Here is a 72,089-nt window from a genome sequence, read left to right as displayed (position 1 = left end):
CATTTAAAGTTCAGCATGTCTGAGCGGACCCAAATACTGACTTGTTTGTTTTGTTTTGTTTTTAATCTTGGTTTAAAGAAGGAGGGCATTCAACACAATGTGTGATGAATGTGTTATTTGGATACCGGTATCAATTCGACATAATATAATGTAATATTTATCTATTTGTATATTCATATCATAATGATTATTACATTCAATAAGAGGTAGAATTCCTCGAATGTTATGTACTTGTATCTTTCGACATTGATATTGATGTTGTATTGTTCTATAATGTCTACCATATCCATGTAGGCCTATATGTATCTATGTTTATTGCTATATTATCTCTTTTAAATGTTTTTACCAAATTAATGTGTATGCATGCAAACGAAACAAATTTCCTACGTGGAAAATAAAATAGAATAAAATTGAAATGAACTGAATAACATAACAATTTATATAGTAGGACCTCATAAAGTCTTTAAAAAAAATCCTTACAACATGATGATAAGTCTCCAATTCTTTCTTTTACATACAGAAAATATCACACAGTCATAGTATTGGTGTCAGTGTCAGGAATCCTTTTCCTGTTACTTCCTCCTCGGGTTACAACGCCATATTGCCGAATCATTACCACTCCATGCAGAACACACTGATAATAGATTTTCGTCGTGAATTCGAGTTTAACAGCACGCATTATTACAGGGAATATAATGTGTGCAAGCGAATGAGAGACTTAAGTGGGCAATGGCATCATCACTTCATGTAATTTGCAAATTTTAATGAATATAGACAGTCATCACCTTCTTGGAAAGCACATACGAACGATGAACATGGCAACTTTTGTCCAATTTCAAAGGACCTTGATTGTTTGTTTAATTTTACTTTTTTTTTTGAGGGGGAGGGGGTTAAAGTCAACATGAACGCAAAGTGAATTTTTATTTTGAGGCACATTCTTAAAAGATTCTGTTAAAGTAGTATTTATTTATTCACAACATGTTTTAACAGGGACATTCCGTTCAGTTCTGCTGACAGCTTTTCAAGGAAGCTCTGTATACAATAATACAATGCATACATAAACTTTCAGGTAAAAACAAACAATAGGTGACCTACACAAAAACAAACAAACAAACAAACGAATTATATACTGTATTTACAAGTACATTCACAAAGGGTACTAGAGGGGTACCAGTGTATTACAATAACATGTGGTACATATATCAACTCAACTCAATGTATAATCAAATGAGCAAAAAACAAACAAACATTATTTTCTACCATGCTTCACAACCTAAGATCATATAGTATGTAGCAATGGTCGGCGGTGTTTCTTGAAAAGAGGCAATGAACTCAGCGTCTGGACGGGAAGGGGTAACTTATTAAAGAGCATTGGACCACAATAAGAAAAGCTACGTTTTTTGTACTCAGTGTTAACCTGAGGAACAAACAGTGGACTGTTGGTAGCATACCGTGTTACATAATAAACGGGTCGCTGTGTGATCAGGCGATTCAAGTAAGGCGGTGCAAACCTGTTCAAAATTTTAAAGACCATGAGACAATGCTGGTATTTTATCCTGTCTGCAATATTTTGCAGACAGGTATTTTGTAGTGTGTATATGACTGAAATATGACCTTATTAATAACTCTTTATTAAACATTTGAAATAACCTGCTGACCTGTGAACCTATTGTAGGATCAAAATGTCACTAAAATGCACACATCCCCATTGGCATTGTATACATGCAGACACGAGCAAACAGACATGCACGCATTCATCTCCACACAGTTACCGTGCATTTCCCTATATAGCCAATTAGTATATCATGCTCATATCGACACATCTTCAATTGAACTTTTTTCTTTTTCCTCGTTCCATCTATTTCATTCTTAACCGCGTTCTCCTGTGTTTTCATCCGTCATCTACAATGCACTGATGTCTTCATCATCATCAATCAGCCTTATGATGACATGATGTGTTGCATCCAAGCTGTAAATTGGTGTTTATTGCAATTACTTGACAAATTTATATAAGAAGAAGAGCACATACATACAACATTTGATGCTATGACGTATTTTCAAAGCTTTAAACATCACTATGTGTGGCAGATATGTTACACGTAATCTTTGCTGAATATTTTGTTTTCCAAAATAATGCTTTACATTTTTAATGTTCCGGAAAGGTTTGCTATTACCCTTTGGCAGATGCAAAAGATGTCTAAGACAGCCTGTTGGTTATATACAACTCAGCCATTCAATCATGTTGAATGATTACAGTGAATTATATAGAAAATGTGTGGCTATTCATTCATGAAATCGTCCTGTCTCTCATGACTTAAATATAGCATTATCTCTTGTGTTCTTCCTCTTCGGATTACACGATTACTAAATACTTTGGGCGTCTTCATGCTGCAACATTCTGAATACAGGAGCACAGTGGCCCAGAGACATGGACAGTTAACAAAGCGAAGAGACACAGAATAGAAAGTTTTGAGATGTGGTGCTATACAGGAGAATGTTGAGAATATCATGGACAATGATAAAATCAAACACATAAGTGTTAGAAATGGTGTCGGCTGAACGTGAGCTGCTCTCGACCATCAGGAAACGCCAGATGCAGTTTTTTGGGGTCACGTCGCGCGGAAAAGGCAAACGGAACATCATAGTCCTGACTGGATTTGTAAATGGAAAGAGATCACGTGGACGACAACGACTCGCGATCCTTTCCACAATGGCTGGGATAGCTGGCGAGAGAGCATCGTCATTACATACATCACTCGCACGACAGGGAAGCTGGAGGAGGCTTACTGCATCAGTGATCGCCAACGGGCAGTGACGTCCATGGCAGAACAGAGACAGTAGGAAAATTTGAGCCAGCATGTTCTTCTGTTACTCTTCTGTTACTGGCATACAGCAACGGTTATTTTAAGACATAAAAGACCAAACTTGTTATTTGATCTCTGCTACTATACTACGACTACAACTACTACTACCGCTACTACTACCACTACTACTACGACTGAGACTACACTACAACATACAAATTGTAACTAAAGCGTCTACAACTACTTCTGCTGTCGATAGCAACATTACATGGTGCACTTTATAGAATGCTTTTAATCAATCTTAAATTGCAGTGCGCATTTTAGGTTCTATATCTTCGTGCTCTACGAGATGTGCAAATGAAACAAAATCATATGTGTTTGAACAACGAACTTATACAGGGAGATTCCCCCTCCCCCCCCCCCCCCCCCCACGAACAAGGTTGATGAAATGAATGCTACAAAATATCAGAACATATTGGTGAAGCAAGCACAAAGATATTTCTATAATACAATACATTCAAATTGTGTAATTCTTTAAAGCCCGATTAGATAAACCCTTGTGACGTCATAGCCGGATGACAAGACTATACAACGCCCGTCTTTTTAAAAATGATATGAAGGGTGCACATTTCGTCAACCTGTTTCTTACATACATGTGTGTCAATGGGGATATTCTACAGCTACACCACCATAAGGATGGAGGCAATGAACATGCTCTTTTATTGCGCCTGTAAATGAAAATGTGGTATTCTGTTTAATTCCTTGCTTTTTATTGTAATAATAACAATAATAAATGCAATTTAAGGTGCCAAATCACTCTAATGAATAAATGCTCTCGGCGTAATCATGTGCAAAATATACGAACTACATACGAGTACATCAGAGATAGAAAACGAGAGATAATAGCAGTACAGGACATAATGAAAATGATAATAATCAATTATTGTAAGCCATATCAAACAAATACTTCTTGAGATTATTTTAAACATTTCAACAGAATAAAAAAAAAAAATAGGGACGGAGATCCATGAAGGAGAGCCGGCGGCGTGGGCGAAAGTTTGTTCCCACCGCTTCGCGTAAAATATTTAGATTTTATGATGACAAGGGGTCAGAATTCTGGGAACGTAAATGTCTAGAGTTAATGTATTGGCTGATCAAGTCAATGCTATACTGTGGAACCGAGCCATTAAAACAGTGAAATAAAAGCAAAATAATTTAAAAACAATGTATTTTTCGACAGGCAATCAAAGGAGCCATTGTACTCTTATCACCGTGACATACCAGTGGGCGTAGCCTTCTCTTCCGGTGTTGACGGCATATAGCATTATGGATTTAGAATTTCAAAGTCAGAACTTCTAAATGGATTGTACGACTTTCCTTAAATTTCACTGTTTGGTAAATTCCCATTTGACTTCATTTCTACTCATAATGACGTATAAAGCTCAACCTGGGTTCCGTTTCACAAAACCTGTTATCAGTGACAACTGCCACATTTCTATGGCAAATTAATGCTCTCAGCCAATCAGATTCAAAGATTTCAGTAGCTTATAAAAAGCTATCGTAACTTTTCACTGAAAACAAATTTTATAAAACTGGGCCCAAATTTGAATAGATAAATGTCCACCACTTAACAAGAAAAATCCAAATAAATGTCTTGTTCCATAGTACAGTCTCTGCAAGTCAAATATCATATTGAACTCCAAAACACACTATAACTACATGCAGCATGAGGCACTGACAGTGGGACTATAGTAAATTTTAATGGTTGATAGCTGCGGCAGGAATTTGTCAGCTGTGCCAAACTTACTTCAAAAAGTTGTTGGCTTTTATTTTGTTGGAAGGTTTGCATTTTATCTATTTATCTATTTGCCTTATCTAAACAGGGTAACCCGGCCGGTCATTGATTGTATACTGATATTCTTGGGATTCCTGTATCTAAATATGACATAACAATAACATGAATATGAAGTATTGATATATATCACATGGCTGACATTGGAAATACACAATAAAAATGCAATGAAGTATAGATGCGCATCAATTCAACAATATACATTGTACGTATAATACCTACACTAAACACAAATTTTGGTTAGTTAGCTTTCATGGATTTCTAATCACACCAATGTTGGCTGCCCAAATTTTTGATGTTCAAATTGTATAATCGTGTCTTCTGTTGGGGCCTGATTTACATGATAACAATTATGGCAATCTGTTCCATTCTGCTGCGCCTATGTATGAAAAGGATATACTGCCATGGTGGTGTAAACGAGGGAGACGGGTTCGCAGGGGAGAATTATAATGAAGGCAAACTGGAGAGCGGTGAGCTGGAAGTTTAAAGGGACATTCCAGACGATTTTCATAATTTCACATCGTCTAATACATAAATCGACAGCTCTATGTATAGATTCGTGGAATCCATTGTCGTCCTAATTGAGCAGAGAAACCAATTAACTGAAAATCTTTTAAAAATTACACTGAACAGCGTTGATGACATCAGAGCCTCACATATTTTCGGAATGCAGTGTACTTCCATTGCAAAATATCGCCTGCTTAACAAGTTCACCTGTGAAGAATTTTGTATGCCTTTTTCTTTTTGTTCTGCTTCCTTGAGAGCCAACTCATGCATTCTTAAGGCGAGGATGCCATGTTATTATCCTTGTTCATTGCAATTTGTTATAAATTTTGAAAACATTCTCATAGACTCATCCTAATCACTATATATAAATTCTGAAACTCCGTACTCAGTTTTACTAATTTACAGTTGTTCAAATGTAAAAGTCTGAAAATCATCCAGAGGTTTCCTTTAACCCTTTGTGTGCTTCGAATGCTGATTGGCACAGCAAAGACCATATAGCATTGTACACACTGTCAAATGTGCCTGGCACAGAAAGGGTTAAGTCGCACTAGTGGAGACGGGTGAATATAGGAGACAGGGACAAATGTAAGGAAGAATAGGGTGAGGATCAGGTATCAAGCCTTCGGAGGTCGTTGGGAGGCGATGGATGAACAAGAAAGGAGGAAGGAGAAGGTAGAGAAGGTTACAAAATCACGTAGATAACAAAGAGAAGAGAAGAAAATTTGAATTCAGACGGATGTATTGTTGACATTTTTATTGAAAAGTGTACGGCTCAAGAGATGTCTCTTTTTTTTTGCAATTTGATTTTTTTTTATAAGGGGCCTGCATACTACAAGCTCTGCTGTTTAGCAGTCCCCTTCATTTCCAGCAATTTTGTTTCTGACTTTACCATAATGATATAATATTTATTTCTATAGCTATGTCATTATTACATATTACTATGTGCATCATATTGTTGTACCGATTTTGTGACATTATCTGTATATGCGAACATTTCATTGTATTCCTAATTATTTTGTTGGAAATGAAATAAATTAACTTGAACTTGAACTTGAGTACATCATCCTCTATACGGTGCTCCAGTTAAAATTACCCTCTTTTATGTATAGGTTTGTGTGTAAATGTGTGTGCGCATAGTACTGAGGGTATTGCATGTTTTCACCACTATGAAGAATAGAATGTACGTTTCAAGGTTACATAATCAAGCATGGGTGTATTATTGTTTAACATTTATTCAATTGGACACCTAATGAGTCCTCAGTCCATCAATCACGGAATTATCTCATTCAACAATGAGAAACGCGTCCTTAACACATGGCAAATGTTAACTGTATAACAGTTTGAATGGAGAAATAAGATTATTAATCAATAAAACTCGATTCATTGTTCCTTTATCGTGGAGTCATTCTATCATTGTTAATTGAAGATGATAGGCCCTAACCAAGAGTAACATAATCATATAAGACTTTATGTATGATCTCGTATTCGTAATCAAGAAAGTATTGAAACTGAGATGAGAGATGCAACGTCCTGAGGGAGCTTTAGATTTTCGCGACGCGGACGTTCGGAGGAAGAAACACTGTTCAGAGCATGCGCACATTTGCGTATGAAAATCGACCTCGAGTCGTCCGAGTTTGCACGGTCGGTTCTGGGTCATTAACGATTGCATCCACTCGAATCATGACGCAGAGAGCTATACTTGATGAAATGATCCTCTGGGGCGCCATTTTACTTTGTGTAGGTTGCGTCCTTGCGTAATATAAAGCTACTTTGCAACACGACGCATGTATGGGGAGAGGAGAACTGCCAGCGGCGGTTCTGCCATTTTACAGATGGCAAAAAAACATTGAAACTATTGTGCGGGGGAAAATCTACGCCAATGAAACAATCAGCTGAGAAGGAAAGTTAAAAAGTTCATGAGAAAGTAACTGGACCAATAAAAAAAAGCTCAGATAAATTTGAACGTTGAACTTTGAACCTTACTTACATTAATGAAATGGCTTTCAAATTTAAAAAAAGAAATAAACATATTCATAATCATACAGCTCAAAGAAAATGGGACCATAAGATAAACGCTGCCAATCAATGGTGCGAAGTGTGCACTTTTTCAACTACAACAACATGAAAAGAAGAAAAAAGTTGGGTCATCTCTTTATTACCATGGTGGCCTAAAGATGGACATGTCTGGGAATGGATAGGAAAATGAAATCCAATTGTTATCTAACCTGGGAGGTGCTCCTCCCTGATCTAACAGACTACTTGTATTATAAAGTAAGCCCGCTGTGTTGATGAGCCTGCTCAAAGCAGGAACAATTTTTTCAACAAAGGTCTTCAACTTCAGAGCTGCATGAATGAGCGCTCCAGCTCCACCAAGAATTAACAAGACTTTAAGTAAAGACAGGCGTCTGCGGGGCTGGACATTCTGCACAAACACGGCCAAGTTCTCTCTGTCCTCGATGTCAATCTCCAGCGTGGTATCCAGCCTGCCACAGGTGATCGCCAGCTTGCTACACTCGAAGGTGGTGGGCTGTTTGATACGGAAGGTGGCCATGCGAACATGATGGATGGAGCTCCTCTCTTCACTTCCTCTGTGTGTGTGCCATGGGAAATCATACACGATCACAGCCACGTTGTTCTTCCCTACAGTTCAAAGTAACGTAAATTGATTATACTTCACTGAACTTTGCGTGAAATACGGTGTACTAAGTTAACGTGTTGATTACGTACACATCTCATATGAACCATTAATTTTATAATATTTTACATTTTTCAAACTCTCACGCACACACACACACAAATACACACACACACACACACACACAAAACAACAACAACAACCACCCAGCTGTGTTTAAGCGTAATGAATTGTGTTGTGAATGAAATTGATTACATTAGTTGAATATCCTGTATCTCTAGTTTTAGCTATTGTACGTCCTTCATAATTTTCATAACTGGTATAGCTTGACTGTTTGGTGAGAAATTCAAGAACATTGTCGGTAACAGATCTGTTATGATCAAGACAATCATGCACTTATGATCCCAGTTTGTGTTTTCATTTTCCACAGTTCTTATACTGACTGAATCATCAAAACACAAACTAATTCGACTCACCATAAGTCTCTGCCATGCAAGGCAGAAACTTATCGTACAGGGCATCATCGACATCGGTGATGGAGAAACGGCGATTGTGGATGGAGTGACAGAGAATAATTCCATCCACTGTGCCACGTGCCAGCTCAAAGCTGTCCAGGTCGCTGTATGGTAGCTGGATGAATCTCACTTCGCCACCACTCCTAGACGAAAGATCTCGGAGTTCATGGAGCAAACTTTTGATGCTGGATTCCTGTCCTGAATCGCACACGCCTATCACGGCCTTCGTATCGAAGAGTATTGCCAGGGCCATATCTTGTATGGTGAAAACTGTAAGAAAAGAATAATTGGTTGGCCGAAGATATAATTATTGTCATGAGATAAAGAACTTGTGGCCTTATAGACAGCACACACACACACACACACACACACACACACACACACACACACAAATACATTTTCTTTTTAGTCCTTTGCTGGGATTGAAACATGCGCATTCTTCCGGTACGGTACCCGTATCCATGTGCAGGCCTACAGGTATATTGTTGTTTTGATTGGATGCATGCTTGCCCGAGATAAAGTAATTGTCTAACCATAAAAATTATATGCAACGAAAGAGTGTAAGCCTAGCTTTCAATGAATTAATTATTATTATCATTAAGTTATTTCTAAACGGTTGTATCACTCACGCTGGTATCATTGAGATGCACCCTATATTGGTGAGCGCTGAAAATGCTCTGGCATATTGAAAGAAACTTATTCTAGCTTACGACAAGATAAAATGTAGCGCGGGAGTTTATTGCGTATAACACTTGACAGGCCCATGATCCTCTCCATATGTCGCCGTGAAAAAAATAAGACAAGCTTACCAAACAAAATAAAAAAGTTTATGAGAAAGTAACTGGACCAATAAAATAGTTCAAATAAACTTGAACTTTGAACTTTGAACATTACTTACATCAATGAACTGGCTTTCAAATAAAGGAAAGAAATAAACATATTAATAATCATAGAGCTCAAAGATAATGGGGCAGTAAAATAAACGCTGCCAATCAAAGGTGCGAAGTTTGCACTTTTTCAACTACAACAACCTGAAATCTTAACTGCAATCTAACAGACTACTTATATTACAAATTAAGACCGGTGTGTTGATGAGCCTGCTCCAACGAGGAACAATTTCTTCAAAAAAGAAGGTCTTAAGCTTGTACAGGATGCGTGTGCACAGGATATAAGAAGCTGCAAGAAAGAGTGCTCCCACTCCACCAAGAAACAAGACTTCAAGTAAAGACTTGCGTTTGCGGGGCTCGCGGGTGCGGAGCTGGACATTCTGTAGAAACACCGCCAAGTTCTCTCTGTCCTCGATGTCAATCTCCAGCGTGGTATCCAGCCTGCCACAGGTGATCGCCAACTCGCTACACTCGAAGGTGGTGGGCTGTTTGATACGGAAGCTGTCCATGCGAACATGATGGATGGAGCTTCTCTCTTCACTCCCTTTGTGTGTGTGCCATGGGAAATCATACACGATCACAGCCACGTTGTTCTTTCCTACAATTCAAAGTAACGTAAATTGATTATACTTCACTGAACTTTGCGTGAAATACGGTGTACTAAGTTAACGTGTTGATTACGTACACATCTCAAATGAACCATTCATTTTATAATACATGTATTTAACATTTTTCAAACTCTCACGCAGTGATGCCAAGTTCAAAAAAAAATTGTATGAGTGAGATTTTCATGACTCGGCATCTCGGCATGCGAATGTGTGCGCGAGCGAGGGTGTGGGAGGGGTTTCTTTCCCCCCCCCCCCCCCCGTGGCCTCCCACGGTCGAGATTTTTCAATTTTGAGCTCTTAATGGTGCAATCAGGTGCATACTTAAAGAGGATGGCTAGTAACTGATCAGTAGGAATCCGTGGGAATGCTGGAGGATGATTGTTCCAATCCTTGTGGGATTCATTTAAGAGTACATTATATATCTATTGTTGTGTGAAAATTATTTGCTTCAGAATGGTCTCATAATCAAGTAAAGTGCAGTTTAATGTTTCCAGGTTAGTGTGCCTGGTCAGTGATGGGGTATTAATCTGCACATTACTTGAATATGAGACCGTTCTGAAGCAAATAATTTTCACACAACAGTAGATATATAATGTACTCTTAAATGAATCCCACAAGGATTGGAACAATCATCCCTCAGCATTCCCACTGATTCCCACTGATCGGTTAGGACCCCTCCTAGCCATCCCCTTTAAGTGACCATTTTTTACTTATTTTGCGAAAGACAAAAGGGAAATATGCCTTCATTTGCAACTATCACTATAATCTTTTGAGCTATGCTCATTATTACAGGCCCAAGTTGCGGACTTCGCCCGATGCGTGAGAAAAATGGGTGCCATGCGTGAGATCGTGAGACGGCCCCTAAATGCTTTAGTCTCACGCAGAATGCGTGAGACTTGGTAGCTCTGCTCACGCACACACACACACACACACACACACAAAAGCAAACATCCAGACGTGTTTAAGCGTAATGAATTGTGTTGTGAATGAAATTGATTACATTAGTTGAATATCCTGTATCTCTAGTTTTAGCTATTGTACTCCCTTCATAATTTTTATAAACATGTACCTGTACTGGTATAGCTCGACTGTTTTGGTGAGAAATTTAAGAACATTGTCGGTAATAGATCTGTAATGATCAAGACAATCATGCACTTATGATCCCAGTTTGTGTTTTCATTTCTCAACAGTTCTTATATTGACTGAATTATCAAACACAAACTGATTCGACTCACCAAACGTCTCTGCCATGCGAGGCAGAAACTTATCGTACAGGGCATCATCGACATCGGTGATGGAAAAACGGCGATTGTGGATGGAGTGGCAGAGAATGATTCCATCCACTGTGCCACGTGCCAGCTCAAAGCTGTCCAGGTCGCTGTATGGTAGCTGGATGAATCTCACTTCGCCACCACTCCTAGACGAAAGATCTCGGAGTTCATGGAGCAAACTTTTGATGCTGGATTCCTGTCCTGAATCGCACACGCCTATCACGGCCATCGCGTCGAAGAATATTGCCAGGGACGTATTTTGTATGGTGAACTGTAAGAGAAAAATGATCGGTTGGCCGAAGATGTATTGCCATGACATAGGGAGCTTGTGGCCTGGATAGCAGCAGAAGAAATACATTTACTTTGTTTTATGATAATTATTCCTTTGCTGGGAGTGAAATGCATGCGCATTCTTACGGTACCCGTAGGCCTCAATGCTTACGCAGGCCTAAACTAGGTATATTGACGTTTTGATTGGATGCATGCTTGCCCAAGATAAAGTAATTGTCAAACCATAAAAATTATGCAATGAAAGAGTGTAAGCCTAGCTTTTAATGAATTAATTATTATTATCATTAAGTTATTTCTAAACGGTTGTATCACTCATGCTGGTATCATTGAGATGCACCCTATATTGGTGAGCGCTGAAAATGCTCTGGCATATTGAAAGAAACTTATTCTAGCTTACGACAAGATAAAATGTAACGCGGGAGTTGATTGCGTATAACACTTGACAGGCCCATGATCCTCTCCATATGTCGCCGTGAAAAAAATAAGACAAGCTTACCAAACAAAATAAAAAACAAAATCATAAAGCGAAGGAACACACAATGTATAGGCATATAGTAGATGTATGTATGTAAATGATATACATCACGTGCAGCGTCGTAGAGAGGTTCTTCAAATACAGCGTGTTACACAGGTCTTGGCCATGTTTGTAGTGAGCGATAGTCCGTAAGTCACAGCGTTTACAGCGTTTACTTATCCCCGTGTGATGCGAAGTCTCAACCACGCGGCGGGCCTGCAGCGTTTTTCCGCCCGACAGTGGCGGCACGGCATCTTGTCGAGTGTGTCTCGTCGATACTGCGGTGAGCATGGGGAATTCCCCCACAGGACGTAGCCTTCTGTCAAGGCCCTCTCGCTGTAAGATGGCTACTAGTATAACAGGCGAGTGAAGCGAACCTCGCGCACCGCCACTCGCGGCTGGGCTCTCTTCACCGTCACCGTCACAGCGAGAGGGCCTTGACAAAAAGGCTACACATGACATGGTTTCTGTTGTAGCTCCATGGTACGAACGTTCAGTACGTGCCATCATTGACCCTTGAACCTGGTAAAACACAGACAGACAGTCAAGGCAGACAGTGCTCAGTGCACAAGTGATATACGCTGAAATACTCGCAGTGACTCTCCATATCATATCTCAACAGTGACGCGGAGTTATAATCCATTCTGTTCATAAATACATGTAATAAAAATTAACGATAACTGCAGGGATTGCAGAACGTTTTTCAGGGAGGAGCCTGCAGGGCGGGGTGAGTGGGGGGGGGGGGGGTGGTGAGGGTCAATAGTAACTCCCCACGGGAAGACTGTAACGACGGGACCTCTGAAAATTCATGGGTGTTTTGATATTTTCCCCAATTTTTGTTAGTTTTTTGTTAGGTTTTTTTTTTGTGTGTGTGACGAGACAGAACATGAGGCGGCCGGGGCAGCCACCCTCCTTCTGACCAGGGACACCTCCCTGTTCTGACCTACGCGGCCCCTGTTCCGCGGCCCCGAAAACAAACTGAAAAGTGAAGTCAGTTGAACCAAAATGCTGAAATCTAAAAGAAATATCAAAAATTCGATTCGAATGTACAATAGGCGTAAGGGTAGCTTGATAAAGAGCGTCATTATGATCTATTTACTTGTAAGTTGTAGCAGAGCCACTGTCTGTAGTGAATAGGGATTTTTAAGGGGTTTTCACCTGAATCTGAATCCAATTTGATATCACAATCATCATATGGGAAATTGTGTCAAAGTGATAGGGGAATCGTCACATGCATACGTGCAGTGCAATTTCTGGTGTTGAAAATGATTGCTACAAATTCAAGTGAATGTTCGTCCACAAACGCACACACAGTTCAAATGGCATTCAATTACTCACCAAATTTGCTGAGTGGATTGGATACACTGATGAATGAAATTTGACATCTTCAATCAGTAAGTATATGAAATAATACTGCTCATAATAGTATACAATGCAGAAGGAAAGAGAGCTTAATAATTACAATGACTTTGTTAGCGTCATGTGATTTTTTGCGTATTGCGACAAAGAAATGGAAGGGGAAAAGGGGAGAGCAAAAAAAAAAAATACTGCATCCTTATATCGGGGGTGATTTACAGACAACGCAGGAGCATATCATTAAAGGCGTGAATAAGGCGTGAATTATTATTGATGATTAGTAGAGGAATATAATGCCGCGCCATCAATGCCACGAACAGTGCAGTGGGGATTCCCCAAGATCCTTAGATGCCATTTCTTGTCTTGTAGCCAATACTCAGTCACTATCGCTCAATCTATTTGAGAAAAAGGAGTGGCAGACAACGTTTTACGACGGTTAAGGCTTAAAATTTTGGTGGGCCGTAGTGACAAAACACACAGGTCTTAACAACTAGACAGAGATTTTGTTGCAATAAGACGACGGTAAGTTGTAGGCGTATATTATAGAGAGAATTGTGTAAAATCGTATACTAATTTGGCATGTAGTCCATACCACAGTTTTCGCTCACATTAAGCATATTGTACACACGTTTTTGAGGACATGTGTACATGTGTCATGGTGTGTGTGTGTGTGCGTGCGTGTGTGTGTGTGTGTGTGTGTGTGTGTGTGTGTGTGTGTGTGTGTGTGTGTGTGTCGCAGCGTACTTTGGGCCTATCTAGGTCCAAACTGTAGAGATAGACCACTTTATATTTCCATCACTGTCTGGCGTAAACATCTTCATACACTCGCCCATTCAATAACTGATGTCTCCTTTATTATTATTTATTATTATCATACATAATTTCTATATTGAGTAGTAGCAATTAAAGACGTAAGACGGTATGACCTAAAGTAATTGCCCAGCAAATAGTGTCTGGTTGTCGGTACGTATTCCTCAAAGCAGTTGATGTTAATTTATCCCCTTTAAATAATACAGTGGGCCCGGCAGTGTCGATATGTTTCATTTTTCTACTGTTTCATTTTTCTACGTCTCCTCCTATCTGGACTACTGCAACTCCCTCCCTTCCGGCCTCCCTCTTTCTCACATATCCCCTCTCCAACGTATCCAAAATTCAGCCGCTATAGATTAGTCTCCCTTATAGGAGACATGACCATATATCTCCTGTTCTCCGCTCACTCCATTGGCTTCCAGTACATTCCCGTATTACTTTCAAGATCCTATATACTTCTGACGTACAAAATCACACGTAATCTTGCACCCATATATCTTCAAAACCTAGTCTCTCTCCGCTCCTCCTCTTCTGCCAGACCCCTCCGTTCATCTTCCTCTCTCCAATTACTTCATGGCCCACGTACAAAAACGCGTTATGGTGACCGCGCCTTCTCTTCCATTGCTCCCACTCTTTGGAATAAACTCCCTCTTTATATTCAGAATGTCTCATCTGTCGAATCATTTAAAAATTTTCTCGAAACTCACCTGTTTAATCAGTTGTAATTTTTTTTTTTCTGGAGGCGCACACAGTTATCAATTATTGTACACATGTATTTTTCTTTTCTTTCTTTTTCTCTTGTTACTGTTAACGCTGATTTTAATGTTATTGTGTTTTCTGGTCTATTTGTATGAGTAGCAAAAGTGCGCTTAGAAACGTCAGTATGAAGCGCCATATAAATGCAATTATTATTATTATTATTATTATTATTATTTTTGTTTTGACTAGGAAACCTAGACACTGGACAATGCCAATCAAGTTAGGAATTTGTACGCCAATGGAATCTAACATCCGGGCTCTTCTAACAGAGCTCGACAGCATTGCGGACCTGCAGATCAAATGCATTAGGCTTCCGTATAACGATCTCGACCGATTTCGGATGACGCCAGGTGATGTTGACGGCATCATTCTGTGTCACTCCATCTTCGACCGTCGATTTGCGATTACCGATGTGACAGACGCCCTCTATAACGAATTTCTCCGACACGCGGAAGACGTCGTGGGTAAAGAGAATTCGGAAAATTCTCGTTAAAGGCATTGTTTACTAATTTTATTTTACGTGATTATTAGTGAACAGAGTGTACATTTGTTCAATGTTGAGCGGTACATTGCCATGGTAGTTTTTTTTTTTCCCCAATAAAAAGCATGCAGATGATTATTACTGGTTGAGCTGGCTCTATGGGTGTTGGGTAGGGGTGGTACATTGAGTGATAATTTGTAGTTATTTATGAATTTATTTTTCTCTCTCTATCTTTCTCTCTTTCTCTTTCTCTCTCTCTCTCTCTCTCGCAGTTCTGTTTTGTTAATTGTTCAAATATAATGAGGTTAAAATGAAATGTTGTAAGGGAATATGGTTAACATGGAAATTTAAAATTTATACATTGTTTATTAACTGTATGCATTTTTACATACTATAGTTAGGTTTTGATGTCGGTAGCCATTTAAGAGCTGACATACATAATATATGCAATGTATTATATTTTTCCCTATTTTCTTTTATGTAGAAAATGACCTGATATCATTCTGTGAACAATAAAGATTGTTAGTTACACATATCTTAAATCGACACTTATTAGTACAAAGAAACAGTTGGGTTTTTTGTTTTTGTTGTTTATGTTTTTTATGTATGCCTCTAAATGAAATCTGTAATTTTTTTTAATATTGTAAACTGACTGTTTTGGGTGCACCAGGTGGGTTGGGGAGGATGGCCTGTGAGGGCCCAAGTCATTTTGTTGGCTCATTCCAGACCCGGGCTGCCCAACCTGGTGCACCCTTACCACTCCATTGTATGTTCTGATTTCGAAAAATGTAATATGATACTTGAGATTGAAAGCCGAATAAATAATATCAATATTAATAATAATAATAATGATAATAATAATAATAATAATTATTATTATTATTATAATAATTTTGCAGATGAAACAAAAACCCAGCTTTAGTGCTTCAAAATAGTCTTAGAATGTGAGTCAGGGATAGAAAGAAAAACAATGTCAAAATGTTAATCAGTATGATCTGCTGATAATCAATGTTAAGTAGGGTTATTATTAAATTTACAAAATGTGATCAACAATATAGTAAAATTGTTTCTAGAATAGATTTAGGCTTTATTGCAAATTTTATGGTATAGCTCGAGGATGTTTTGTGATGCAACTAATTACACATATTATGCATCAAATGTGACGGTTCGAATATTTTTTAAATCAGTGCTCCCATGGTAAACAATGCCTTTAGATTAATATTATGCCCTGTAACTCTTTAAAAAGCAGACTGCTTGCGTATTATAGCAAGGTACACCCTACCTGTACACAGGAAAATACAAATAGCATGATAGACTGTAAAATGTGGTACGTAGACAAAACTCTGACAAAAGCTAAAAATAAAAAGTTCCCTCTGCGATCTCATATCTTCGATTTCAATCAAGACACATTAACAGAAATCAAAATACAATTCCTCACAAACTCAATAAGATACACTGTACGAAAGTAAAGAAGAATGGTAAAGAAATCTTAGAACTGCGTGGTGAGTATTTCTGACCCTTATATAACGCAATAATAGTCGCAACAGCAATTCCTTAACTCTTTCTTCTTAAATCAATAAAATTTACATTACTTTAAAAGACTTTGTGAATAATTCCAAAAATATTCCACTTATGGTCATTTAAGTGAATGGTTTTTAGGCAAGAGTTGTGCTGAAGAGGTGTAGTTGACTCTTCGCCTGTATATGCTTTGTCGCATCAGTCAGTCATTGTCACTGAATATTTAACATTTTAACCATAATGCTTCTTTTGTTAATTCTTTTTTTCATTGTACCTACGTTTTGAAAATAATCTTATGATACTTTGGGACCAAGCATTATCATGAACACGCAGAGAATCATTGTGGGGGGGGGGGGGGGGGGGAATCACTGGCTCCCTCTTCTCAAAAAATTTCGCAAACTTACTTGTCTGTTTGAAGTGTAATATTTCCGATGTAAACAACATTTCGACATTGTAGACCCTACTTGATGTTAATATTACAAAATGCCATTCTTTTTTGTTGGGGGATGGGGTGGGGTGGGGGAGGGGGCAATTAAGTGCCTCTGCTGCATGCTGCGTATGGCCTTCCTTGAAGATTCTATAGTAAAGTACGAGATCTTTTTATTTTCTTTTTCTTTTCTTTTTCTGATAATCATGTTGCTGGTCCAGTATTGCTCCAAAACCAGTGCATAATTTACCATTTGCAGATGAAACAAAGCATTAGTGTGTTAGTGCTTTAAAATAGTTCAAAAGTGTGAGTTAGGGATAGAAACAACCACTGTAAAAGTTTGAATTGATAAAATTGATGTTACAAGCATGTAAGTATTGTTAAATATACAAAATGTGAACAATAGTTACAATAAAAATATTTCTAGACTTAACCGTCTAGACAGTTACTGTTTATTAAGCAAAATACAGATATCTCCTTGTATTTTAGGCTTTATCGTGAAAATTTTATATGATAGGATGTGTTGTAGTACAACAGAAAGGTCATATCTTGAAAATTTTTAAATTAATGTTCCCAAAGTTAGACAGGACCTTTAACAATGTGGTGATAATACAATATATACTTTTTCTACATTATGGTATCACAAATCTAATTGCATGCCATTGTTTCGCTTTTAAAATGCCATGACACATAGGAAAGGAGAGCATATCTGTCATTGCACACGACTTCAAGTGGCCGATGGGTGAGGAAATGGAGGACCACGGTGAAACAAAGAAGGGAATGATGGAGGGATTTATGAACCAGCAGCCGACAACGTTCCAACGTTCCGCTCTCGCCTTGGTGTGTGGTAGGTTGGATACCTCACTTCAGATGGACCCGGAGGACGTGGAAAAGTTACGCCAATTTGTGTCTCAAGTCCGTCCCAACGTTTCAAAGATCTCGACCGCCCGATCGTCTCGTTTAGATCACTCTGGTAACATGGCGGATCATGATGGTAATAGGGCCATCATCCCCAGTTTCTTGCAATTGGCCATTATTCCTTTGGTGTTCGTATTGATGTTCATGCAATGGATCATAGAGGTGATTCGTGGTAAACAATAAAGGAAAACGTCAACTCACAATCACTGTTGACTTCATTGACTGTTGCAAGTCATATAGATTTAAGTGTAAAAAATACTGCATCAGAAACAAAGAATTATGATGAAAAGCAAAGTTCAAATTGAAGAGCTTTATTTGCACTATAGTGTAAAAAAAAAAAACCCAACCCAACAATGAGTATAGAGTAACAATATAGGATGAGATATACAGCAGTACAGTAACAGCATTCAACTACAGGAATATGGCATTCATTGAAACGTAATTGGTTCAGATAGTGATAGAGAGCATGTACAATAGTCTATAGTGGGCTTTGGGGAAAATATGAATGTTAGAGGTATTTTTTAGTAAAAGTTGGGAACCGGTCTATTTTTGTATAATTCAAGTACGCTGAATCTAAAATTCCGGTTCCCAAGCGGAATTTTGAGTAAAAGACCATCTAATTTGCATAAACAAAATTTGCATAAACAATATACACCTTAATAATCTAATTTGCCTAATGAGTTATGCAAATAATTGGCCATTTCTATGCATATTATTTTCCCTAAAACAAAATCTTGCCATCAAAATGTATACTCTGGCGTATTGAAAAAAAAAAGCTAAGTTAACTGAGCAAACAAGGTGCACATTATTGTGACGCTTATGGAAATATGTTTTCAGATTGGTATTCAAGAGAATGTAGAGCAGGCAGGTTTCGAGATTGTATACAACACACTGCCGCGATATATAAATATGTTTCATAAGAGTTATTACATCTACACCTGTTCATGATTTGTGATAGAGATATACAGAAATTAACTGCAACTATCAAACAAAACGCCTCTTTAATCTACGCCTGTATTTGCATAATAAATTATGCCAATATTTGCCCATTTTCTATGCATATTTTCCACAAAAACAAGGCCTTGCTATCAGAGTGTATCATGGCGTCGTGAAAAAAGGAAAAGTTAGGCAATCAGATCACTATACATTGCTCTATATATTACTGGAAGGTCACTGTTCTTTCCCTGTACTTTGTCGTTTACATTGGATAAGTTGGTATATAATTATATATTTTCGTTCTGCAGGTAAATGTAAAATCCAGTGGCAACTTTCATAAATCTCGTCTGCGAACATAAAATGTCTTTTTTATCTCTTCTCCCCCTCTGTAGGCTCAAGCGAAAAAAGAAAGAAAAAAAAACATTGTAAGAAAAATCCTGGAATCTAGGAAACAGAAAAGAAGGATGACTTTGTAATACATACTTCACCCCCTTTATATTTTGGCTGTCGAAGAAACATGATCTGAGTTGAAAAGTCTATTTCTCAGTGGAGTTGAATCAATCTACATTCATGCAAGGTTTGCATCATCAGATTGTTGTTGACGTGCACACATTGCCAAATGATTGCTGCACATCGTAGGCCTGATTTGTGACATTTGCATCGAATGTTCTGCATTGCTTTCACATGCACATAAAACCATCTCAAGGCAACTTTGCAGGATTGGAGCTTGAGATATAAGTACAGGCTGTAGGCCAGATCAAAACGTTCCCACCCATTGTCTACTGGTGAAGAAAGATCAGGTCTGACAGAGTGAGCAGGTTTTTCTCTTCTTTTGTTTTTTTATACAGGAGTAGATATTGTCGTTACTGCTTTCGCAAGCGTTTAGTTTACTTTTGTCGGTAAAATGGACGGAACATACTTTGGGCCAAACGAGTTTATGTGATGCATCTTTTGAATCGAATATAAGTTTATTTTGAAGACGACTGATAACAGCCATGTTCTTGAAATCATTGAGTTTTCTCCTCGTACAAGCAGGATCCTTGATGATTGTTAGTCATTGATCACTTGCTTTACTAAGAATGCTCAGTCAGTATCAGTCTGGCAGAAAATGCACAACTCAGTATCTAAAGAAGAAGGCCTCTTTAAGGTTCGGATCGATGTTGTCTCTCAAGGGAACAGAAGTAACTTCATGTTTGCATCGACTAAAATGTCTACAGCTTTCATGATTTAGAGAGAAAATAGTGATATCTCGTTATATTTTAGGCTTTAATGCAATTTTTAGATTATAGGAGGTTTCGTGATACACCTGACCTACACCTATGAATGAAAATGCAACTCGAACATTATTGAAATCACGGTTCCTAATGGTAAACAGTATTTTAACGCCGGTGAGTTCAATTGTTTTCTACGTGATAATCAAATATTTAGATATTGACAACATGACGGAATGAATCAGATGGTGTATGATCGACAATTTAATTCAATTTCATTTTATTTCCACTACTGATAAGACTATCTTTTCCTTCACGTCCCGTCCTTCCTTTCATAGTTTACTAGGTTGTTTAATTAACAAGGCGAATATTTTCATCAAGGGACCTATACATCTTGCATCTACAAGCTCTGCTTTTTAGTAGGTCCCCCACATTTCATGTTTGTAGAAATTGTCTTCTCTTGTCTTCTATTTGCAGGGGCGGATCCAGGAATTCTGTAAAGGGGGGGGGGGCGTAGCTAATATTTTTGGTGCCACTTCCGGGTTTCATCTTTTTTGTGTCTTTTTTTTCTCTTGTTTTTAACGAAAAATAAAGGGGGGGGGGGCGTGCGTCGGTAAGGCCCCCCCCCCCCCTCTGGTGGCCGCCACTGTATAGTATAATATTCAAGTGATTGTATGATGTTATTGTGGATTGAGATGTGGAGCAATAAAATAAAATCAAATATAAGAACTATAAAACAATGGAACAATGCAGGAAAAATATTCCATTTTGATAAGAGACAAGACACAACATTAAGTATGTTAAGGTCATTTGATCCCATCAAAAGAGCTTGATTAGCAATAATGATATGATATAGCATCAATATAACTACTAAAGCAGTGGGAAAAATTAACCTGTGTAAAATAAAAAAAATGTTCACTGCATTTATGGAAGGAAAGAGGATGTGGGAGAAAGGGGAAGCGATGAGGGCAAGACTCGGAGTCTCATCTTTGAGTATAAGAGATAATCTACTAGCTTTCAATTTCACGAATTGTATTCATTGCGTTTGTATAAATCTACATGGTAAATACATTGTTTTACATGCATTGCACTCCGATATGGCCGTCCGTATAACAAGAAATGTATAAAAAGGCTGGCACCTAATTAATTTTTATGAGAATGTCACAGCATTGCAATATCGGCATTAAATCATTAAAATTTAGACTTGCAGACCTATGCAAGATGACTGTAAAAGCAAAATATAAATCAAATTGATTCTCACATTGCAAGAATTACTGACACCGCTTACAAGTTACAATTAACTTGCTCTATACTCTTGTTTTCATATCTTAAGAAAATGTACATTGTACTACAGTGTATTACTATTTGCCATAAGTATAGATTGTTTCGGTAAACCTCAGTGTTCTTTCTTTGATCTGTTAGAAGAAAGCCTTGATCGTGTGTATTCAATCTCGGATAGAATCATCCTATTGGGAGACTTTAATTGTAACATGTTTACGGTAACTCCACTCTCCAAAAGGCTGGCAGAGCTGAGTGGGCTGGTGGGATTATCTCAGTGTATTCAACAACCCACCAGGGTTACTCCCAACAGCAGTACACTTATAGACTTGATTTTTGTGTCGCAGTCATTAGGGGAACTTCATTGCGGTGTACAATCACTCGGATTAAGTGACCACTCCCTAGTGTATGTAGTAACAAAGTCAAAGACACAACAGTCGAAACCTAAGACCTCGTCTTTTCGTTCTTTTCGATCCTTTAATCAAGATGCCTTTCTGAGTGATTTGGCTGCTGTAAATTGGAATAGATTGTTGTCACAAAATGCAGATGTTGATCTGAAATGGTGTAAATTCCATGAAGTGTTTTCAGACATGTGCAATAAACATGCACCCTATGTTACAGTTCGTAAAAAGCAAAAGGGATCGCCATGGATAAATGAGCAATATATCAACATAGCAAGGGAACGTGATTTTAATAAGAGAAAACACAGTGAAACTAAGGAAATGGCATTTTGGGAAAAATATAAATATTACAGAAATAAAGCAAACAATACGAATAAAAAGTTAAAAAGGGTGTATTATCGCGATGCATTATCAGACAGTGGTAATGATATGAGGAAAAGATGGAAAGTGCTTAAAGATCTATTGCCAAGCCCTAAGAAAGTATGTGATGAGTCAAATGTATGTATTGACGGTGAACCAACTGATGATTTTCATAGGATTGCAACCAGTGGCGTATCTAGGGGGGGGGGCAAGGGGGGCACGTGCCCCGGGCGCCACTCCTTGGGGGCGCCAAAAACGAAAAAAAAAAGAAGAAAAAGAAAAGGAAGAAGAAGAAGAAAAAAAAGAAAAAAAGAAAGAAAAGGAAAAAAGAAAAAAAAAAAAACCTCGCCCGGACGGGGGGGGGGGGGGGGGGGGGGGGGGGGGAGGGGCACAAAAGCAAATCGAACAAGATAAAAAAAACAAAACATGATGATGACGTGGACAAAATGACAATGTTTATTGTGTTCACACAAGAATTCCATGTTTTGTAAGCTGAAATACAACATTTATCGGCTCGCTCGCTGCGCTCGCTCGCCAAAATTCATATAAAAAAAAGAAAATAAGAACAAAACGTGATGATGAAGCGGACAAAATGACAATATATCGTGTTCACACATGCCGTCGTTAGAAGGCAAATGTTACACGGAGCAGCGGCTGCAATTTTTTTCGTTCTGAAGCGACCGCCGATTGGATCAAAACAGTTCGCCAACGGTTTCGAACATACGGGGGGGGGGGGGGGGCGAAAAAAGAAAGAAAACAAATCAAAAAAGATAAGAACAGAACGTAATGATGACGCGGAAATGACTCGCGCGCACAAATTTAGAGCATTTTTTCAAATCCTCAGTTTGTTGGTATAAATCGTTATTTATAAGGCCGTCACTATTATATCTTGATTAGAATTTTAAGATTAAGTAGCAAAAAATGACAAAAATTCCATGTTTTGGAAGCTGAAATACAAAAATTTTCTGCTCGCTCCCTGCGCTCGCTCGCCAAAACTTAAAAAAGGATAAGAACAAAACGTGATAATGACGCGGAAATATACAAATTTCGGCTCACTCGCGCGTACTAATTTAGAGTATTTTTTCAAGTCATCAGTTTGTTGGTATAAATCGTTATCTATAAGGCCGTCACTATATCTTGATTAGAATTGTAAGATTTAATAAGCAAAAAATGACAGGAATTCCATGTTTTGTAAGCTGAAATACAAAAATTTTCAGCTCGTTCGCTGCGCTCGCTCGCCAAAATTTATAAAAAAAAAAGAAGAAGAAAAGAGATAAGAACAACCCATGATGATGACGCGGATATATACAAATTTCGGCTCACTCTCTCGTACTAATTTAGAATATTTTTTCAAGTTCTCAGTTTGCTGGTATAAATCGTTATTTATAAGGCCGTTACTATATCTTGATTAGAATTGTAAGATTTAATAAGCAAAAAGTGACAAGAATTCCATATTTTGTAAGCTGAAATACAAAAATTTTCGGCTCGCTCGCTGCGCTCGCTCGCCAAAATTTATAAAAAAAAAGAGATAAGAACAAAACGTGATGATGACTCGGAAATATACAAATTTCGGCTCACTCGCGCGTACTAATTTAGAGGTTTTTTTTTTTTCAAGTCCTCAGCTTGTTGGTATAAATCGTTATCCATAAGGCCGTCACTATATCTTGATTAGAATTGTAAGATTGTTTTAATAAGCAAAAAATGACAAGAATTCCACGTTTTGTAAGCTGAAATACAACAATTTTCGGCTCGCTCGCTGCGCTCGCTCGCCAAAATTTATCAAAATTTATTACATTTAAATCACCCTCAAAAGACTCCTTTTAAGTGCTTGAAAAAGCATATCATGTGGACTTTTTAAAAGTCCCTACCGGGACGGGGTTGTTGTTTAATACTTTTTCAGAAATTAGGGGCGCAATTTTCGCGCTTGCCCCGGGCGCCGTTTTCCCTACATACGCCACTGATTGCAACAGAGTTCAATGTCATGTTCAGTAATGTTAGCAAATTGTGTTGTAGTAATAATGACAAGAATGATGAAAATCAGCAACGGCAAAAGTGTTTGAATTATGTAAACCGTGCACGATCTTCTTTTTCTTTTGATGAAATAAGTACAGATTTTGTTCAAAGAGAATTACAGAAGCTAGACTGTACAAAATCTGTTGGGTTGGATGAAGATCATCCTAAACTTTTGAAAATAAGCGCTCATCTGATAGCCTCACCTTTAGCGCATATTTTTAATCAATCGTTAGAAACGGGAGTGTTTCCCCGCTCATTTAAGCTTGCTAAAGTTATACCTGTACCAAAGAATAAGTTTGTGAGTGACATACGCAATTATCGTCCTATCTCACTCTTATCCACTGTAGCAAAAATCTTCGAAAAAGCAGTCCACTCGCAACTCCTTAGTTACTTGGATGAAGGCGAGCTGTTGACGGAGCGCCAATCGGGTTTTAGACCCAGTCACTCAACCACAACATGTTTAACAGAGATTAGTGATTTTTTGTCTGATAACCTTGACAAAGGCAATGTGGTTGGGGCAGTCTTTTTAGACTTAAAAAAGGCCTTCGATGTCATACCCCATGACCTGCTTTTACTGAAATTGTCCTACTTCGGCATAGACAAAACTGAACTAAAGTGGTTTGAATCTTACGTAATAGGGAGAGAGCAATGCGTTTCTTTTAAAGGCAAGAGATCCGAATTTCTCCCCGTTCAAACAGGAGTCCCACAGGGTTCAATACTAGGGCCATTGCTCTTTTGTATGTTCATCAATGATGTTCCTAACTTAAACTTTAGTACTTCGACTAAAGTATCTCTCTATACAGACGACACGGCAATATTTCACCCAGGACGTGATGCTTATAAAGTACAGGAACAACTCCAAGCAGACACTCTACTGCTCAGTAATTGATTTTTAGACAATGGTATGATTGTTAATTTAGACAAAACGAAAGTTATGTTATTCAGACCTCGCCGAGGAAAACAGAGACATTCTCTTCAAATTTGTATGAATGACAGGCCTTTGGAAACTGTCACGAGAATCAAACACCTTGGGGTAATCTTTGAACAAACTCTTGACTGGTCTCCCCACATCGATGAAGTAGTCACGAAAATGTCTCGTTCTATTGTATGTATACGAAGAATCAAATCGTGTTTGACACGTAAAATCATGAATCAGTTGTATTTTTCTTTCATACTTCCACATATTGATTACTGTTGTGCTGTATGGGGGTCATTAACAAAGACAAATTTAAATAGATTGCAACGCTGTCAAAACAAGTATGCTCGTGTAGTATTGAATGGAGGTTATTACATGTCAGCGCAAGCTCTTACTCATATTCTCAAATGGCAGTCAGTTGAACAAAGAATTCAATATCATTACTGTGTCCTGGTGTACAAATTATTACACAATTTTAGCCCCAACGTACGTAGCCAAACTTGTGACCAAACGCCCTACTACTTATACCACTCGTTATGCCCTTTCTTGCCAATTACATATACCCAAACCTAGAACTGAATATAAGAAATGCTCCTTCACATATGCTGCAAGCAAATCGTTTAATGAGTTACCCATTTTTATTCAAACAGCCTCCTCATTGCAAACATTTAAGAATCGTGTACGCCAACATCAGTCTCTCATTTGATATAAACCCTTTACACTAGCTACGAATTATTCAGATATCTATTTTCTCTGCTCGTTTTATGCTCTTTCTTATGTGTTTTATGTTCTTTCGAACCGATTGTTCTTTAGCTGTATCATATCTATGTTTGTTTTGTTCTTGTTTTTTTTTTTATTGTGTGCACATGCAATGTAATGTATATCAACGCAGGGCTCCCTTGTAAAGCAGGCCTTTGTGGCACTGAATGGGACTACCCTGCTTTTAAAGAAGACTTAATAAATAAATAAATAAATAAATAAATGTTGACATAGATGCTTACACGTCAACAGTGTGAATTTAAGAGATGTTATTGATAATCTATTATTTGCATTCACATTGAGTTCGTCAGATACGATATGAATTAGACTGTAACAAACACTGTGATTTGTGGATTTATAAATAAAGTTTTTGACAAATCAAGTATAAAGTTAAGAAGCACAATATCATGCTATTAATGCGTATTCAAAATAATGTAACAAGTTTTAGTTTTAGTTCTCATAATCTATGACTTGCACTTCTTCAGACTGTTAAACAACGTATAGTTTGCTAAGTGTATACTTAGTATTATGTATAGTACCCGGTACCTAATGTTGGATGTAAATAAAGTTTAATTGGATTGAATTAAAGGCTCACAGTGTGTCATGTGCACAAGTGTAATTGTGTTAAAATGGTTCATTGGTTAAGCATGACGTGTATCTTCATTTTTTATGAGTCTCTTATCTCAAGATTTAGTATTAACGCTATTCACTGAGTGAGGCAGCCACAGTTTAAAAAAAAAATCTAGAACGTCTCTGCCATTAGCAATTACCTATAGCTACACTTTTGATAAGAAATACGGGGTGTTTTTTTATAGTTTTGTTTATTTGTTTTTTTTTCTTTAAATGTGCGACGTATAATGCTAAGAGTATGAAAACTGGAAAGAAGCTATAATCACCAGAGCATGCACGCCAGGCAGCGTAAATATCCACACTGAATGACACAATTTTTATAAGAGGTCGCGTACGTCCAACGGAATATGCAAACGGAACCTGACTAGATTTGTAAACGGTAAAAGTTCACGGGGCAAACAACTTTCATCTGCATCATTTCATAATGAATGACTTGGATAGGCCCTGTAAACAAAGATCCTACGTAGGATCTTTGATAAATCGCATCCACATGCACGCTGCACTCGTGCGACGGGATGCCCCCGAGGGAGATCTGCTGTAAGAGGCTCACTCATGCATGCACTGACCTCTATCGCTTATAGATACACGTTATTTCCATCGAGATCAGTGGGCTTACTGCATCAGCGATCGCCAACGGGCATTGACGTTCATGGCCGAGCAGAGAAAGAATATGACACTGAATCAATGGGCTGAATACAAGGTGTACACTCATGTAATACATCACGTCTGAACGGGGAAAATCTTAACAAGAACAACAACAACGCGGGGATTCCCCGAGCCACAGACCAGCACTGAGCATGCGCGTTTACAGGTAAAGTTGGCTATCTAGATGTACACCAAACAGAGCTGGTACTTGGGTCGCGCCTGTTACTCGCGCTCCTCTTGGCCCCATGCATGCAGACATCGTGTTATTTGTGTAGTAAATCTGCCGATAGCCCGCGTGGTAGCGGTGCGGCGGCGACAGCCAGATATCAAGGAGTTGTCTTCAACTGAGACACTTGTTTAAGTCGTCTGTTATGTTGTCAGCAATTTAGCCACAACCAAATCAACCACCCTCGTCACCAGGTCACCTATTTTGTCTCGCTTGCGTGTACGACTCCCTGGTTCTGGTAAGCCCATGACCCATGTTTAAACGCGGTTTATATGAACTGCAGTAGACCGGTAAATCTGCCCCTCGTAAGAGGCTTCCAAACAAGAGGCAGATTTATCGGTCTTAGTAATTTTGTCGCGACCTGAGATATAACAGCTAAACCTAAGTTTACTCACATTTGAATAAGGTCTTGTTCATCCAGGGACCAGGGTGGCCTCTTCAAGATTGCCACTGCTCTGGCTCTGCCCTGCCATTATTGTTACTACTGATTACCTAACCCCGTCGCGGGGCGCTGTTACGTATTTGTCCGTATGGGGTCGCTGCTGCGGTTACTGATTACCCTGCTTACACTGCACCACCTGGCCTTGGCCTTCGTATGGGTAAGAGGGACGTGGTGGGTAAAATCATCATGTCCGAGGACGTAAGCACTGCACGTGTCTGCCTTTCTAAGCTAATAGTTGGACTGTTAAGTTGTAATAGTGTGATTGGATAGTGACATAATATACCAGCTAACAGTGTTACGGTCACTCCCAAGAGAGAAACGGAAGAATAAGTGTTCGCACTCAGCTGGAGTTCGGTATTGTATTCTTATGTAACTCTGCCAGCGGCGTGTGTTCTCCGTCTGCATTTTCACCTATTTGGCATTATTATAGGCATGCATGGCTTCTTCCACAACAAAACTCTCACCCTATATAGCCTGATCAGTGCTGAATTGGGCCATGGCTAGTAGTTGTACGTAGGCCTACATGTACTTCGTACCAGGAATACTTGTGCGCATGCAAAAGGCAGGGAGTATGAAACTGCATTAATGTTGCACCATTATGACTCTGCATCAGATACAATGCAAATGATGTGATTGATCCTGCATGAAATTGTTGGACATCCAAGATTTTTTTTTTTTTTGGATTCATTGATTTTTATTTCTTACATTAAAGGGACTGTACAGTACTGCCTACTGGTTGAGGTGAGGATTCAGGTTTATAACTTTTTGTGTGTGTGTGAGATAATGAGAAACCTCTTACAAAATATGAAAGAGCATGTAATTTCAAGAAGGATTCAACATTTATTTGATGAAAATTAGCCTTCAAATAGCTGAGATATCCAAAAAAGTGATCCTGATAACATTGACAGGCCACAACTTTTATTAGGAACTTTTTGTTTTTCCTTGTTTTTAGATATCTCAGTCATTTCAAAACTGATTTTCATCAAATAAACTTTTGATTCCCCGTAGAATTGTATGCCCTTTAACATTTCATAGAGTGGTTTCTAAATATCTCGCAAGACGTCACTTTAAAGGGATCGTACAGTTTTGGTGGGGACCTAATTTCAGGTTTTTAACATTTTTTGGTGAGATAATGAGAAACTTCTTATGAAATATGAAAGAGCATGTAATTCTATAATGAATTCAACGTTTATTTGGTGAAAATTGGTTTTGAAATGGCTGAGATATCCGAGATAAAGCGATTCCAATAAAGTGTGGGACCCACACTTTATAACGGTTGCTTTGTTTTTCTTTGTTTTTGGATGTTTCAGTCATTCCAAACCCGATTTTCGTCAAATAAACTTTCAGTTCCTCTTAAAATGGTATACTCTGTACTATATCATAAATGTTTTCTTGGTATCTCACAAAAAGTTAAAAGCCCAATTCTCATCTCAACCAATACTGTACTATCCCTTTAAGCTGAATTCTCATCTCAACCAGTACTGTAAAGTCCCTTTAAGGCCATCTCCTGAAAAAGGTAACTCTTGGCCTTTAAGTGTATGATGAAGAAATGATAAGTGATGGAAAAATAAACTTGTAATGTTAGGATTTACTAGGAATGCTACTCTTGAGATATGAGGCAGAAAAGGGGATTGAAGTTAAGACAAGTGTCTCTTAAGAGCACTGAGCCACCTGGAGAGATGACAACCACTGTTTAGCAGTGTTGTGTTTGAAACTGTTCACATTTTATAAATGGAAGAAAATTCTTATGTCAAAGTAGCATAGCAACTCATAAACAGCTGACTGTTCTTACAGCTTAGTTTTGTCATGCACACTGACACAAGTGTCATCCATGGGTGGAATCTTTCAGATGGAACAAAATGTGGGTCTACATTAAAAAAAAAATAATGTGAAAAGTGTGTGACTTATACTTAATTTGCAGCTTCCAAACTTTGGAGTTACACAGTAACTTTCAACAGAGTTACCTGTTACTAAGTACTTAATACTAATTAGAAAACACCAAATATTCTGAAATTAACCTATATTCAATGACAAAAATGTTCTTTTTAAAGTTTTTTGATGCAGTTATATGCAACCAGGTAAGATGTGGATGAATGTAATATTATGATTTTTTTTTACCGCACATTCTAACTCTGCCTAGTCTATCTAGTGGTGCAGTTGTAAGCAAGACTGTGTTCTTAGTACGTGAACTGATTATTACATGTTTATAGGGAATGACCTATATCACTGTAAATTGATAGAAAGTGCAGTTTTGAAGTTATCTATTCAGTGTATATAGTGCTGCTTAAAAGGTTAACACAAATATCCATTATGGCCACATGACTTTAGAGTAGCTGAATATGAAAATCTTCACAAAAATTAATGAAACTGTTCCTCAAAAACAATGCTTCAGCAGCAAATAGTCATTTTGTTTGGAAAATTCAAAGTCACGAAGGCAGTAACAGTGATGTATGTGTGTAATTTAGTCTTTGTTGTTGCTGGATGTTTTGACAAAATTAGACTACAACTGAAGATAATACTTATAAAAATGCAGACATTGAAACACAAATTGTTGACTTGAAGAAGCAGTGAATGAATATACGGAACAGGAATGCCTTATCAATATGCAAAAGGCTCACTGAATGCGGGTAATAGATATGAGCTAATACAGTCCTCTCCCATTATAGGAACACGGTTAGAATGATGAAATTCCGGTTACAACAAAGTAGAAATTCAGGCCACAACATTATCTGCTCAGTGTTTCTTTTTTATTGTTTATTCGTTCAGATAAAACAAAACTTTGATATAACACTAGAAAACTGCTGGTCCTGAAGACTTCGTTATAGCAGGAGTCCACTGTACTGTGATTTTGACTGTGAAATGGCAGAGATTAGTTAGTCTGTGTCTCACAGGTAGTTTGTCTCATTTCTTACATGAAGTGACAAATTGATACTTATCTTCCACAGAAGCTCCAGTCACCGTCTGCAGGATGTCAACAACAATTGGGGTCTGCTCATCTGCCAGGCAGGATAATGTCAGTGGGCTGCTCTCAAGACTGAACAGAATTCCTAAAGTAGAAGCTCTATTTGTCGAGCTGCCGTACAATGATGTGGACAAGTTCCGACTGCCAAGAGGGCGCCTGCATGGAATCATCCTCTGTCACTCCATTCACAATCGTCGTTTCGCGATAACAGATGTCACAGATGCCCTCTACAATAAGTTCCTGCCACATGCCAAAGATACCCTTGGTTAGTTGAAGCATTTCAAATCAAAGTTTGTGCCCAGATACTGTAGTGAAACATAGTCATGTTAACACAGTCTTTAAGCACACAGTGCTTTAAGCCGAAGGCTGAAGTGAGCTATAGTGATCATTTATTGTCCCACATCTGGCATGTGATGTGCATTAACTAGAAACGGAAGGGATAGAGCTTACCGTGGTATAGTTGGTCCTACATGCCTGCATATGTATATGTACTGGTGTATACATTGGGAACTGCTTGATTGATGTAGTCAGAGGGTTTTGCCTACGACAGCTTGTCTGCTTGTCGAAGCCCAAAATTCATACAGTGACTCAGCAGATCATACAGAGCTGGAGTCAAGCTATTTCCTCTATATAGTTGATCCATGTTTTTCTTTCCCCATTATCACATTGAAGGACATCTAATGTACTGAGGAATAAAAACTTACAAACCAAAAGTATCAAAATTTTGCAAATGTACCAGGGAAATCTGCTACTTTTCCTTTCTGAATTACTCAAGTATTCAGTTGCAAAGCATTGACATCATTTATTGACTGTACCGGTTTATCATTGCCAAGTAGATGTATCAGATAAAGGATTCTAACTATCCAGGTCAGAACATATTGCATGCTCTATGTTCTGATAACTTCAGTATACTGCATTTCAGTTTGTGTAGATTTCCAATAATGACATTGTAATCAACCCCTCATTACTTCAAAATTTCTATAGAATATGACATTCCAGTGATTAGAATCCAGTTTGTATGGGCAAAATGTCTTTATGTCAGACATATCTCAAAAGTTTCAGGTTGATAGAAACAGTCTGTGTTGTAGGGAAATGCCAGAAGCTTGATCACTATTACTAGATTTCTTTCCCTATCCCATGTTATTTTCCTCTTCATACTGATATCAAATTTGCTTAAATTTTCTTTCCCTTCTAATTCTTGTGAAGGCAAACGAAACGTGGCAGTGATTGGACACGACTTCTCTTGGACTCTCTCCAAGGAGGATGTTCAGTCAGGTATCAGCCACAGTCAGAAGAAGAGAAGCCAGATGACAACCTTTAGGAACCAGCAGCCTACAACTTTTGCTTGCTCGTCTCTGGCCATGGTGTGTGGAAGACTTGGTGCAAACTGGGAGATGGATCCTGAGGACTGGGAGAGCTTGGTGTCGTTTGTGACCAACGTGACCCCATTGAAGCAAACCTCTTTCTTGCAGCCATGGTATCTTTTTGCAGCAGCTGTCTTTTTCTGCATCAGCTTGGTGGGCGTTTTGACTAGGTCTGGTAGCAGCACCATGCATTTGCTGTTGAGGGTTATTTTCATTTGTGGCACATCTCTCCCGCCTATGGCTCTTCTGCCTTGGGTAAGATGGATCTTTCATGAGTACCGAGGTGACAGAGCTCGAGCAATAGCTATGCTCGGCGCAAAGGCAGAAGGCAGCCCAAGTCCTTGGTATATTGTGCCACTTTGGAAAGCCCCGTACAGTTTCTACCGATATTACCTGCAGCGTTGGTGGTAGGGGTATGGGCGTGGCCAAAATGATTGAAGAGACCGCACATGTCAATGGTGATTTCACAACCCCCTTTGAGTATTATTGATTATTATTGAGTTATTACTCTCGAGTGGTGGCACAGTCACAATTGAATTGATGACCGAACAAATTAGTTCTGCTGCAGAAAGTCAGTTTCTTTGGGTTTTCGTGTGGGCTAAAGAAATGCGTAAACACTAAACGATTGGCTAGACTTCAGATTGCATAGCTTCCCTGGGTGTTGTTCAATGTTAATATGTGTATTGTCTATCAGTACTTCTATAGAATTATTATACATTCATATCTCTCTCAAGTGAAAGATTTCAAGCAGCTTTTGCCAGCAAATTTACAAATTATGATATTGGAAGTGTCCTTCCAATCAGCAAAGTAGGAAAATTTCACCAAGATAAATGATATCCCACGAAGACAAACATTTAAATATGACCAGAACAATAACATAGTTTATTGCAGCAACCAGAGCAAATAACAACTGACAAAATGTTGAAATCTGGCCTGATAATCAAAATGGATACCCTAAAGGTTGCATGATTGATATGTTGTGTTTTTCTCAAATTTGCCTTTAAAAATTATTGTAGGTGAGTCTCTTTTCTATGCTATATGCTGCACATCTTTTCATAACAGAAAGTGGTTCAGATTATTAAATCAGTAAAAATAATCCTTTAAAAATTACTAAATTTGACTGAAGAGAAGTAAGCATTGGATACTTTTGGACAGCAGGTAAAATATTGTACAACCAAGTGTAATTCAGTTGTCCACATAGTCTGAGATATATGATGTTGTTGATTTCATGATAACTTCATGACATGTTGTGCAGTAAAAATTAACCATAAATCATAAAGTTGAATAACTTGTATACTGCGAGTCATGCATAACACCTGTTCCATCTCATCCTCCCAATTCGGGAATTGAATTTTAACCCGTTGAGGATGAGTCCCGAGTATACTCGGGCAGGTGTCTATGGGAAATGTGTGTTGTAGCAAAATCAGCCCGTCCTCAACGGGTTAAAAATTTCCATTAATACTGTACATATATTTCAACCTGCTATATTTTAGTTCATTGTTACATCAATGTATTCATGCAAATACTGTGAATAGAATTGGACTGTCCCCAAAGTGTTAAGTGTACTGTCATGAACCAAATTGCCCAAAGTTGCTTCATCTAGGGAAATGGCTCTCAGAGCATGAAGAAAAGCACTTATGGAAGAAATATTCAGACTGTTTTTGTTGTAAATACATTGACGATATACTTGTGCTGCTCTGCATTCACTTCATTGCAAGCTAAACATGTCATTGCACTTGATGTACAGAAATCATGACTATACACATGTACAAGATGAAGGCCTTTACTTTTCTTTCAGGAGTATCAGAGTGGATCTGTATCATGAATTGTAGCTATAGTCTGGGTGCCAAAGCCACTTTTTGGGCCTAACCTTGCTTTACCGTCCACCCAATGTTTTTTGATGGTTTTACCCTATTTCGGGGGTGCTGAATCCGAATCTGGATGATGCAACTCTTGCATCCTTGAGGGTTTTGAGATATTCAAGATGGCCGCCAAAATGGCCGCCCGAACTGGAAATTCCCACGTATTTCCTTCTAAATGATGATAAATTGAAAACAATTAATGGTTTTACCCTATTTCGAGGGTGCTGAATCCGAATCTGGATGATGCAACTCTTGCATCCTTGAGGGTTTTGAGATATTCAAGATGGCCGCCAAAATGGCCGCCAAAACCGAAAATTCCCACGTATTTCCTTCTAAATGGTGTGAAATTGAAAATAATTGATGGTTCTACCCTATTTGGAAGGTGCTGAATCCAAATCTGGATGATGCAACTCATGCATCCATGAAGTTTTTGAGATATTTAAGATGGCCGCCAATTAAAACAGTAAATTCCCATGTATTTCCTTCTAAATGGTGAGAAATTGAAGTCAATTGATGGTTCTATCCTATCTCTAGGGTGCTGAATCCGAGTCTGGATGATGCAAACCTTGCATCCTTGAGGGTATTGAGATACTCAAGATGGCCGCCAAAATGGCCGCCAAAATGGCCGCCAATTAAAACCGGAAATTTCTATGTATTAGCTTTTAAATGGTGAGAAATAGAAAACAATTGATGGTTTTACCCTATTTCGAGGGTGCTGAATCCGAACCTGGATGATGCACCTCGAGATAGTCAAGATGGCCGCCAAAATGGCCGCCAAAACGGAAACTCTTATGTATTTCCTTTTTATAAATATTGAGAAATTGATAACAATTGATGGTTTTACTCTATCTTTTTTTACTGAAAGATTTCAGGTTTTCGTCAATGGCACAGTTTGAACTTGCTGTATATACAGTGAAACCAGCTCTATACCGGATATCTTTTGAGTTGGTACGATACAAGTGTGCCAGCAATGAACCTTTTAAGACTACAGATACTTTTGAATAATTGCAAGATTACACTGTTTCCTCTACATATAATGGATAAGTTTTGAACACTAACAATCAATGGACAAGACATTTTCATCTAAATCATATTGTGATAGTGATGGAGAGAAGTGTACTGAAATTACCCAACATTACCTGTCTTAATCCATGAGCAGTTTTAATCTCTTCATCCATGAACACTCAAATTGGTTATTTGGTTTATATTGGTGGTCTTGAGGACATTGTTGAAGACACGAGTGGGACATTTTTATAGTTACGCTTCAATTTATTCGGCAATATGATGTAACATTATATATGTATATATGGATTATATATATATATATATATATATATATATATATATATATATCACAGGTAACGCGCCGTGAAAAAAAAAACTGAATGAAAAAAAAAACGACAACATGGAAGGTAATAGTTGATAATCCAGTACTTACGAATATCATAATCTCGGAGAGTGCTTTTGAAATTACCCTTATTGATATCTACTATAGTGGTCATGGATGTAACCATTTCCAATGACGTAATCAGAATATGCGACAAGTTTCACAAGAATACAAGGCAAGACTCGTCAGAATACAAGACAAGCTTCAACACCAAACACCAACATGCCATAATTTAATTTTACTCTATTGATAGCCGAAAAGGATTAACTTCACATCTGTGGAGCCATATTATTGGCGACCACAAGCATTATTTTATAACAATTATGCATAAAGAAATTTTCACTCGTACGTTTGTGTTTGTACGTTTCAGTATGATGTCAATATCACTTCTGCTTTTTTTTCTTTTTTGCAGTACGTGTTGAAGTTCCGTTTGAGACATATCGGAATATCTCAGTATATTACAATACCATTGTGACAGTCATTTTGGATGTCAATAACTTTTGGCTGATTTGACAAATTCGCTCAACTGAGTTGAATTTAAGAATACGAATTATTGCTTTTCACCCTGCATGGTTTTAATTTAATTTCATTTCATTTTTATTTCATTTCCGGCCAAAGCATATAATATGACAATTGCATATAAACAAATTAAGTACAATGTAACTTATACATTTCAAAATGAAATTTAGATACACGTCATATGTTTACATGAATCAATAATCATACTTTAGTTGAAGAAATACATGGACAAAATGTGACTGAATCATAACAAAGAAAAGGTCGGAAATGGAGGGGACTGCTAAAAAGCGTTAGAGCACAGTACTTCACCATTTAAGTATAAGCAAATGTTAAGGTGTTTCCGTTCATGCAGGACATTTATAGATGTTCCAAAACCTTCAAAGACCTTCAACACCCTCGAAATAAGGTAAGACCATCAATTTATTCTAAAGTTTTTGCCATTAAGAAAAAATATATTGACATTGGAATTTCTGCCACTTATATTGGCTGTCATCTTGGACGTCTAAAAACCCTAAAGAATGGACGAATTTCAGCAACCAAGTTTCGAGGGTGCTGAATAGGGTCTAAAATTTTCCAATTTTTGACAGTTATTTTGGCGGTCATCTTGGACATCTCAAAACCTTTAAAAAAGAACACGAAAGTTGCATCAACCAGGTTCGGATTCAGCACCCTCGAAATAGAGTAAAACCGCCAATTGTTTTCAATTTTACACCATTTCGAAGGTAATATAGGGCTTACATGGAAATTTTCTTTTTTGACGGCCATTTAGGGGCCATTCTGGCGGCCATCTTTATTTTCTCAAAACCCTCAAGGAAGCAAGAGCTATATCCTGGAGCTTCAAGTTCAGCAAACTCAAAATAGTGTAAAACCACCAAGGTCCCGTTGCATAAAACTTTCTTAGCAACCTTTAAAAATTCAGGTTGGGATTTGCCCAACCTGAATTTTTTAAGGTTGCTAACCTAAGAATGTAAAATCCGTTGCATAAAAACTCTGGTTAGGAGCTTCCAACCGGAATTTTGTGATTTCAACCGGAAAAAAATCCAGTTGGAGTTTTATTAAAACGGGCCCCAACTGTTATATTTTACACCATTTAGAAGGAGATAGGGGGTCTACATATGAATTTCCGTTTTTGGCGGTAATTTTTAGCGACCATCTTTATCATCTCAAAACCCTCATGGATGCAAGAGTTGTATCTTGAGCTTCGGATTTAGCACACTCAAAATAAGATGAAAACCACCAATTGCTTTCAAATTGTCACCATTTAGAAGGAAATACATGGGAACTTCCGTTCTGGGCGGCAAATTTGAACGGCCATATTGAATATCTCAAAATCTTCATCAATGCAGGAGTTGCATCATCCAGATTCTGATTCAGAACCCTCGAAATAGGGTAAAACCATCAATTGTTTTCTATTTCTCACCATTTAGAAGGAAAAACATGGGAATTTCCGGTTTTAATTGGTGGCCATTTTGGCGGCCATCTTGAATATCTCAAAAACGTCATGTATGCAAGAGTTGCATCATCCAGATTTGGATTCAGCACCTTCCAAATAGGGTATACAATCATCATTTATTTTCAATTTCACACCATGTAGAAGAAAATACGTGGGAATTTTCAGTTTTAATTGGCGGCCATTTTGGCGGCCATCTTGAATAGCCCAAAAACCTCATGGATGCAAGAGTTGCATCATCCAGATTCGGATTCAGCACCCTCGAAATAGAGTAAATCCATAGATTGTTTTTTAATTTCTCACCATTTAAAAGGAAATACGTGGGAATTTCCGGTTTTAATTGACAGCCATTTTGGCGGCCATCTTTAATATCTCAAAAACTTGATGGATGCATGAGTTGCATCATCCAGATTCGGATTCAGCACCTTCCAAATAGGGTAGAATCATCAATTATTTTCAATTTCATACCATTTAGAAGGAAATACATGGGAATTTTCGGTTTTAGCGGCCATTTTGGCGGCCATCTTGAATATCTCAAAATCCTCAAGGATGCAAGAGTTGCATCATCCAGATTCGGATTCAGCACCCTCGAAATAAGGTAAAACCATCAATCGTTTTCAATATCTCACCATTTAGAAGGAAACACGTGGGAATTTCGGTTTTAATTGGCGGCCATTTTGGCGGCCATCTTGAATATCTCAAAAGCTTCATGGATGCAAGAGTTGCATCATCCAGATTCGGATTCAGCACCCTCGAAATAAGGTAAAACCATCAATCGTTTTCAATATCTCACCATTTAGAAGGAAACACGTGGGAATTTCGGTTTTGATTGGCGGCCATTTTGGCGGCCATCTTGAATATCTCAAAAGCTTTATGGATGCAAGAGTTGCATCATCCAGATTCGGATTCAGCACCCTCGAAATAGGGTAAAGCAATCAATTGTTTTCAATATCTCACCATTTAGAAGGAAATATGTGGACATTTTCGGTTTTGGCGGCCATTTTGGCGGCCATCTTGAATATCTCAAAAACCTCAAGGATGCAAGAGTTGCATCATCCAGATTTGGACTCAGCACCCCCGAAATAGGGTAAAACCACCAAAAAACATTGGGTGGACGGTAAAACAAGGTTCAGCCTCTGGCACCCAGACTACTAGCTGTAAGCTCAAAGAAAGTTTTTCCATGCTAAGCATGCAAGACACTTTGTTTAATACAAAGCTGTAAATCATGGCACGAAAGATTGTTTTTGAGTTGCCCTTCGCTGTAGACAGAGGATACTTACAGCAAGCATCAGAATTAAAGCCGTAAGAACACTTGTATTCATCTTCTTCAGACGTGAGGTAGCAGAGTTAGTACAAGGCTCTTTCCAGGTGTAGAATTTGTGAAACTGACAGTGCTTTTATCAAGTTTTGTGCATAGAAATATTTTGTGCCAACTCATCTCCCAAATACATGTATACTCTCTGTGTTGTTTTTGTTTTGTTTCTTTGTTTGTTTGTTTTTAAGCTCATTTGAGCCAAGGGGAGTTGTTCTTTCTTTCTTGCTTTTGTGATATTACCTAAGGGGGAGGGGGAGGTACACTTTGGAGCGGGGCAAAAGGATTACCACTGACATTTTCATATTCTCCATTTCAAATACACAATAGATTTTTACCAGACTTGGTCGAAATCATTCTTTGTGACAAGGAATGAAAATTTTATCATTGTTTCCAGTGACCCAAAGTAGGGCTGAAGAGACCCAAATATCAATGAACATCAAAGTCCAACTGGGCTTTTTAGTGGGTAACCTGTTTGAAAGGAGGCAGACTGTTTACATTTTTTTAAAAATATATTTATCTTTTAATTTCTGCAATGCCAAAAAGATCCAAATTCCATGATGGTAAAGAACATCTCCATATCAAATATAAGAAAGATACTCAGGCATTATTTTGTGCAGATGTAGAGTGGAGACAACAATTTTCATGAGAGCTGCAGAGATAGATCCAGAGCTGAACCAAGCACAAACAAGAACTTTCATATTTTTTGTCGAGCCCACCGGAGGTGTGGGGAGACTAAAGCCCCTTTTACACTTTCACGGATCGCATCACGGATGACCACGGATCGTCGATCCGGGATCATCCGTACTGTTTCCGGCATGACCGTGTTGACTCCGTGAAGTCATCCGGCATTATCCTTGACCACCCGGCATGTCCGCGGGAAAAATTAAGCTTGCTTAATTTTTCATCCCGGACATCACGGATGAAAATCAATACGAACTCTTCCTTGTCGGCACCGTCTACTCCGTGTTGCCTCCGAATTCCTTCCTTGTAGGCATCGGCTATTCCGAGATGCCTCCGTACTCATTCCGGGACAATCCGTGGAGACATCGGGATTTCCGTATTAGCATCGGCTCCATCTGGGATGAGACATTCGTGTGTTTTGCCAATACAAGCTCATAAAGTCCACGAAATTTGCTCACATCTACCCCCATCAGTACAGCCAGCAACCCCTCATACTCTTCGAATAATTGTAGCCTGAGAAGCTTCAGTGACCCACACACATTTCCTTGATGGTTTTGTGTGTGTGTGTGTGTGCGTGTGTCTCGATTTGATTTTTTTTTGTTTTGTTTTGCTTTGTTTATGTCATGATGTTCCCGCAAAATCAAAGTTTGCAAGTAGAGATTTGCCTGATGTCTACAAGCCCAGGCGTATGTAGGCTGCTGTAGATTTTCTCACGGTGTGCTTGTTATTAGCTCTGGAGGCATGTTGCCCGAGAATGATAAAGTATCAAATGCAAAAGTAAATGTCATCTGTCAACATTTTAGAGAATTCCGTGTAAAGACCGCGAAGGGACCCAGTTGCATCCGTGTTCTTCCTTGATATCCGTGTTAGCTCCGTATCGTTTCCGCTTTGGTCCACGTTCGTTCCTTGCCTGTCCGTGTAGGCACCGTACTTGTCCGTGTAGCCTCCGTACTTGTCCGTGTAGACACCTAGTTGGGATCGTATTCACACCGGCATTGAGAGGAAAATTGATCTTTTGCATGCCGGAACACCACGGATGACGATCCGTGTTCATCCGTGAAGCAATCCGTGAAAGTGTAAAAGGGGCTTAAGGGATCGCCTGCGGCATCTGTCCGTCCGTCGTCCATTCGTCGTCTGTCCGTAACGCTACAAAAACTTTAATAACTCTATACTCTGGGCTTCAATTGCAATCAAACTTTGAGGGAAGAGGGGTCATACAAAGTTTCACATTTTACCAAATATGAAGGTCACCTCAAGGTCAAAGCTCATAGGCAGGGGTCAATGAACTTTTAGAGCCCAATGTTAAGTTTTTATGGCGCGTTTCTATTATGGGTCATAACTTTTGATCCATAACTCCATTTGTGACTAAACTTGGATGGTAGATGTCCCTTGGGGAGTGGATGATCACCACAAGGTCAAAGGTCACAAGCAGGGGTCAATGAACTTTTAGAGCCCAATGTTTAGTTTTTATGGCACTTTTCTATTATGGGTCATAACTTTTGATCCATAACTCCATTTGTGATTAAACTTGGATAGAAGATGTCCCTTGGGGAGTGGATGATCACTACAAGGTCAAAGGTCACAAACAGGGGTCAATGAACTTTTAGAGCCCAATGTTAAGTTTTTATGGCGCATTTCTATTATGGGTCATAACTTTTGATCCATAACTTCATTTGTGACTAAACTTGGATGGTAGATGTCCCTTGGGGAGTGGATGGTCACCACAAGGTCAATGGTCACAAACATGGGTCAACAAACTTTTAGAGCCCAATGTTAAGTTTTTATGGCATGTTTCTATTATGGGTCATAACTTTTGATCCATAACTTCATTTGTGACTAAACTTGGATGGTAGATGTCCCTTGGGGAGTGGATGGTCACCACAAGGTCAATGGTCACAAACATGGGTCAACAAACTTTTAGAGCCCAATGTTAAGTTTTTATGGCATGTTTCTATTATGGGTCATAACTTTTGATCCATAGGTCCATTTGTGATTAAATTTGGATGATAGATGTCCCTTGGGGAGTGGATGGTCACCACAAGGTCAATGGTCACAAGCATGGGTCAACGAACTTTTTGAGCCCAATGTTAAGTATTTATGGCACGTTTCTATTATGGGTCATAACTTTTGATCCATAGGTCCGTTTGTGATCAAACTTGGATGGTAGATGTCCCTTGGGGAGTGGATGGTCACCACAAGATCAAAGGTCACAGGCAGGGGTTAACAAACTTTAAGGGCCAAATGTTAAGTTTTTATGGCACATTTCTTTTTTGCCATAAATTTTTACCCTTTTATATCTCTTTTTATCTGTTATATCTCTTTTTTTATCTGTCATATCCCATTCGTGTACAACAAACTGTACGCGAATGGGAGAGACACATTATGGCACTTGCCTTGTCTTCAAGATGTATTCTGAATAGATTTGGTAGAAATCATCATTGGTAGTGCTGGTGACTGTAGATATACAAAATGAATATGCAAGGGCCGAAAGGAACTTAAATTTCAGTCAGTCGTTGTGTTCCTATCTACATGAGGAGATATCTTTTCCTATGTGTGTGTTTGTGTGTGTTTAGATGCCATTGTAGGCAGATCATGATACATTGTACAGCCATTTTCATTTCTTTGTTAGGCTTTCAATGAAGTATTTACAATTCAGTAAATGACATGCCATTTAGGGGAACCACAGAAAAGTTACATCCAAAGATATGCCACTCAATTGACAGAAGTGAGACACTACTATGTTGTGAACCAAAGAATCTACTGTCAACCTTGCCTAATTGGTATGTATTTGGACTGAACAAAGAGCTTTTTTCATAGATAAGATTTGACTTGTGAGGGATTAAAATCAATAGAATATAAAAAGAAGAAGATATTAGTAATGACTCAAGAAGCCGAGAAAATGACTAACGTCCAACATTTTGCCATTTCTCTTGAAGTATATTCCCTACAAAATAAGTACGCTGTGTCTGTTTATGACCTGAGACAAAAAAAAAGATGAAATCATAAGAATTGAGTGACAAATTTCACTTTTGCATGAAGAACAGGCTTGCAGTTTTTTAATGTAGCGATCAATAGGCCTGTTCAGTGAAAACATAAACTTACTTTTCATTGTTATGGCAGGCATGTTTGTATTAAAGAATAATACTAGTACTTGCCAATTGATTTCTCTAGCTAGTCATCTTACTCGCACGCCTTGTTAATTTGTGTTCAAAATAAATCTTGAATTAAATTGAACTCTTAATTTCATTGTGCATCCTCAATTGGAGATAGTCTGGATGGAACTGTATGATGCCAGGTTGAGAGAGAAATAAGATCTGTGATTTGAAGTGCGTTTTCAGTTTTATTATTGATTATACATTTATGAGTAAAGAGGCTCTGGAAAAATCTCCAGCAATTACTATTATTATAAATATCTAAGGATTCAAATGAAACTTTATATAAGAATTTTTTCATTCTGCATTATGAAACAGTAATACCGAATATAAACAGTTTGATAAATAATAATACTGTATAATGAAAAGATACAAGCAATCACAAAAGTACGGTTTCTGGGACGTGATTGGTGAAACTGGCGCAAATATTCCTCTCGAGGAAGCTTAATACTGATACTTTCCAGACGAGTTTCATGCTTTGATTTCTACTGTAATATTTTGTTGCCCTTTGCCCGATACTTCATCAAAATTAAAGCAAAATATGCTTCGGGCTGGCCAAAAAATACTTTAAAAAAGTAAGTAATGGCGGTCTGTTAAGAATCTCCAAAAATTGCGATAATGATGTAGCATTGATACATGTATTTTCTTTTTTCCATATGAATATTTTTCTGCTGATTTTTTTTTTTTAAAGATAGTTTTTACTAGGCGTAAATATTCACAACTGAATGACTTGTGCCCTGTAAATAAAAATAATAACGCAACCATACAACACAACAACCACTATAACAACAACAACGCGGGGATTCCCCGATTCCGCCAGGCTTGTACCTGCCTAGCCGCGTACGTCGGTGAACAGTGCCACGAGTGCGCGTATACCCTCGATGGGGAACTGCAGCTGGCTATACACGCTGATCAAATTTTACAGTACAGTGTATCTACTCGCTTTCCCCCATCTTGTGAAATGTAGATTCTGTGCCGGTAGCTGGTGCTTGTGAACGACGGAGACCAAAGAGTCGGCACTTCGCCATCTTCTTTTTACTCTGCATATACATATTATATACGACATTGCTGGTAAGTCCATTTCCTCGTTGCTAGACAATTCACTTGTGTTTAAACGCAGTTTGTAGCAACTGAGCCCAGATCCAGATTGCTGATAATTTCAGTACAAATAGAATTTGTAATGGCGTCGTACACCCGGTGCTGAGATGTTTAGATAGAGCGAAGTGTCGCTGGCGAAAAATGACAACATTGTATAAATCAGCTAGGTGTGTGCGGTCACTCGTACCACGGAGAAGAAGTGGCCGGTGCTATACATGTATACTTTCGTCTTTCAGTAGGCCTATGTATATATATCTATATATATCTATATATATATATATATATATATATATATATATATATATATAAATTATATATATATATATATATATATATATATATATATATCGTATTCCGCATTACCAAATTGCTCCAAAATCATAGTATTTCCAATCACTCACGTAACTATGAACCAAATCGGATATGTGTATATCGCTCTCAGTGCTGCTCTTCACGATCTTCGCGGCGTTGGTTGCCAGCGCAATATGAAAATGAAGTAAGCCGTCTCATTTTACGCGATTTATTATCATTATTAATAAATACTACAGTTTTTCGAAAACAATGTTTTTAATGTGAGTCATTTTGCTTTCAAACACAAGAGGAATACCAGTACAATGTTTTGTGTAATCTGTGTTGTCGTTTTATGACTGACAAAATAGGAAATTAAGCCATACATAAAAAGTAAGGTAGTTTCTCATCCAGCATTCATGCGCGCATCGTTTTGGCGCCGCATTGTGTTTCTTTGTGTGTGTGTGTGTGTGTGTGTGTAGGGGAACGTGGGGCAGGAGGGGCCACATTTTACTAAATGTGCTTTATTTCAAATACTACGTCACAAACTTCAATATGAAACAGGATTTACAAAGATACTGTAAGGCAACACTATCACACGTAATATCATCTTAATTGCCTATTTTTATTTTACGTAATAGCCATCTCAAAATAGCCAAATCTGTCCCGTCCTGCCCCACAAACGTGGGGCACGATGGGACAAACAATGAAGACGCATATTTTCGTGTTCCACTTGAAACGGTCGCTCTTTCTTTTGTAATTCCGGACCATTCTGAAACTTAAAAAAGAATGAAACATATACATTAACCTTATCAAATATGATGGGGCAAGATGGGACACCCGCCCATCCTGCCCGGAGGTGGATGTCCCATCCTGCCCCATGCACACACACTAAACACTTCTAAGCTCTATTACACAATACATGCAATGGCATGCAGTCTGCCGACATTCTGTGAAATAAACTTGATGCATATACTCTAAAAACCAAACGATATCAACGTTCTACCTTTCTTCATATTATGCCAGGGATAGTATACATTTCTTAACTGCAGAAATTCTGCCGTCATCGATATCAATTTTTGCGTTTGTCCACCAAAGCTCAAGAGAATCTCAGCTTCACAGAGCGTAAAGATGACTTCCTGACAGCGTGCTTTTCATCAGTGCAGATTATAGTGCCCTCTTATGCTTACTTAGATAGTTATCGCATTGTCCCATCCTGCCCCGTGTCCCCTCTTACCCCACCTTCCCCAGGCCTATTTACTATTTACCACTTTTCAATGGATGTTAACACAACAGCATGTAAACATAAATCCAGAAACAAAAAGTTTTACAGACCCCCCCCCCATGACTCGTGACTTTTGAAAAGCATCCACTTTCTCTTCAGTGTTTGCTCATTCATGCGTGACGGAACAGATCATTCTCATTTTCACACAGACGTTATTCACTAGGTGCAGGCACCCCTGCAAAATTAATTTACTCGACGCATTATATTCGTTCAAAACTTACGCTATTTCGATAAAGGGGAGGTATTTTTTCAGTTGTGCATGTGTAAAATCAGAAATAACATTGGTCCAAAAATCGAACCTTGGACCACTCCACGTCGAATACGTATACAAAAAGACATAATTGCCAATCATTACAAACTAAAAGCGCTTAGGCATATAATTTGTGAACAATTTTTCTAATTCTACAAAATTGAATGATCGGAAGTATCAAAACAGACCAATAGCATACTGTTAAAAAAAAAACTGCTGTTTTACCTTAATGCGTGAAATTAAGGAAGACTTTCGATGTGGAGTGTCCCGAACGAAATCCATCATGAGTATTCAAAGCCTATTTGATGAAATAGAATAAGTGTAAAGTAGTTTGTAAAGATATATTTCTCAAATATTTTGGGAAAAAACGGCAGAACTAATATATCTATTGGACGGTAACTCGTCAAATAAGAAATATTATCACATTAAAAAAAAAAGGATTTACTTTCCCATGCTGTTGAACTGATCCGGGAAATACGCCATTAGAAATACATGAATTAAACAAAGAGGAGAACAAAATTACATGAATCACTCTTCACTACACCAATTTATTTTCGCTATATATAGATATTTAAAAACAGAAGAACATGTATATATCAATCCGAGTGCACAGATGTATTAGGTAGCCTGTAGCAGTGAACATTATTATACATTCTTTTTCGAAACACTTTCTATCTTAATAATATAACTTTCACAAAATTCATTATTTTCCTTCAAATCTCCGATTTGACTTTGTATATTTTACTTGATCCAATACAAAAACATCTATTGCACCAACACCTCTTTTACCATTTTTGTATTCGCAAAATTGTAACATTGAATACATTGTATAACACGTGCGAGTGTCATTCTTCAGCCAAGATTCTGTGACTCCCAGGACAAGAAAAAAGAAAGAAAGAAAGAAAGAGAAATATAGTGTTTCGAACTCTGCAATAAGACGAACATTCATATCATCAAAATACCTTAATACTTCGACAATTAACATGCATAATAGAACATTTTTTTCCTTACAACTCGGGAAATGTTTAGAAGCCTTGTCATGGAATTCATCATGTAAATAGAATAATCGATCTATCTCAATATTTTCGTCATTACGGTAATGAGTGATATAACTTGTGAGATTATGCCAAGATCTAACTTAATGATTGCACATACGGAGACACAGATGCAAGTGTATAAATGCTGTGAGTTGATATACGGAGTTGGTGCGAAACTATACTATAGCGCGTCTTAAGGTGGCATGCATTTGCCCATTCTCATATTATATGCGGCTACTTCAGATAAGAAATTAAATGAGATATCAAATTGAAAAAAAAAAAACCTTCCGCATTACCTCTCTCCAAAAAATTAAAACCTAAAACTACTCTCGGTTTTTTTCCCACTTCGCATTATGATTTTTGATGAATGAATTGCTTTATTGTCCATAAAGGGAATTCTCTTTTCACTGGTTTTTTACATGTAGTCCACATAGTGAACAAAACAAAAAATTACAATTACATATTACAAATTAACAAATTCATCATAATTCAAAGGTACATATTGCATAACATAGAATTCTGCTTGCCCAATGTATACATAAAGATTAGGATTAGGGCCAGGGGAAGGGTGCGGGGTAATTGCCCAGGGGGTAATTGCCCTAGACCCATAAAGATAGCATATGAAATAGACCAAATATGGATAATATACAACTTGTAAATCAATTTTGGCCAAAATATTCTGTATTATATAAAGCCATAAAAAGAAACTGTCAATAATTACTCATATAATATTTTCGTCTAAAGAAAAAAACAATATAATATAATCTTTAATTACAACATATGAGTTTAAGTTACGAAAATATATATACATGGTGAGATGTTGTATGTCTGTGCAATAACATTTGAGAGTAATACAAGGTATGGTGTGAGTAAGGGTGGTATGTATTTTGTATGTGTCAGTGTGTGTATGGGTGCGCGTGTGTGTGTGTGTTTGTGTGAGTAAATTTTTCTTACACACAAATATTTCAGAATTACGTCATCAATGTATAATGTTACATCAATGTTACATCTGATACACCAAAAAAAAAAAAATATCCATAGTTATTACGATCAATTGCTATCTGGGTATGAGGTATTCATGACGGGTGTGACACAGACCTTCGGACTTGCGCATTATAGAGATGTATGGCGTTAGGGATGAACGATTGCCTGAAACGGGTTTTCTGAGTACGTGGAACACACAAGCGAATACCTGAACGGTTGAAGGTAAAGTTTTCGTTGAGTGGGTGGGTGGGGTCCTGCATAATCTTCCGCAGTATGGAAGCAACTCTCTCTTGATAGACATCATCGAGGGATGGCAAGTCTAGCCCTAATAGGCGTTGGACTATTTTTCTGGGACGATTTAGCTTCTTCAAATCACATTTTGTTGCTTGAGCAAAATAACACACAATATTATAATTAGAACACTCTCAGTGATGGAGTTGTAGAATAGAGCAACAAGTCTGTCTTCCACATGAAGCTTTTTCAGGGTCCTAACGAAATAAAGCCTCTGATTTGCTTTTTTCTGCAATGATTCAATATTCTTTGACCAGTTTAGTGAGTTGCTTATGGTCGTACCCAAGTACTTGTATTCCTGGACTTATTCCACTTCTACCCCGTGAATTGTAACTGCCCTATGCTCAGTAGCATTACGTCTGTAATCACAAACAACTAAAGGCCAAATTCTAACACTTGCTATAGAAAAAAAAGTGCAGTCATCGAAATACAAAACATTGATTATATTTGATGTAGCACCATGAATGAATGATGGCTCACTGAATAATAGAATAAACGTGAGTTGATATTGTGACTTGGGCTTTGAAACAGCATAGATTCGTCTATGTCTATATACATGTATTTCACATGAAGTGATACTCATCTTCTACAGAAGCTCCAGTCACCGTCTAAAGGATGTCAACAATAATTGGAGTGTGCTCATCTGCCAGGCAGGATAATGTCAGTGGGTTGCTCTCAAGGCTGAACAGAATTCCTAATGTAGAAGCTCAATTTGTTGAGCTGCCGTACAATGACCTGGACGGGTTCCGACTGCCAAAAGGGCGCCTGCATGGAATCATCCTCTGTCACTCCATCCACAATCGTCGTTTCGCGATAACAGATGTCACAGATGCTCTCTACAACAAGTTCCTGCGACATGCCAAACATCACCTTGGTTAGTCCTTGCATTGATTATTACAATTTCCATCCACAGTAAAACACTGTTCATGTTAGCGCAGTCTTTGTTTCCATATCATTCACAAAGTGATAGAATCTCAATTTGCACTGCAGCATAGTGGATAAGACTCCTGATCCACTCCAATGCTTACGCCATTGGACGAGATGTTTTTTACCCACCATGTCTAGATCTCTCTCGATTCAGGATTTGGAATTGGTACATGAATTCACAGTGTTTTATATAATATATATATACAGTATATAATATCATATCGTATTATATTGGCATACATTTTCAAAGAGGAAATTAGGGTAACATGAATGTTAAGAACAGCAAGCAATTAAATAGAAGTGTGAGATTAGGTTGTAAGATCTTCCTTTTTTTTGTTATATATTATCTTAGAATGTGTAGACTTTGGTAACTACATCAATGCCAACACATGAAGATAATAATGATAATAATAGTCAAATTGTACCTCTGTGATATTGATTGTTCGAAAGAGACAATATTTGATATAAATGTATTGCAGTCATCAGAAAATTACTCAAGATTTCAATTCAAAATTCAGCAAACTATAAGGAAATGTTATGGATAGTGCAAAGATGGGCGAATTTAGTTCAGAGGTGTATATCTCACTTCAAAAGTTCATGGCAATTCTACTGTAAACATTGAATATGCCCATTAAAAAAGTGATCTGAAATAGAAATGAATCTTATTTGTGCAATGGTTGCCGTATATTTTGTTTAGATTGTAGAGCACATATAAAAACAAAAAAGAACGGCTGTTGCAACCTAAATTTTAACGTGTACACTGCACTCCCGTTATAACGAACACGGTTATAACAAAATCCCGGTTACAACGAAGTAAAAATTCAGGCCGCACCATTATTTGCTCAATGTTTTTTATTGGTCACGTGTTCGTTATAACAAAATTGCGATATAACGAAAGAAAACTGCCGGTCCCGAGGACTTCGTTAAAACGAGAGTACACTGTATAGTCAATCAAACAGAATGCGATCGTACAGAGCTGATTTCAAGCTAATTACATTCAACACTTGTTTTCCTTACTCCATGTCATTATGTACTGAAGAATAAAGAGTGGCAAAACAACAGCAAACCTAAGAAACTTTTGAGATGGTTTTATGCTGTACTGACTTAATGTAAACTTGAGGAGAAAATTTGCTTCTTTGCCTTTTTGAATGTTTTAATTCTTTGGACAGCTAGGAAGCATTACTAAGCAATAATTATCGATTATCATTGTTCACCATTGGTTATTAGACCTATCAGATACGAGAAATCAGTTATTCACGTCAGTACATTTGCTAGCTCTATCGGTTAATTAATGTACATGTACATGTATTTCAATCTATGTAGATTTTCCCGAATGACATATTTAACCTACCACTGTTCATTACACTTTTTTTTCTATAAACTATATCATTTCGTCTAACAGAATCCAGTTTGAGTGCGTAAATTGTTTCAAACAAAAGCAAGTTTCAGGTTAATAGAAATAATCAGCATTTTAGGAAGATGGTAGGCGCTCCATCATTATTAATAATGTTTTCCCTCTCCATATGTAATTTTACTCTTTATACTAATATCAAAATCGTTTCATTTTTCGCTTTTCTTATCCTTGTGAAGGCAAACAAAACGTGGCAGTGATTGGACACGACTTCTCTTGGCCTCTCTCCTCGGATGATGCTCAGTCAGGTACCAGCCACAGTCAGAAGAAGAGGAACCAAATAGCAGCTTTTGAGATCCAGCAGCCTGCAGCCTTTGATTGCTCCTCTCTGGCCATGGTGTGTGGAAGACTTGATGCAAACTGGGAGATGGATGCTGAGGACTGGGAGAGCTTGGTGTTGTTTGTTACCAACGTGACCCCATTGAAGCAAACCTCTTTCTTGCAGCCATCGTATCTTCTCGCAGCACCTGTCTCTTTCTGCATCAGCTTGGTGGGCGTTTTGGCTAGGTTTGGCATCAGCACCATGAATTTGCTGTTGAGGGCCATTTTCACTTATGGTAAATCTCTCCTTATCCCTGTGGCTCTTCTGTTGTGTCTGGCTTGGGTAAGTTGGATCTTGCATGAGTACCGAGGTGACAGAGCTAATGCAATAGCTATACTCAACACAAAGGCAGAAGGCAGCCCCTGTCCTTGGTATACTGTGCCATTCTGGAAAGCTCCATACAGTTTCTTCCAGCACTATAAGCAAACGTCCTCGTTAGAGTTGCCGGCTCTTCCTGCCGTACTACAGAGGTTATTATTCACCAGGAATGGCATGAAGGTAATTTGTATTACAGTAGCTCTTCTGTCCTGCATGTCCTGGTCGGGATGGATCTGGCATGAGATTCGAGGTGACAGAGCTAAGGCAAAAGTTTTGATTGGCAAGAGTGCTGACGGCAGCCCAGGGCCTTGGTACGTAGTGCCATTTTGGAAAGCTCCCGTCAGTTTCTCTCGGCATTATATGATCGTTATCCGTAACTACCTGCAACATTGGTGGTATAGGGGATAGGCGTGAGCCGCAGAGGGACAATGATTATAGGAGCTGCTCATGTCTCTTGATTATAGTCAGCAGTGATTTCACAACCTTCTTAATGATAATGGAATGTCGCCACTCTTGAATAGTGAAGCAGTCTGTTGAACTGTTGAATGACGATTGAATTGATGACTGAACAAATTAGTATTGCTGCAGAAAGGCAGTGTTTTGGGGTTTTCTTGTGGGCTAAAGAAACCCTTAACAATGAATGGGCAAACAAAAACACACTTCGTTAAATGTGGTTCTACGTCTATGTAATATACATGTATAATTACTTTTATAAAGTTACAATGGATTCGTACCTCCCTTAAGTGAAAAATCCAAAAATTTCAAGCAGCTTTTGTCAGTATATTTACAAGCTATGAAATTGGAAGGGTCCTTTTCAGCGAAGTAGGAAAATTTCGCCAAGACAAATTATATCTTAAGAAGACAAACTTCTTACGATTGCGTTCAGAATAATAACATAATTTATGGCAGTGACCAGATCAAATAGCAACTCACAAAATGTTAACATTTGGCCTCATAATCAAAACGGATACTTTAAAAGTTGCAATGATATGATATTGTGTATTCCTCAGATGTGACTTTAAAAATCATCTTAACTGATCTGTTCCCCCTTTTTTGTGTTATGCTCCATATATTGTCATAACAGAAAGCATTTCAGATCATCAAATCAGTAAAGATTAATCCCTAATGCGATTCCGGTGATACGTTGCTCTGTTTTCTTCAAGTTTTCTTGACAGAATTATGTTCACCTGTTACACATGGGAACCTGGTGGCCTGTGTATTAAGTCTATGGGCATTTCAGAATTCAGTATGATTGGGTTAAGAGAGTCTCTTTTTGTGAGATAATGAGCATCACCATAGATCATAAAGTAAAATATCCTTTTTCCTGTGAATTACCTGTCGTGCCTATGTCAGCTCTTCCTAATAATTTGGAAGTAGTTGTGGACAACTTGCTTGTATTAATGCAGAGTTTTGCCTGCTTTATTACAGTGTGTTAGTACCTCGATGTGCTGGGCAGCTTTGTTGAATAGAATAGTGGGGTTGTGTCTAAAGTGTTGTGTTTACCTTTATCACCAAAATAGCCCAAAATCGATCCGTTTGGTGAGATGGTTTCCAGAGCATGAAGAAAAGCGCTCATTGAAGAAATACTTTTTCCGTGTTTGTCGTGAAAATATTAATGTTGCTTGAGCTGCTCTGCTGTCATTACACTGCAAACTGTGCACATAATTGCTCTTGATTTACATACCTGCGTTATACTGATAAGAGGTTATACCCTTTACTTTTCTTTTGTAAGAATATGAAAGTGAGTATGGATCATGAATTGTAAAGAGATGCGTGCTTGAAGGAAGTTTCTATGTTAAGCAAGACACCTTTTGATATTGAGTTGGGAAGCATGCCATACTAAGTTTATTGTTATCATATATATGTGTGTGTGTATAATTTGACCCAACTGGAGTCAGACAATACGTATAGCAATTTAAACATCGGGGGAAAAAGCTCAAGGAACAGTCATGTATTCATGGAGATGTAGGTGATAGACTACTAGTACTAAGGGATTTCTATTTGTGGCATTTGTGGAACTGAGAGTGTGCAGAGATATTTTCTTCTAGCACATTTTCAATATGCAGTCTGTGGTGTTGTTGTCTGTTTTTCTCGGTTTTTCTTCTCACATTTGTGATATAACCTAAGATTGAGATCACACTTTCGGAGCAGGGCGCATTACGAAGAGAACTTCATCATCATTTTCTTCAAAATGTATTCTGATAAAATTTGGCAGGAATCATTCTTGGAAATGATAAATGTATAAAAGGTATTCAAAATGAATATGTGGTTTTCCCACGGGCCGTAGGGTACAGCTTTTGGGGGCCAAAACAAAATGTAAACTTAAGTTATCATGTTTCAATCTAGTACATGAAGAGGTAATTTGTGTGAGTGTGTGTGTGTGTGTGTGTGTGTGTGTAATTTTGTTAAGATATTATTTGAGGTAATTTATGAAATATTGCCATTATTTTGTGAGGCCGTAAATAAAATATTTGCAATTCAGTCATTATTCAGGAATAATTTACGAAGCTAGAAAACCAAATAGATTGACCTTCTGTCATTTCTCTGGCACTGTCTATTCCCTAAAAAAAAAATTACGCTACAAGAAGGACGCTGCAGTTTTTTGTTTTTTGTTTTGTCACCCAATGTGTGCATCATTAATTTGTTTGTAATATCTCAGAATTACAGGATCTTTCTCCTAGAAACCATTTTGGAGTAATGTCACCATACTTTATCGACTTGTAATCGAGTTTAAGGTACAATTTCACTCTATGTTCAACTTGGCTATGACAGGTGTTCATTAAACTGTGAAATGAAAACGATACTAGTAGTAGATATTTTTTATATTGATATAAGGCAAGAAAGTCATGGCATAATATAGAACAATGAAGTGCTGGTTTTATTCAAGTTATTAGATGAGATGACGCTATAGGATCATTATAGAGTCACAAGTCTATCAGAGGCCACCCTCAAATCTTCACTCTATTAATAATCATATCCCTTTCTGACATGAAATCAAAGACAAATATAGGGTGTGTCAATTATGTTTTGTTGAGTTGTCATACTTAAAGCAATTATGACTCGTTTAGGAGGGCAGGGTAGGAATGGTTGTAATTTTCAAATTATTGACCTATAAGTCATAAATTTTATATGAAGTATATTTTGAAAGCAGTGTAGAGTTTCAAGTAGTGCAATCATTACCTCGGCGTATGCTTTATGGTTACGACCAGTATGGTTGTTTGATAAAACAACGTAAATCTTTATAATTCCATGACTTTTTGATTTTATAGAAATATTTTATAAGACTTCAACGACTCTCATTAATGTTTATTACTTTTTATTCTGAAGTTGAGACATTTTATAGAGGTGCCTGCAAGGAGAATGAGAATGCATTGTTTGTCAAACTTGCTCTGGCAAAGAACATGGGAGCAAGCAAGCTGATTCTTTCATGGAAAGATAATTTGCGTATAGAAAGCCCATAAAGTGGGAGAATGAACATTATGTAATCCTATGCCGTATTGAAATGGCCTTCCAGATGAAATTCAATTAACAGAATGGGAATGTTTCATTAAAGTTAAACACGAGGTAGTTAGATACGGAAATTTATGATAATAATTCCAATGAGCTTGAATACTTTCTCTACCCATAAACTGAAGTCATGGGCTTGGTGTGCTGTAGAAATATATTTTCCCTCCTTTTTTCAAGAAATTGTCAACTCTTCGTCTCTCTTTTTTCCCTGCTTTTAATGAACATGTCTTGAATTTGCAGTTCATTGTAATGGCAAATATGTTGGTTTTATTAAACATGTTTGAAAAAGAATAATTATTGCCGATTGATTTCACTATTATCATCTCAGTTACATTCCTTGTTAATCTATGTTCTGATGAAAAGTGAAATATCGTTTAGAAGTGATGAATATTGGTTTCTCTGTTATGGAGGACGTCTTAAATGACGTTTTTGAGGGACGACACGAACACACACAAACACAAACAAAATATGTATAATTCATATGCAGAAAGGTGGGACACTTATACTGAAATTCACCATAAATTGCTTGCTTCTGCTGATTTGTTTTGTCTGATATACATATGCATGTGGAAATAATATGTACTGTCATTGTTTTGAACTATTATATGGAACTTGTTATTCGAGACTGTATTTTATTATAGGCTTTAGGCATGTCGTATGTATGCAATATGGAAAATGTTGAACCATTCATTGAACATTTTAATGATATTCTGATAAGTGAATGATGGAATATTTTAGGCAGCTCACCACAAGCTCTACCTTTTTTGAGGCTCTGCCTTGTACAATTACCTTATGTATGTGACTTACAACATGAAAAAGATGGAAAATAAATGTTTTACAAACTTGAACTTGAACTTAAAATGATGGTATACTTTGGTGTGACTTTGATGTATTTAGTTGACATCTACATATTAAAGTGGAATGGTTTTGACTTCATTGATTTGGCATAACAATAGAAACAGTGAGATTTTTTGATTTTGGGCTGTCCTTAATTATTTGATTATTTTGTTGGTGGTTAGAATTCTCGCTGGGAACATCAGAAGAAATCCAGTGCACTGAATGCTGTCATTACAAACAAATGGCTTGTAATCAATATTGATGACTGATGTCCGAGTTCATATAAAGTCTAGAAAGCCTTGAAAATAGATATCGTTGTACATGTATATCTTGTAATAATGATTCTAATGACATAAAACTGGAAATTTAATAATTAATTTATATGACATGGGTATCAAACCCATGTCTGCGTGCCACCACAAATCAATCATTCAATAGAAAGTGGCATATTGAATAAAAAAATTATCAGGAGTAGAGATAATATTGCAGACAACTTTATATAATATACATAATTTTATGCGTGGTATATGTATGTAAACATATTTATGAATATATTCATATAGAATATGCACATACGATTACTACAAACAGGGGCGGATCCAGGAATTCTGTAAAGGGGGGGGGGGGGGATGCAACTATAATTTCTGGTGCCATGCACTTCCGGGTTTCATTTCATTTTTTTTCTTTTTATTTCTTTTCTTTTTAAGGAAAAATAAGGGGGGGGGCGTGCGCCGGTTGCGCCCCCTCTGGATCCGCCACTGCTACAAATGATGAGAGGAAGAGAAGGGGATGATATGGAGGAGTAAGTGATAGAATTAGAGCTGCAAAAGTTTGTCAGCATCGCTTTCTCTGAAGTTTTGTCAAATTTATTTAACCCATGCCTATAGAATATATATATTTTTTGGTGGTTACGTGCATGGCAGGGGAAACATTACTGCATACAATGTATTTCGACATGTACATTTCCTTTGAGGGAAGCTAACAAGTGCAGGGAAAGTTGCTGCATTATTTGCTGCAGAAATCAGACTTTTGTTGTCGTTTTGGCACCTCTGAATTTCACTCCATGTCCTTCATATTGGAGAATGTTTAGATAGAACTGGTCAAATTTATTGATTTGATATAATGTATTTGCAAATTTTCAGCAAGAACATATAACTTTACCCAGATAGAGGTTAGGGATCAGCGCAGCTATGGCTTCTATCGTTTAGAATGTGTAGCTGATTTGAAGAATTAGTAGATTAAGCAATTTAGATATTTTCCGCATCCAAAATAAATGGTGTAAGACCAGAAAACGGCTCAAAGGGAAGAGAACATTTTGAAATACTGGGAATGACTGTATAACAGTGTATAAAATAGTATGGAAATACGAAACATGCGCACTAGGCACTTATATGTTTTTATTTTGCTTGGTTTTATTAATTTTAGGTAAAGAACGTCAACACTGGACTCATTCTGTTTATGGCAATGCAAAGTATAGACGATCATATAATACTGATGCATATCGTCTGATCTGTAATAACGCTAGACTTTGATACAATGGCACTAAATCAATTCCTGCCCAGGGTAAATTTCCTTGAAACCCTTTTATTCATTAGTAGGTTATTTTTGATATAGTAGATATGCATTATCAGAACTTTGCCACACTAAGTAAATTGATGTGGGAACAAAGTGCACAGTGTCCAAGTGTCAAGTACATTTCAAGAAGCGTTTTGTCTTTCAAATATCGTGACAATGTACATACCCTTTCTAATATAATCATGTATTACTTCTAATGCATACTATGGGCAAAATCATTGTTTCACAACGGGTAGTATTGAATTTTCAAAAAGGGTCTGAGTCTGTTTGTGAGTATTTATGCATGTATGTTATACTGTTAAATCAATATCCATGTATATCGATTGTCGATATTCAATTGTATTCTGTAAGAATCGCAAACAGCTCTTCGCTGCAATGTCTATCGATTGGAATAAAGCCTTCTAGCTCATGTCAAATCTTGTTAAAAAGTTTGAGGTGAAAACTGACCTTTGATTTTTTTTCTTACAACTTGGATCAGTAAAAAAAAGAAATAAGGGAAATACTGATAATGGTGATTATTAAAATCTCCAATAGTGCAACAGTCTATGGGGACAAAGACGCAAATGTAATGATCATAGACATCTTAACGGAACCATAAGAAGCTGTCGAAGATCGCGAGTGCATTGTCCATTGAGTCAAATTCTAGAGTTATCTAATAGGTAGGGTTCCTCCCTATCTGACCCGTCATCACATCTTCTACCAGCGTGTAGACAGACATTAATTCCTCTTTAAAGGGGCTGAGAAACTTGAGATCGGAATTTGACCAAATAAGATAACATGAACATTAGGGTACATTGAAAGCCGAGACAAGTAACATGCTAGAACATGTCTGTTAGTATCATTTTTTTTTCTTAAATAACATGAAAGAACATGTAGATAGCAGATTACGGTAGATTGTAGTATTATTTCTACGTACAGACTCGACACCTCTACCTTCCGCCTCCATGACTTCTAAGTCTGTGTGCAATCCGGTGTACAATGTGTCAGGTGTTCCCATAGGCTATCCAATGCAACTCCGGAAAGTGTCTAGATACTGAACAAAGAAGCCATCAAAATAAACAAATATAGAAGAACGGTTCCTGCACGGGGGCGCTGCATTCCTCACTCAGGTAATGGCGTTTTTTGTGTCCCATTTTGTTTAGCGATTTGGATTAGATCATTAAGTTTACTCTTTTAATGGAACCTCGATCAAAAGTAGTAATTTTCATCTGAATTTCATTTACAGCTTCTTTCCAAAGAAATGTTTCTGTTCCCCCTAAACAGAATCCTTATTTCTCATCTCACGTTTGGTCGATATCTTTCCTGACTGATCTTGCTCATAAACGCTGGCGGATTATGGCGCCACTGTGAAAGACCTCAAGATACAGCTGTATAGACCTACACATCCTCTTTGTCGATGAAAAAAAAAAACCCTTTCTACAATTATACGGTAATGGTATTCATGATGTAGTGCATTTTAGAGGTTAGAATTTCACGATACGTTAAAATATCCATAGGTAATGCTTCGTTGCATTTTGGCTGAAACTTCTTTTTGTGTGAGGTATACTGATCTCTTTGATACAACCTTAAAGAACAAGACGTCGATTCTAAATGCACTGCGCACAATATGCTGGTGAGTGATATTATCAATTTCACCTTCTCTCCCAAAATGTTGTCAGGCCTAGTTAATAAATAATGTAACAAAAAGAAAAAGAAAGACGACGAATGTTGAAAAACACGTAAGCGTATGACTCTTAATGGAACCTCAATCAAAAGTAGTAATTTTCATCTGACTGGACCTCCATTTAGTCGTATGACCTAGCAATACCCATCTCCCCCATTCATAAACAGGACTATGTGTCACATCCTTTTACATTGCAGCCTGATTTGGAGAAAGCCGACAAAGACACCGATGAATATCGACACTTGAGAAATTACGCCCACTGCCACTACTACCCTCACTGCTTCGTCAATAAGGACAGCACCAACATCAACACCAGTTGGAGGCGCATTCTCATCATCAGTTAAACAAAGTATGGAGCGACTTGCTGTATCACTAAATAGGGTGCTAGATATCACAGCCCCTGTTATAGCGACGTTTTTGCTAGAGTTCATAGCTCGTAGCGGGATGTTCACATTGCTTTCTCGCGGGATCCAGGTTTCTCTGACAAGTTGGGCGTGGCACGTTGTCCGTGGCAACAGATCAAGCGCCCAAAGTGATCCCGACGGACCTCACCGTTGGTACCTCTGTCCTTGGTGGTCAGCTCCCTGGAATTTCTGGGTGAATTACGCTGTCAAATCCATTGATCTAACCAGACGTCTATATAGCACAAATTAGAATGGTATGGTCTTCCTTCAACACAATCTATGTACGCATTGGTGATGCGTTGATGATGCCATGCAGGACTAACGGCAATGCGTTTGATTGCGTTAAATATTCTATAGGCGGTAATCCGTATTTCCCAATGCATCTACAAAATGAAATGATTAAAGGGAAAGATATATTATTTTCTCAACGGCAAAATATCATCAACTATCTCTGACGTCATAGCATTAATGGTACGGAGGTAAGCAAGACTTTTCGCGCTGTTGTTTTCATCCAGGGTATGGACCACATTGGAATCAGCATAGATTTCGATACCCTCGCTTCTTCTCGTCAAAACTTGTCAATACAAGGACATTACCCATTTCTAGACAGTGTTTTAGGACTATAACTTACCATCATGTTCAGCAAACGACAATAAATACTGTAGATCGGACAATGTAGTAGAGGTTCCTTCATTATCGGACGTGAAGTAAGTAAATTGTGTTATTAATGGTATTAAACCACACACGATAATTCGAAGAGATGCCATTTACTTACAATTCTAAGCCAACCCCGCAAAAAAAGTGACAGAAGTTATGTTGAATAACAACGATAATACATTGAGCCCCAAATAATATGGTTACCATGCTATCTAAATACAAGACTACAGTAGTCTTACGAGACTGACACGACCAACTATTACTGATTTCATGTACGCAAATTGGGACGATCCAAGGGGATTAAAATACACATCAAAGGAAAAACATGAGAGGGGATATCATGATGACCATCGCATGCTAAAGTTTCTAGTAACAAGATAATTAACTGCGACTGCTTTATCACTGTTTTGTGAAAATATGTGATGTCCCGGAAATCCACAATGGTAATTACTATGTACATTAGGAATGTGATTTAATGTAATGATGTTTATATGTCACTCCTGTAATTGAGTCCTATTTATTGTTTCTTAACGTCTAATCTCTTTTACTCCTATCTACAATATTTTCCCTTCCTGCTATCTGTTTCTTCCCCCATCCTCTACCCATATACTTTCTCAACACTCCCGTGTCTGGACATTTTATCATTCATATTATCTACTACAGCTTTCGTGTATTGACTTGGATGTGTGTCTACAGTGGTCTATAGTTTCCTATACTAAGTAATCGCCCACAATAAATCTCTACACATCACATTGTATGAGAAATGTTTACTGGAGCCCTTGTCTGTTGTCACTGCATTTTATTTTGTATGTTTCTGATATCGTAAATGATATATCTATATATTTAATATCTTTCATATCATTTTATCTGCAGTGTAGGTGAGTAGAAGTATTGCACTGAATTCCATCAAATTGAGCCTCATAATATCGAAATGGAAACTTTTAATGACAACTCAAGAAGATGATTAAACCGTCGCATTATGCAAGAGTGGCAAATCAAAATGATCAGGCGCTGACAGAGAGAGAGAGAGAGAGAGAGAGAGAGAGGTAAAAAGCTTGCATTTTCAGATGACAAATAAAAATAATCTTATAATGCAATCTATAAATTGTATGATGATGTAAACACATCAGTGTGTCTTCTGGTTGTGAACCAAACAGACAGAACATGTGCTATATAATACATAATAATAATAATAATAACTATTTCTTATTTAGCGCTTTTACAGGACCTGATCAAAGCGCTGTACAAACAACACTCAGCAAAAAAAAAAAAGTAAACGCTTTTTCAAGTTTAGATTTCTCATAGAATATTCGGCTGAAAGCTAATGTGTTGTACATCATATTGAAGGTAATTTAATTTGCTATCAACCCGGTAGCTCAACAAAAAGGGAAACTTAACGCATGAGTGAACACCATTGTTTTTCTCTTCCAGGGCACAAAAGTAAAAATTGCAAAACTGAAAAAGTTGTCATTCATGCATATGTGCTCTTCCATAGAACAATAAGAACAAACGACAAATTTCACACGAAAAGAAACATGAATTAAGTTGTAAAAACAAACCTTTGATCACTATGATACGTATCTTCAAAGCCTAAAAGACCAATGAAGGCTAAAAATCTAAAATTGATGGAGGAGAATAAAACATCTTATGTCAAATTTAAAATCAAATGAAATAAGAAAAGTAATAACAAAAATTATACAAATTTGAGGGTTTTTTTCAAGTGAAGAAATTGTAAATAATGTTTGGTCCTTGACATTGTCACATGGACTTTAAATCACTAGTTTAAAAGAAACAAATAAAGAAATTCTGCTCATTTAACCATCTTTATGCTTTTTATTCCCTATATCATTTGAAGTTTGACAACTTGACAGAAAATTTTTATTTTTCCCCTTTAGTTTCCCACTTTGTTTTTCTTAGAGGTAATAAAGAGATAAAGAGAACAAAAACGTATTTTTATTATTTTATTCATGTCTCTCATTGTGTTGAACTGGTCTTTTGTTGCCAATGTTATCGTGAGGGGCATTTGCAATTGAAAAAGAACATATCAATTTTAGCCATTTTTAATTTTTTTTTTGCCTTGGAGGAAAAAACAAATGTGCTCACTCATGCTTGAAGTTTTCTTTCTAATTAATCTGTGAGCGTAATAGCCAATTAGATTGCCTTTAATATGGTATATAATACATTGATTTCCATAAAAATCTTGTATGAAAATGACCTCGAAAAAGTGTTTACTTTCTTTTCTTTTTTTTTGCTGAGTGTGTATATATATCCTATATATATATATATATATATATATATATATATATATGTGTGTGTGTGTGTGTGTGTGTGTGTGTGTGTGTTTGTGTGTGTGTGTTAACTTACACTCCTATGCTGCGTATATAGCGATAAATTTTAAGAGAATTAGCATGACATGACACCGACATGTCAGACCGGACACCCGACATGGAATGATATCACATGATACATGCCTGGTGCCGTCGTCTGTCTCCAACGAACAAACGAAAGTTATGCTCAGAATTGAGCAAGACTATACCGGTATACGAACACTAGATGGGAATTCCCGGGTCCTGACGGACGCCATTATATTCATGTACTGCAGTATGCTGGTGAAGGAGCACGAATGAGAGGCACACACATACAATGTACTTGTAACGTTGCAGGATACTGCTGGTCCTGTAAAACTCAATTGGTTTCCGGATCACGGGACAGGTTTCTGTTGTGGTTGTGCCCCCTGCACAGCTAGCTATCAGCATGACCAGCGTGTCAGCCTTCGTCTGTAAGTAGCGTACAGGGTGTCACCTCCTCATATGAGTACACTTCTCAGTACATGGGTCGCTCGGCGTCTTATCACTAATGGCGCACCAAACGCATATCGAAGTTAACACTGATTATAGTCTTTTGGTATTAAAAGCACAATATAGGGTCCTTTCTATTTCAAACCAAGGAGGTATTAAGTATATAATGTAACTGAACTTTTCTAACCGATATTAAGAAAAATCCTGGATAAAAATGATGGGACAAATTTTCTTTTAAAACATATGATTTCGGAAATATAGCTGAGCCTCTTGTGTACACGTATTCAACCTGTCACTTGACTTAGCACAAGTTGTTCCTGACAAGATGAAAATTGCTACAGGTATAAAGGGACACCCCGAAGAATTAACAATTTAAAGACCGATCTCTCTCCACCCTACATTCTTAAAATTATTGGAAAAGGTGGCCTATTCTCGTGTTTATACCTTTTTTGGTTGGTAAAAAACACAGTAGGGGTTCTATGTGAATCTCAGTTTGGTTTTCGAAAGAGATGCAGAACTGTCCATGACATTTTGAAACCTGTAAACACAATCACTCGGTCCATTGATATTTTTTTTTTCATATATCTTTTTAGATAGATTTTTCAAAATTCTTTGATACCGTTAACCATGGTATATACTTTATATGAAATAATTCAAGATGTCAATAGAATTGTTTGATAGTTATTTGTTAAGGAAGATCTGAGTCCCCAGCAGGGGCAGGTGTGTATGGGAAATGAGGGTTGTAGCAAAATCAGCCAGCCCTTAACCGATTAAAGGTATGGTACAATTTCATTTGAGATGGGGCTTCAGGTTCCAACGCTGTTTCGATAATAAATTTCAGAGATAAGGAGAAATCGCTGTAAGAGCATATAGTTCTAAGAGAACTTCAAAGTTTACTTCATGAAAATTGCTTTTGAAATGGTCGAGATATCCAAAACAAAGAGGTCGTTATGATAGGTGTGACCCACTTTTCATTAGGATCTCTTTGTTTAACTTTGTTTTTGGATATCTCAGCCATTTCAAAACCGATTCTCATCAAATAAACTTTTAGTTCCTCTAGAATTGTGTGCTCTTTTAACATTTCACAAAATGGTTTCTAAGTATTTCACAAAAAGTTAAAAGCTGAATCCTCACCTCAACCAATAATATACCATCCCTTTAACGGCTATGAATCTTCATAAAGCCTATCACAATAATGTGATGCACCGCAGGGATCACTTCTTGGTCCTCTACTGTTCTTGCTGTTTGTAAATGACTTTCCAAAATCAAGTAATTTGCTCTCATTCATCCTTTTTGCTGATGGTACTATAGACAGAGTATTTCCTTCTTACCAGAAAACATATCATTGATACATTTTGTATACACTTATGATTTACATTATCTCCATCTTGGATCCTTGAAGTTTCAAACCAACATAAATTAATCTCAAACTGTCCCTTTCGTCTTATATAAGAAAAATAGTTCTGTTCATAATTACTCCACTCGTCAGCAAAATTTGCTCCATCCATATACCTCGTACCACCATATACCACGCTCGCATCATACACTAATCTATTCTGGTCCTAAGCTTTGGAATACTTTGCAAATCGATGTTAAATCTGTCCTCGGTTTTCTGTGTTCAAGCAGGGACTGCATCTCCTGTGTGTAGCATCCTATGTCGATTGATGATATGCGACCTTTAATTGATGGTCTATATAATGTGTGTTTGTACTCACAAACGCAGTTCTGTATCCGGGTGCACTTAACGAGACCGATACCCGCGGGTCCTATAGCGCCCACGGATTATACAGCCCACGAATCATACAGCCCATGAGTTCGATACTAGGCAAACAGGACCGACGAGACCGACACATTAATCCTCGTGCTGTCTCTGTCGAACTTGTGGCTGTTTTTACCTAGTGTCGAACTCATGGACTTTGTTTGCCAAGTGGCGAACTCGTGGGCTATATGACTCTCTCACTCATGGGTGTCGGTGTCGTGGGATGACCCCCATGCACTTTTTGGTGAATATCCTATATCTGTCACAACTCTCTAACCATAATTACATAATGGAAATGTACAATGAGATTTACGACATAATTGTCGGCTTGGTTGACTCAGATGGAATATTCCCACCAAGTCATGAATGCAGTATCACTTGTAGCAAAGAATAACTTGCTGAAGTTTATAATGCTGGCCCTACTCTCTATCATCTCTTAAACGGGTACTCCTTTTTTTCTTCCTTCCTCACTTCCCACTTGGTTTCTCACCCCTGGGCCAGCCCTACCTTTTGAAGTACGTCACTTCCACTCATCTACATGATATTCTATATGCCTAAGGGACCATGTTCAGCAAAAATTGTATTCATTTTTCCCTCACAGCCTTCAATGTAGGAACCTGCTTCACTTTTGTACTCCTATACATTGTACTGTATATGTACATGCATGTTCCCATGTCATGTATTTGTAAATGCCAACTAAGTGAATGTTTGTGAACGCAAAATGAAACTGAAACTGAAAAGAGTGCAGTAAGACCGGCCATGATTAGTATTTCCTACACCGTTCAGAAATTGACTGTCACAATGAACTTCGATACACTGTATTTCGTTTTCTACTGGCCCCAGGAAGAGATCCAACTAATGTGTGTAAACAGACAATGTATGCTAACCAAATACGATGTTCTCTTTTCCTGCCCATTGCTCCATGTCTAGCAGACTGCATGAACACTTCAAAAATTAGTAGCTCAACCTTAGTCTAGTGGGGCCCCATTTCATAAAAAAGTTGATATGATAGCGACTCTTGCTGGAATGGCAATTGCCATGGTGACGACAATTATTCAGCTTACTGGTTGGCTGTTGCTATTGAAATTTACCGTATAAAGAAGAGTTGCTATCCTAACTTTTTTTTTTTGGATGAAATGGGGCCAAAGTCCTACTGGGGAATTCGTTGAAATCATCCCTTTGTTTATGAATAGGCATCTTTGAATATTCACTGCATATCTTACATAGGAGAAAGATTGGATGCGACTGGTTCAATTCATTCAATCTACACAAAATAAAAAAATGAACGTTTTATTATCCTACCTGTGTTGCAAATTAAAATTGGTTATAACTGTAACAGCTGATATATGAGGCCTTGAAAATGTTGCATGGTCATAATTGATAAACAAAGAGTGTAAACGGAAGATAATTATTCTTTATACATCATAGAACACACTCAGTGGCAAAAACAGAGAGATAAAGTTCATTACTATATTACTTTTTTTCAACTATAGTGAACTATTATTATTATTATTTTTTTGCGCTGCCAATTCTCTCGCCAACTTATTTACTGACAAGCAAAAAAAAAAATTAAAAAAAAAATAATTAAGGTAACAGGATCTTGATTTTGTTTGAATGGCCTCAAAGCAAAAGCCACCGAGGTAAGGAATCTTTACGAAATATTATCCAGGACCAGAAATGATTAAAGCTTTGTATCAAGGCTTTGAGTAAGTTACATAAGGGACAGCTAGCAGTTTCAAGTTTGTACATGATAGCTCTGTTTGTTTTGTTTTTGTTTGTGTTTGGTTTAGTTTATTTATCTATTTTTGGGGGGGGGGATTAAACAAATTTTGGCCCTATTATCACATTTTATCTTCTTCTTTTTTTCTGCGAACTATGGAAGGTAGCATCCATAGCGTGACAAGATCTTAATTTGTATAAAGAGCGTCATATCCCCCTGTGTGTGTCTGTGGGGGGAGGGGGGTCTTGTCTTGAGCCAGAGGTAATAGGCACCATGTCCCACTTAGCCCCCCCCCCACCCAAAAAAAAAAAAATGTTAATCAGTTGCAAATGCCAGGAGTTATTGCCTTTGTGATAGAATATACAGATATACACCGTGTCCTCAAAAGAGAGGCCCCCAAAGTTCCCCAAGTATATGTATTTCTTGGATATCAGTCTGCAAAAAAATGTGTTGAAGGTGAAGTATCGATACTCACGTGAGAATGAGACCTCCTCGTTTGTTTGTTCCTTTTTACCCACGCTGCCTTTGCCAGTGTGTACGTTTATTCTGCTTGTGTGTGTGTGTTTGTGTGTGTTAGCCGTATGTCAATACTTTCTCGTGAAGGAATTATGAATGGGATTGATTCATTATCGAGTTATCTATGTTGGAGAGGAATTATTTGCAGTATAAATTGAATAGTAGTGAGGCCTATAATGTGCAGACATGTATGTATGTCCAGCACAAGACAAGATTGGGACTGTCCATAAACTTACATGACTGTGGAACGGTCCCCATTCGTGCCTTTTGATTGATTGATTGATTGATTGATTGATTGATTGATTGATTGATTGATTGGTTAATAATTGGTTGATTGGTTGGTTAATTGATTGATTGATTGATTGATTGATTGATTGATTGATTGATTGATTGATCGATTGATTGATTGGTTGATTGATTGATTGATTTTATTTCCGCAAAATAAAATATGTACATAACTTTTTCTTGAATAACACAAAGAAATTATCACAAAAGTACCTGAAGCTGCGGCTGGATGACCCTACTTAGCTCCACCCTCATGGTGGAGCTGTTCTACCGAGGGGTCCAAAAGAAAACACACTCGGTATATCCAAAACTATCACACAAATTTGTATCAACATAAAACTACACTACATCGTGACTTAGTCAAAATACCGTCCATCATTACATAATTCAATAATTATTATTCTGCGAACACTATTACCATAATGACAATAAGTCAAATCAATGATCCAACAAATTCATACATCATTTCTTCATACAAGAAACAAAAAAGTCCGATTAGTGAAATTTTGAATAAACACGCCATGACGGTTGCATGTTTTTACTAATTCGTACATGTCCCCTATTCCTCAGATGACCTTGTGAGCAGACACTGTCACCATGCCAACGATCGGAGTTTGCACGTCTGCTTTGGAGACCAACATCCAAGCTCTCCTAACGCGTCTTAGAGAAACGAGCAATGCCGACATCAAATTCGTCCAACTACCGTACAATGATGTAGGAAGCTACCGACTGGATTCAAGGAACATGGATGGTATTATTCTCTGTCACTCCATACACAATCGCCGTTTTGCCATCACCGATGTTACAGACGCCCTTTACGATGAGTTTCTGCCCAGAGCAATGAGAGTTTTCGGTAATATTCACACTCATTAGAAAAGAAAATTGATTGAAGTACAAAACAATTATAGAGGAAAAATGCAGAATAAAAAAGTGTGTAGGCATATATATATACATCTCTATACATATACATATACATATACATACATATATACATATTCATTATCATTATCATTATCTCTTTTGTATAGGCGCAATCATGCCTTTCATGTGACTCGTGGGAACGAAAATGTAATCAAATTTATGCAATTGGTTCATAATCTATCAACTTCCAACTTCTCTCCTAAAAGTGTCCACTGTTTTTCATTGCAAAGCAGAAATGCATAAAGGCGAAGGATGGAAGTTTCTTCTTGATTTCATGTCGAAAAAAGATAAGTGTAGGTCAGCGGAAGGTTTGTAAGGCAATAACGTCATCCCCTCATTTTATTTGCATATTTTGACGAAAACGGGTGAAATTTACATGGCATATTTGAATGCTGCTCCTACAATTCTGTTCATTTCATATGGGTCAAGTCGAATATTCTGTCAAATTGTGATTAATCATTAAAAAAAAAAATGCTGAAAAAAGAGCACCAGGTACTTCGTTACGTCAGTACTAATGCAGCATCAATAGATGTAAATTTCAATTCTTTCATTAATCTTATCTTAATGAGACGTCACGCGATTTAAGTGCTATGAATGGACTGCAGAGATTTGGTTAGAATTGAATGTCTGGAGATACATATAGTTCAGTTTATTTCAGGTTTTCTTGCTTAAGCTAAGTAAGACAAAGAATCAGGGCTTTAATACCGAAGAGATAGAGTACAGCTGAAGTAACCCAAAGTCAATCTGTCAATCAGTAAATAAACATTTTGGCCAATTTTTCTATTGATAGGTTACATTTTGTGGATACCGAAAAAGGACTTGGAATATTTTCATGCGATAAGAAAAAAATTAACATTCAAAGCGAAGTACTGTAAGGCATGGACACAAGGTTTCAATCCTTGCGTACACTTCAACGTGGTTTGAATTTTTGTTTTTAATATGAATTCATCATTTAGTTAATATTTTGGGTGCTGTTCGTTATTCCGAAGGTTCGTTATTCCGAAGGCTCGTTAATCCGAAGGTTCGTTAATTCGAAATACACGAATTCCCTATACCTAAACGTTCGCTAATCCGAAAATGAAAAAGGGTGAAAATTTGTGGCGTTATTCCGAAGGTTCGTTATGCCGAAGGTTCGTCAATCCGAAAATGAAATAGGGTTCGCTATTCCGAAGGCTCGTTAATCCGAAAATGAAAAAGGGTTCATTATTCCGAAGGTTCGTTAATCCTAAAATGAAATAGGGTTCGTTATTCCGAAGGTTTGTTGATCCGAAGTGATGTAGGGTCCGTAACAAACCTTCGGAACAACGAGCTTTGTTTCATTATCGGATTAACAAACCTTCATAATAACGAACCTTATTTCATTTTCGGATGAATGAACCTTCGGAATAACGAATCTTATTTCATTTTCGGATTAACGAACCTTCGGAATAACGAATCTTCGGAATAACGAACCTTCGGAATAACGAACCTTCGGAATAACGAACTGTTACCAATATTTTATTTCTAGTAGCATCAAACAATGAAAAAAGATAAAATGAGAGTGCATAGATAACAATGATAAAAGAAAAAAAACGGCAAGCACAATACAACCAATATCGTTGGATTTTCCGAAAGAAATGAAAGGTTTCTTCGTGGAAGGATCCATGTCGACAGGTTACTTTGCTAGGCTGTTAAGAATGGATTACCAGTCAAACTGTTGTATTAGAACAGAGTATTTTCTTTCGGGAGGATATTCCAGAAGCAAAGATGTTTATACAAGAATACTTGAAACAATAATTTGTCGAGGCACTCTCTTGAATTAACACAGACAGATAACATCCAAGAACTAGGATTGGATAGAATACTATGTGAAATATCATAAAGAGTATGAAACAACATGATGAAATTCAAGATCCACATTTCACGTAATCTCATATTTGAATATTGGAAAATTTTTCTCAATGCAAATATTTTAAAGTTATGATATCTAATTTTCGTCCATGCACCTCCTCAACACATACTATTAGGCCCATACATTGTACATCATAGGACCCGACTTTAACGGTATAGCCTAGCCACCAAAGAAAAAGTTATTGTCCGGCCCTGAATCTGAATATGTATATGTATATTTATATGTATGTATGTATATGTATATGTATATGTATATGTATATGAATATGTATATGTATATGTGTATGTATATGTATATGTATATGTATATTATAATACATGGGCGTAAATCCGGGGGGGGGATTGGGGTATGAATCCCCCCCCCCCCCGAAATGGAGAAGGGGGAATGGCCTATACAACACCCCCGCCCCTGAAATTTGAGGGGAAAAAAAATGAAGGAGGCAGAAATGTGATTGCAGCAATTTTGGCATATTGCATGACGTTCGTAAGCCCGCCTTCAGACAGGTAACAGAGCTGAACAGTATTCTATCTTGTACTGTAGGATATTGTATAATTTTTTTTTCCAGCGCTCGCTCGCTCGCTCGCGAAGAAAGTAATCGACATACACTGTAAGGTATGTATGGCCCAGACGTTGACAACGTCAAATAGTATAGGCCTACATGTTAACATGCCATGACGCGAGCAACTCGGGACCATCTACAAAATATGTACGAAAACAAACAAACAAACAATAACAAAAACCGCCTTATTGAACCCCCCTCCATTTCCTGAATCATTCCGGAGAAACGGTGATGACTCTGATGACTCAGTCAGGATACATCTATGGGCATACCCAGTAACCCAGGAATGATCAGGGACGTCGAATCTATCCGGGGGGGGGGGGGGGGGGGGGAGTGTTGAGGCAGACAAATCATTTGTTCCCCAAGCAATTCGCGAGATGAGGACAACTCTCGAACTTCTTTTATGGAAAATTGTCCAAATACCGCCAGAACTATGCACCAGATCGTTGAATTGCAATCATAAACATGCACATGCAAAAGCTCCGCTATACTGAATCCCTTTCGATAGACTTTGTACACTTTGGAGATTGACGTATATTTCCTAATGATTTATCAAAGAGTGTGCAGCAGATCTTTCACTTACAAAAGCTCCCTCGTATGCAGAGGCGTCGAAAGGGGGGGGGGGGGGAGGTCTCCCCCATCATTAATTATGGGGGTGGATCCCCATAAAGTATTAAATAATGCTTTTTTTGATAGAAAACTGTCTAAATATTTCACCCAAAGATGGTTGAATTTCAATTCTAAAAATACAAAATCTCCCTCGGGTAAGAGGGGGATAGGACTATACCCCTCCCATACCCTCCCCGTTCAGTCCTTTCTACTTAGTACACTTAAGATTGACAGATTTTAAAATGTTTCATCTAATGTGTGCACCAGGTCTGTTACTTCAGTTTAAAAAAGTGCAAAAGTTCCGTGGGTGGGAGGAGAAAGTTAGATACTTTCAATTAACGGAGGCACACCCCCCCCCCCCAAAAAAAAAAATTGTATACACTTCTGGGATTGAAATTTTCCCAGATTACCTCATAAATGTGTTTACGAGATATTTTCATCTGAATTCTAAAAATGCAAAGGCACCCTCGTATGCGGGGGTGTCGATCCTGGAGGACGGGGGGGGGGGGACGTAGACGGGGGGGGGGAGGGAGGGGCAATTTGATCCCAATGATTCCCGAAATGAGGAAAATTTTCTTGCGTTTTTGATAGAGAACTGTCCAAATATCTTGTCCAAAGTGTGCATCACGTTGCAGAATTTCAATTCTGAAATGAAAAAAAAAAAAGAATCTCGCGTGGGAGGGGGATACCCCCTCCCCTTTCGGTCCTTTTCTTTTTAATATCCCAAATGTTCCATCAAATATGCGTATACGAGATACCTCAATTTCAACTTTAAAAGGCAAAAACTCCCTCGTACGGGAAGGGTGGTGATTGCACTCGCCCACGCCTTCTCCCTGCTCGCCCGTCCTCTCCCCTCCTCCCCCGCTCCCATACATGCCAGTTGACTGCGGCTACACTTTGAACATAGACTGTTTTCCAAATATGCCACAAAATGTGTGCACCAAAACGTATAAATGCAATCAGAAAATACAGAATCTCCTTCGTGTATAGGAAGGGGGAATAGGGCTTATCCCCTCCCACCTCCCTGAGTAACAAATTTCCAGGTATTCCAATAGAAGTGTGCACAAGATTGTTGAATTTCAGTTCTAAAACTGAAAAAGAAAAAAACTCCCTCAAATATGGGAGACGTATCTTGCCAACCTCCCATTGCTTGGTCCCCTCTATAGATTTAGTACACTTTGGAGAATGACAATTTCCGAATTTTCCACAAAAAGTGTGCTTCAGATCGCTTTATTTCAATTCTACTCTATTAACGCCAAAGCTCCGTCGAGTGGGAGGGAAATCGACCTCCCACTCCCTCCCCCTAAGCTCTACCTCACTAGACTTTGTACATACACAGAGATGATGCACACTCGGAATAAGAGCTAAATTCCATGATTTAACAGTTCCCTGAAAAAAAACCTATTTATTTCTACAATTATTAGCATTATTTATTTTTTTTTTCATTTTTTTTTTTGGGGGGGGGGGGTATTGCACAAAAAGTTGGTATCAGATCGCTGAATTTTGGGTCTGAAA

The 72,089-nt window shown here is 37.8% G+C and overlaps 3 protein-coding genes across 3 annotated transcripts in view; 2 read left to right on the top strand and 1 right to left on the bottom strand.

The window, feature by feature from the left end:
- Positions 1-6,928: 6,928 nt before the first annotated feature.
- LOC139740476 (uncharacterized) lies at positions 6,929-11,335 on the bottom strand. Its single transcript, XM_071651070.1, has 5 exons — positions 11,044-11,335; positions 9,547-9,798; positions 8,275-8,583; positions 7,567-7,803; positions 6,929-6,981 (listed from the first exon to the last, which is right to left on the bottom strand). The coding sequence occupies exons 1-5, from the start codon at positions 11,306-11,308 to the stop codon at positions 6,929-6,931; spliced, it is 1,116 nt and encodes a 371-aa protein (XP_071507171.1). The 5' UTR covers positions 11,309-11,335.
- A 19,603-nt stretch (positions 11,336-30,938) lies between these two features.
- LOC139740475 (uncharacterized) lies at positions 30,939-39,948 on the top strand. The gene is made up of 3 exons (XM_071651069.1): positions 30,939-31,197; positions 32,139-32,471; positions 39,821-39,948. Exons 1-3 carry the CDS (start codon positions 30,939-30,941, stop codon positions 39,946-39,948), a joined length of 720 nt encoding a protein of 239 aa, XP_071507170.1.
- Positions 39,949-62,109: 22,161 nt separating this feature from the next.
- LOC139740488 (uncharacterized) overlaps positions 62,110-72,089 on the top strand; it is a 12,242-nt gene continuing 2,262 nt past the window's right edge. The window contains exons 1-2 of the mRNA XM_071651083.1: positions 62,110-62,295; positions 67,165-67,447. Of these exons, the coding sequence (XP_071507184.1) occupies positions 67,192-67,447 (256 nt within the window). The 5' untranslated portion in view covers positions 62,110-62,295; positions 67,165-67,191. The remainder of the gene's footprint in view (positions 62,296-67,164; positions 67,448-72,089) is intronic.

The sequence above is a fragment of the Diadema antillarum genome, unplaced genomic scaffold (genome assembly GCF_040938485.1).
Source record: "Diadema antillarum isolate AM-2024a unplaced genomic scaffold, OU_Dant_1.0 seq00000855_RagTag, whole genome shotgun sequence".
NCBI lineage: Eukaryota > Metazoa > Echinodermata > Echinoidea > Diadematoida > Diadematidae > Diadema > Diadema antillarum.
The sequence above is the reverse complement of the archived record's forward strand: the minus strand, read 5'-3'. Positions and strand labels throughout refer to the sequence as shown.

Coding starts and splice junctions, on each gene's coding strand:
- LOC139740476 (XM_071651070.1), bottom strand. CDS start 11,308: ATGGCCGTGATAGGCGTGTGCGATTCAGGACAGGAATCCAGCATCAAA. Junction 7,804..8,274: donor TTGCATGGCAGAGACTTATG/GTGAGTCGAATT, acceptor TTTGAACTGTAG/GGAAGAACAACGTGGCTGTG. Junction 6,982..7,566: donor GAATGTCCAGCCCCGCAGAC/GCCTGTCTTTAC, acceptor GTAAAATGGCAG/AACCGCCGCTGGCAGTTCTC.
- LOC139740475 (XM_071651069.1), top strand. CDS start 30,939: ATGTCAACAACAATTGGGGTCTGCTCATCTGCCAGGCAGGATAATGTC. Junction 31,198..32,138: donor ACATGCCAAAGATACCCTTG/GTTAGTTGAAGC, acceptor ATTCTTGTGAAG/GCAAACGAAACGTGGCAGTG. Junction 32,472..39,820: donor GGGCGTTTTGACTAGGTCTG/GTAGCAGCACCA, acceptor CCTTCCTTGTAG/GCATCGGCTATTCCGAGATG.